This window comes from Rhinoraja longicauda, chromosome 23 (assembly GCF_053455715.1).
Source record: "Rhinoraja longicauda isolate Sanriku21f chromosome 23, sRhiLon1.1, whole genome shotgun sequence".
Lineage (NCBI taxonomy): Eukaryota > Metazoa > Chordata > Chondrichthyes > Rajiformes > Arhynchobatidae > Rhinoraja > Rhinoraja longicauda.
In genome coordinates this window covers 16,984,598-17,049,965 of record NC_135975.1, presented here as the reverse complement: position 1 = coordinate 17,049,965, position 65,368 = coordinate 16,984,598, and the positions used below count along the sequence as shown (strand labels likewise).

General features: G+C 41.8%; 1 protein-coding gene across 3 annotated transcripts; it reads left to right on the top strand.

The window, feature by feature from the left end:
* Window positions 1-5,064: 5,064 nt before the first annotated feature.
* panx2 (pannexin 2) lies at window positions 5,065-41,908 on the top strand. Of its 3 annotated transcripts, none has more exons than XM_078419778.1 (5): window positions 5,065-5,474; window positions 5,843-6,170; window positions 25,844-25,876; window positions 35,405-36,841; window positions 41,080-41,908. In XM_078419778.1, exons 2-5 carry the CDS (start codon window positions 5,945-5,947, stop codon window positions 41,439-41,441), a joined length of 2,058 nt encoding a protein of 685 aa, XP_078275904.1. In that variant the 5' UTR covers window positions 5,065-5,474; window positions 5,843-5,944; the 3' UTR covers window positions 41,442-41,908. The 3 variants fall into 3 exon arrangements, with proteins under 3 accessions (XP_078275904.1, XP_078275906.1, XP_078275905.1); XM_078419780.1 differs by having other exon boundaries at window positions 41,084-41,279; XM_078419779.1 differs by lacking the exon at window positions 25,844-25,876.
* The last annotated feature ends 23,460 nt before the right edge of the window (window positions 41,909-65,368 follow it).

Here is a 65,368-nt window from a genome sequence, read left to right as displayed (position 1 = left end):
TTTACCTTCACAACTGCCCTTTAGATTTTAGACTTTAGAGATGCAGTGCAGAAACAGGCCCTTCAGCCCACCTAGTCCGCGCTGAACCCAGCGATCACCCCGTACACTAGCACTATCCAACACACTAGGGACAATTTACAATTTACAGAAGCCAACTAACCCACAACCCTGCATGTCTTTGGAATGTGGAAAGAAACCAGAGCACCCGGAAAAAACCCACACTATCACAGGGAAAACGTACAAACGCCGTACGGGCAGCAGCCATGGTCAGGATTGAACCTGGGTCTCCAGCACTGTAAGGCAGCCACTCTAATGCTGTGCCACTGTGCCGCCCTGTCTGCATGTTACAGGCACCTTCCTTTGCTTTATCCTAAGTAGGGCTCCGTTTGCTGCTGGGATAAAAAGGAACACAGACTTCCACTGAGCGATAAAGGTATGGGTGAACAAGACATTGTCTGCTAGTTACATTTGCATTTAAATACGTAGCATTGCAATCAGCGAGTTCCTTTATGAGCGTGCACTCCACCAAACCTCATTTTTATCTCTGCATGTTACCCTAAACATCTTAGCTTAAGATATTTAAAAAAGTGGAAGTTCAGCAGCTGTTGCTGGGATAATTTCCACAGATACCACTTGCCCTCTGAATTCTCACTGGGAAATACCTACCAAAGGTCAGGCAGTGAGCATGACCTTGGACTTGACCAGAGTTTGAACGTATCCTATTCCAATATATTCACATTCCTGTACATAGTTCTGTACTCGTCTGAAACAATATGCAGAGTCCAAAGGCCAATATGCCCGTATATCTGATTAGTTGAGTAGGGATATCATCATATTTTCCTCTCTTGTTCCACTAGCACACATGCTTTATTCTCCTGATTATGTGCATTTATATTTAACTACCCTTAAATTCTAAGCAAGCGCAAAACACAAAAAAGCAGATTTCAAAACTTCACACCTAAATAAATACATTTTAATTCTACACCAATTAAAATCTGGTTGCCATTCTAAAATAACTTTGTTAAAGGTAGTATATATCTGATGCAGCTGATATATATATATATATATATATAGCATATTTTTTCACATAATCTATATAAATATATAGATTATTTGAAAAAATATGCTGTAGGTATATTAGAATTCATACAGAGAACATTGATTTCAAGAAAGAGGCATTTAAAGATGGAGATTATAATGGGTAAAAATTGAATTAAAAATGTGTTGCCCATTCGCTTGTATTGATGTACTTATCTTATTTCTAGTCAATTTTATTCACAGTAGCCATTGCCAATAATATCTGGCTTGGCACCCACTTTTTTTCAATGTAACTTGCGCTTCTTAAAGGGAAGATACATCATCCTGTGCTGGATGGCAGGATGATGTAAAAAATAATGCTGCCAGGGTCAGTCACACATTACCTGCCACCCCACACTACCTCCCAGCTTCTCCCATCCCCAGCACACTCCTCCAGTAGTGCCAAGAAAAGCCTTCATGCAGAAGTTGATAAAGAAGCTTCTTTCTCACAATGGCATAGAACCAGCGATGATAGTTAGCGATAGGAGGAAAGTTTAGTTCAGAGATGCAGCAAGGAAAGTGGCCCATTGGGTCCACGCCGGCCAGCAATCACCCCTACACTAGTTCTGCCCTGTGCACTCGGGACAATTTACCGAAGCCAATTAACCTACAAACTTGCACATTTTTGGAGCGTGGGAGGAAACCGGACCACCTGGAGAAAACCCACGCGGTCACAGGGAGAACTGAGAAGGCAGCAATTCGACCACTACGCCACTGTACTACCCTAAATGAAACTCCAAAGTGTGAACTGTTCTACTCCATCAGTGTGGGACCGTCAAACGGCTGTGTTAAAAATTAAAGACTGCATTAAAAAACAACATGCACTTGCCCGCAGACATTTTAACCTCAGTGGGTTGCATGTAGTGACTCAGAGCCGCAATCACTGACCTGGCCTGTCCCTGACAACATTTCAATATGGCAGCAGAAAGCCAGAACTGATTTCCATAACTTGAATGAAGCAAGTAGCTAACAGAAGGCGAGTGTGCAGTTTACACATCCAATCCAGCAACCCCTCTAACCCAACTACTAATTCAAAAACTCCACAACTCTCTTGTCCCTCCCTCCTTTCCTCTCTCCCTGTGATCACCTGACATTCAAGCTTCCAATCCCTAACATTTTCAATCCCTCTTTCTCCCAGCTAGATATCCAACTCTAAGCATGTAACTCCTCTCCTTGACGTTCCCACCATGCTCCATTTAATTTAATTGATGTGATCTACTGACCATAGAAATGTAGAAACACACAAAATAGCAGAAGGAGCAGGCCATTCGTCCCATCAAGCCTGCTCTGTTATTCAATGCAATCATAGCTGAAAACCAGCACCTATGTACCAGATTTTTTGACCTCAGGGATCATATTCATATCCAAGGCTCTGGTTGGAACATATCTGGGATAAAATGCAAGCATCTCAGCATGAACCATTCGGGAAGATGCACGGACTCTGGAAAGAGTATCAGACAGGTACACTAAAACGTTAATATGGATCCAAGAATTAGGTTACAAAGAAAAACTGTATCAACTGGATTTATATTCCCTGTAATTAAACAAGTTAAGATTTGGGTTTGCAAGATTCAAGAAGGAATGTATGAAGGATATTAAAATGAAACATGTTTTACTGGTTTGTGACATCAAGGACAAGGAGGCATGACCATGAAATTGTCACCAAACCATTCAAGCTAAAATTTGGAATCACTTGGGGATAACCATTCACCTGTTTTTAAAAAAAATGAAAATCAGTAGATGTTAATTCAATTAACAACATGAAATCTGAGGCTGCCAGAATATTCATCAGGAGCGAAAAAAGGATTTGGAGGCAAGGTGAGTGGACAGAGTTTGGATACATATTGCCATAACCTCTTCAAATGGCTCGAGGACTGACTGGCCTACTCTGGTTCCTATCTTCCTGTGGTAAGAAATTAAGCCGTGTGAGTGTGCAGCTGGACTGATGATGATCTATATCTAGTAATATGTATTATTATATATTATTATTTATCATATATACATTAAATCAAAATGGGCAAATCTTATATATATTATATATAATATGAATTGCCATATTTGATTTAAATCACAATTATTTACATCATGTCTTTGAAATTTGGCCTTACACTGTAAAATTTGTCATCGTATAATGTGTACAATAAATTTTAACGCACTCAGTGCAAGGACAAATTTCAAAGACATGATTTAAATCAGATATGGCAATTCTAGATTTGTTCCAATCCACAACGCCAAACAATATTATGCCACAATATACTCAACAAAAGGAACTGTGTTGTTGATGTACAAAGGCAGTACATCAGGAGAATGAGGGGTAATCTTATAGAGGTGTATAAAATCATAAGGGGACTAAATAGGGTAAATGCACAGAATCTTTCACCCAGAGTAGGGGAATAAAGAACCAGATGACATAGGATTAAGGTGAGAGGGGAAAGATTTAATAGGAACCCGAAGGACAACTCTTTCACGCAAAGAAAGGGTGGTGAGTATATGGAATGAGCAGCCGATATCACAAAATTTAAAAGATGTTCGAACAGGAACATATATAGGAAAGGTTTTAAAGGATTCGGGCCAAACACAGGTAGGTGGGACTAGTGTAGATGGGGCATCTTGGTCGACGTGGGCTTGTTGGGCCGAAGAGCCTGTTTCCATGCTGTATGACTCTATAACTCTAAAGGCAAGGGAAGCAACCTAAGTTAAACTCCAATATATTTCCAGCAAAGTAGTCAGTTAACTATCCCTCAGAGAAGGTCAAAAAAGAAGTGACCCGACCCAAATTGTTACCTATCCAGAGACACTGCCTGACCCACTGAGTTACTCCAGCACTTTGTGTCTTTAAAAAAAAATTAAGGTAATGTTCAATGATGGAGATACCAGACTTGTGTTAACGGCCGATAAAGTAAAATGGTAAAAGCATTTCTACTATTGAGAAGTGTAAATTTGGTCATTCCTAACATATCCACCCTTACACCACAAGATGTACTAATCGGTCACAATCACGGTCAGAGATCTGGTCAGAAAATCAGGAGAATGGCAAACCTCCAGAACCGAGCAAATGCAAAGATTTCCTTTACCCAGGTTCAGCACTGTTTGTGAAGGGGGTTAGAATAAATGTTCTGAACAGAGGAAAGTGTATATAAAACAAAATCCACGCGGGGTGGGGGTTTGGAAAGAACGTTATGATGAGTAACAAGTTTATTGAACGTTTCACACCCGTTGTGAAACAAAAATGCTTCATAGGACAAAAAATATCCGATTGCCATTGAAGGTATTCCATGCCCCAAGATCTAAGATATCTCATGGAATCAATATCTTGAAATGATTTTAAACTTAAGTAGCAACAGTGGGGTGTTGAGACTTTATCAGCACTACCCACAGCTTCCTGAACTACTGCGGTGGTTGATGAGGAGGGATACACGTTTGTTTTTTGTCGAACCTAGAAAGCATGATGACAAAATGACACAAATTGTTGGAGTAGCTCAGCAGATCGGGCAGCATCTCTGGAGAACATGGGAGAGGTGACGTTTCAGGTCGTTGTCAAGTTTTATAAGAAGGTAACTGCAGATGCTGGTACAAATCGAAGGTTTTTATTCACAAAATGCTGGAGTAACTCAGCAGGTCAGGCAGCATCTCGGGAGAGAAGGAATGGGTGACGTTTCGGGTCGAGACCCTTCTTCAGTGTTTGGTGGTGTGTGATTTTGTTTTTAAAAGTCCTTTTTTTAAATATATATATATATAGCATCTGCAGTTTATTTCTGAACATAATCACATGAAAGAGATAAAGGGCACGTCATGACTCAGACATGTTGTGTTTCCTGGAGACCAATCTGATTGCGTCTCTCCCGCAAACGCGCTGCATCTGTGTTGAGCCGCCAGCCATGGAGATTGCCGGCGAAATCTCAGCCAGAGTGTGTGTGTGCGTGTAGCTGAGTTACTATCTGGTGTGAACACGGAGCAGGGTGGGCGGGCGGGCGCTGTGCACAGCTGCGCTGAGTGGCACTTTCACTGCAATTTCACTGCAATTTCACGTGTTTACCTCGCCACCCGCGATCAATGGGCAGCACCCCCTCCTCCCATAGAGCTGGCGATGGTGCTGAACCCTGGCTTTACTCTGCGGCAGCCTTGCCTCCACCACCACATCTCTCACCATTGCTCCGTCGACGTTTGCTCGAAGCAAAACCCTCCCTCCACTCATTCGAATAGTCTTTCTGAAAGTTGTCACATAGAAGGCGGAGATTGCACCACCGAGGGGGGGGAATAATCAGCGGTGCAGTGATGGATAACGAGGGCAATTGGTGAACTCCAACCGGTGGCAAAGGACCCGCTTATTTATCCCCCATCTCCTCGCTGAGATATTAGAAATCGCCGGTTTCCACCCAATTGATCTTTCCAACTGGGTGAGTGAAGGATATGTTCTATTGCTCTGTTTATTTAAAGTTCAATTATAATAAACGCGTAGTTAGTTTCGGGGATTTTTGGATAATGCAGTGGCTGTAAGGATTTTTCACACTTTTGCTTGTTCTTGCAATCGAGACGATAAAGGCTCGGTGTAATATGGTCAATGGGTGGGTGGGTGGGTGGGAAGGGAGGAGATGGTGTTCGACTTTAGCCCAGCGATCTGGGATGTGGCTTGGTGCAAGAACGATGTGTTGCGAGTTGGCGAATGCTTGGCTTTTATGTTCCTGCTGCTGCTGCATTGTGAGCGTGTGTGACAGACGACATGTATGACCAAAACATGATGCCTTTTGTTTTAATATGCCAACAGAAAGCGGTCTTTTTGGGGGATTTGAGTCGCTTTCCAGCAACAACAACAACAAAAAAACCAAAACCAAAATAAAACGGGAAGATCGAGCGCAGTCCGTGACGAATGCACAACATCATAGAGCACCACCCGGACATGGCTACTGCGCTGTTAGCTGGAGAAAAGCTCAGAGAGCTCATCCTGCCGGGGCAACAAGACGAGAAAGGCTCGCCCTTTGCAGCGTTCATGGTGCAGCTCAAGCTAGAACTCCCCTTCGACAGAGTAGTGTCAATCGGCACCGTCATTATCCCCATCGTCTTAGTCACTTTGGTATTTACTAAAAATTTTGCAGGTAAGACGACCGAGAAGGACATAACCCCAACCTTATTCATGACAATTATGTTAAACCGGTACCGGGGCGGCATTTCCCATTGCCATTCTGTGCATGATACAAGTTCTACTGAAGAGATTGCAGTTTTACACCCTGGGACATGCTATGCAATGCTATGCTCTGCTCTATCGCGCGTCTGTTCCTTTCAACTTTCATTGGGACTTTTTAAAATTGTTGACATCTGACCTTCAAAATGAGTGGGCAATTGCAGTGGCTCCACTTTAGCGTGTAGCTTTGTACGTAGACCACTGCATGATGCGTCCTGGACACACTATAAACCCTCCCTCCCTCCCACCCCAAAATACTAAACTAGTCGATCGAGATGGTCATTAGTAGGAAGCAACTGCAGATGTTCCAGCTAACTCAGCGGGACAGGCAGCATCAAGATGAGATTGTAATTCAGCGAGTTGTCACCATAATGCGGAAACGTACAACCCACCAAAATACTACTTAAACCGGGCTTTAATTCTATTCTGTATGATTTTCACTTTTTTTTTCAATCTAAAAAGATAACGTGTTCCTGATAACATTCCGAGATGCTGCCTGACCTGCTGAGTTACTCCAGCATTTTGTGAATAATTCTATTGGCCAAGCCTGACTTGACTTCAGAAAGAAGCGGCGGAAGGATTTTCTGTATTTTATTTCTGTGGTTAAATCTTGCATGAATGGTGTACTTCCGTACGATCGACATCATTTTTTTTATCGTCGTGTAATTGGCAACTGGTGTAAGACGTTGTAAAATAATAACTGGACATAGCAAAAACAGTACATTTGCCATTTGAGAAATTATACACGCGGCCGTTTATTTTTCAAACTTCCATCAGATATTTAACTGCAATTATTAAAAATTAACTCGCCTTCCATTAAAGCTTCAAATGCTCCCAATCTTCTGATCAATGAGTTGTGTTGGAAAATAAGCGTGCATGAATCAGCACTTACCACTAGTAACGTAACCTGCCTAAAACATTCCTTCAACTGTAATGCATCTAGGAAAGGAAACGAGATGCAACCAAACAGATTACAATAAATATTGAACATCTATGGCATAGAATAAACATTGGCATTTACAGTTTAATCTTTTAAAAAGACAAGAAAGAATAGTACAGTAATTAAAGATAATGCTTTAATTCTGTTTATTTATTTTTCAAATAATGTTTCAAAGTCAATTGTTAATTCACTGAACAAGAAAACGACCAAATATATAATAACTATCGAGTTATAAACACGTAAAGAAGGAAGAATGATTACCCATTGAATCACACACAGTAAGCAAAGGAGCTCCATTTTCTCCATAGATGGTGCCTGAGCCTTTGAGTTCCTTCAGCATGTTGTGTTTAGCTTTGGTTCACACATTAATGTTGTCTTGGAACACATTCCCAGCATTCTATTTAAAGGAGAGTATTTTGATAGTAATCTGTTTGACAGTGTTTTTACAATTGATGCTGGGTATTTTTACAATTTTTACAATTGATGATGATTTTAATAAAAAGCACTTTTTGCCCCAGAGGCAACAGTGGTTCCCTGTCTGCAGCAAAACTGATATTGAGAGGACATTGGTGAAGCAGCCAAACTTTTGTAACCACTCCTGCAGCCTTCATGGCAGACTGCATTTTACCAAATTAACTACATTTAGATGATAACTTGTCATTCAAGGATTTTAACTCACTAAACTTCAGTAAAGACAGCAGGCAACAGAATCACACACATAAGCATCATTCCCTCCCCCATAGAACATAGTTGTTCTAATTATGAACAATTAGATTTGTTCATAATTGGGAGGCAGCTCGACGTAGGTGCTCATGGGTATGGGTGACGTTTCGGGTCGAGACCCTTCTTCAGACTTCTTGAGATGAACGTCCAGTTTGTACTTTTGCCGTTCTTGTTGACATAAGCGTATGGGGCATCAAATGGCAAGCATTCTGTCATTCTTTCATGTCTACCCAGTTGTGGGGTCCTTCTACAGTTGTACCGGGCCCTGGTGAGATCGCACCTGGAGTACTGTGTGCAGTTTTGGTCTCCAAATTTGAGGAAGGATATTCTTGCTATGGAGGGCGTGCAGCGTAGGTTCACTAGATTAATTCCCGGAATGGCGGGACTGTCGTATGTTGAAAGGCTGGAGCGATTGGGCTTGTATACACTGGAATTTAGAAGGATGAGGGGGGATCTTATTGAAACATATAAGATAATTAGGGGATTGGACACATTAGAGGCAGATAACATGTTCCCAATGTTGGGGGAGTCCAGAACAAGGGGCCACAGTTTGAGAATAAGGGGTAGGCCATTTAGAACGGAGATGAGGAAGAACTTTTTCAGTCAGAGGGTGGTGAAGGTGTGGAATTCTCTGCCTCAGAAGGCAGTGGAGGCCAGTTCGTTGGATGCTTTCAAGAGAGAGCTGGATAGAGCTCTTAAGGATAGCGGAGTGAGGGGGTATGGGGAGAAGGCAGGAACGGGGTACTGATTGATAGTGATCAGCCATGATCGCATTGAATGGCGGTGCTGGCTCGAAGGGCTGAATGGCCTACTCCTGCACCTATTGTCTATTGTCTATTGTCTAAAAGCACTACAATGTCAAGCGAGTTAAGAGTGTTTTAATGTCGTATGTTCCAGATAGAACAATGAAATTCTTATTTGCAGCAGCACAACAGAATAGGTAAACATAGTATACTGTAAACAATATCATAAACGAGCGAGAAAAAAGAAGTTAAGTGTGTGTGTAGATATACACATACTCACACATACACATATGTAGAGAGATATATATATAATGTCTTTTTTCATCTGCAGTCACTGGTTCTAAATGTGCTTCAATGTACAATTTGGAAACCCTACCAAATCTGGAGCATGGCAGAGTATCCCATAGGCTCTTGACTTGATGAGTTGGGTGTTTTGGGATTTACCTGGTAATCCCTTTATCCTGGACCTCCATAGAAATCTGTACAGTGATCTTAATAGAAACATAGAAAATAGGCACTGGAGTAGGCCATCCGGTCCTTCGAGCCAGCACCGCCATTCAATATGTTCATGGATGATCATCCAAAATCAGTACCCTGTTCCTTCTTTTTCCCCATATCCCCTGACTTTGTTAGCCCTAAGAGCTAAATCTAACTGTTTCTTGAAAACGTCCAGCGAATCGGCCTCCACTGCCTTCTAAGGCAGAGAATTCCACAGATTCACAACTCTGGGTGAAAAGGTTTTTCCTCATCTCAGTCCTAAATGGCCCACCCCTTATTCTTAAAGTGTGACCCCTGGTTCTGGACTTCCCCAATATAGGGAACATTTTTCCTGCATCTAGGCTGTCCTGCCCCTTAAGAATTTTATGTTTCTATAACATCCTCCCTCATCCTTCTAAACTCCAGTGAATACAATCTCAGTCGACCCACTCTTTCATCATATATCAGTCCCGGTATCCCGGGAATTAACCTGGTGAACCTACACTGCACTCCCTCAATAGCAAGAATGTCCTTCCTCAAATTAGGAGACCAAAACTACACACAATACTCCAGCTGCGGTCTCACCAGGGCCCTGTACAACTGCAGTAGGACCTCCTTGCTGCTAAACTCAAATCCTCTCGCAATGAAGGCCAACATGCCATTAGCTTTCTTCACTGCCTGCTGTACCTGCATGCTTACTTTCAGTGGCTAATGTACAAGCACACCCAGGTCTCGTTGCACCTCCCCTTTTCCTAATCTGACACCATTCAGATAATAATCTGCCTTCCTGTTCTTGCCACCTCACATTTATCCACATTATACTGCATCTGCCATGCATCTGTCCACTCACCCAACCTGTCCGTCACCCTGCAGCCTCAGGGCATCCTCCTTGCAGCACACACTGCCACCCAGCTTTGTGTCATCTGCAAACTTGGAGATGTTACATTTGATTGCCTCATCTAAATCATTAATATATACAGTAAATAACTGGGTTCCCAGCACTGAGCCTTGCGGCACCCCACTAGTCACTGCCTACCATTTTGAAAAGGACCTGTTAATTCCTACTGTTTGCTTCCTGTCTGCCGACCAGTTCTCTATCCATGTCAATACCCTACCCCCAATACCTTGTCCTCTGATTCTTTACACTATGTGGGCAAAATTATCATAGTATTATATCACACGATGATACTTATGTTGGCCCCAGTGCTAATGGATGTCTGGGTCTGACAGCGCTATGCCAAAGAGATAAGCAATCTCTTGATGTTAGTTGGATGACTATGGTGATGTGGCACCCGTTGTCCAGCATCATGTCCATGTTAGTTACATGGGCATCATGTGGAGGTTCTGATTGTGACTGCCTTTAAATTTTTGGAAAGTTTTGTTGTATTTATTAACTCCACCTCCTCCCATCTTCCCTATTTCTATTGACACCCCAGACTTAAGTGGAATTGTGCAATGAATCATACGGATATCATTCCAATTGATATTTAGCCCTTTGTTCTCAACTTGGATGCGTACATGGCAGAGGTTGATCCTTGTCTTGGTTAAATTGGATCCACAATGATCGGTAGCGCAGTAGCTATTCAGCCTGGTGAGTGCATGTACTGGGGAATATACCCAACTTGCATGAAGACCCAACTCATTGGCATAGATAAAGCAACCTGCATTGGGGTAGATTGATTGATCATTCATATAGATGTTAACAAGCAGAGGAGCAAGTACACTTCCTAGGAGGATCCTATCCCATGGAACACATCAGCAGCAACATTTTGCTCCAAGTTTGATGGAGAAGGCACTGTTTTTGATCAGTGCTTGTTTAAATCATGAAGGTACACCTTCCAATACTGTAATGAAGTTATTGATGGTCTTTGTCCTGCTGGTGGCATGAATGCCTTGTTAATTTCTGTTTGTGCTTGGGCTTGAGTCTTGCAGTACTTTTTTCCCTTCTTCAGATGCCTGATGGCGCTGATTAGTGAAAACAGATCAGAGATTAATCTTTAGTTTAGAGTTGCATCTGTTAGATCTGACAATTGATGAGACTTGAATTAAGTGATATATATGCTCCAAAACATAAATGAGATGTATTTATTGGCTAAAATTACAGAGACTATTGGTGGGAAACTTTAGATTTTAGTTGTACTATTACATAATTCATTGAATCGATTATTATACAAAATACAAGAATGTTCTATAATTATGCAAATACTGTAAATTGTCAGCATTTATTTGTGAACCTGCCCCCTTAAACAGCATTTTGAATGCAATTGATTACATTTCTCAACATTGAACTGACATGCTGACTTTTGTAAAAATCCAGTGCATCTTATCAGCAACAATACACTGTCACCCATTGCGTTTGAACAATGTGTATTCCTCAATGTGCAATGGTTATTAATGCATTGAAGATATTGAGCTGTTGAGTCTAATAAACATATTTTCCATTGATCCAGATGCGTAAATGTTTTCAGAATAGTATCCGTATCAGGCTAACTTTATTGAAGTAAATGGAAAAATCTGGATCATAAAGGCCAAGACCAAATGAAAATTATGAAGAACAATACTGAATCCAAGAAATCATTTGGGAAACTGAGAAAGAGTTTTTGAGTAGCTTGAACATTTTCTACTAGTGAAAGGGAGGTATTATGCTGGCCCGAAAGGTTTAATAACATTAACAAACTTACAGAAAATTTATGTTCGCTCATCAACTCAACCAGAAGAGATCCTGACTGGAGAAAAAAATTGACCGCAGTTGAGGAGAGGGTGAATTACTAAGTCTCAACACCTCGGAATGGATCGGAGAGCACGAGGAGGAAACGGCTTAACTTATGCTGGTAAGTGGCTATCAAAAGCATGTGCCTCTTTTTAGATGAGTATATTAATTTTACCATTCAGAATTTTTATCAAATGCACACATCAACTTTTGTTTGATGTAGCTGAGTCGTACTACTAGCTGTAGAACGTTTCTAATGACGAGAGGTGCTACCTTTGTTGCTTCCACAGGTGAGATGAGTCATTTGGATGGTGTAACGTTTACCATGTGCAGCACTCCAAAAAATGAACACCTTCAGAAGCACCTGTACTACAAGCACTAGCACATATACTGTGGTACATACATGGATATGAATGAATGCAGAACATTCATGTGAGTGCTTAACTGGTACAAGAATATAACAATATTTTTGGAAGAAGACTGCATTCATTTCACATGGAGATCAATATGTACAAGATGTTGTTGGACACTTATAACATCACAGGCTGCATTACTGAGTGCAGATAGTGCTGGACTCCAGAGTGCTACAATCTGGTATACTTCCATTAATTAATGTTATGGCTAGAATATAAACTTCGGCAGCAGCCTAGGTTGTAAACGCTAAATGTATTGAACCTATTTGGACTCTGGATATAATTATCAGTTTTATCTGCAGTCACTTTGTGAAACTGAGAGAGGAATTGCAGCCCAGTGATGCATCAAAATATGGAACATCACGGAAAAAACATCATTACATCCTAGTAATTTAAACATAATATTCCTGCAAGAGCCATTTTAAATCTTTGATGAAACAGATGAAACCTTTCGTTCCCTGATGTGGAGAGATACAAAATGTTGCTTGCCTTCTTCACCATCTCTGCACACAATATTCCATTTATTATGGTGTCAGAAAAAAATGGCCACACAGTTCCTCAAGGACATGTCTACAGTTTAAAACACAGCTGTATTTTCATTGTAATTTTAATAAATAAACATGTTTGCATCATTCTGTCATTGTCCCAATTATTGAATGGAAATTGGTTTATAGATAGATCGTAAGACATATTTCCCACTTTCCACTTTGCTCCCTTCCTTATTGCACTCATTTATAATATGATGATGAATGTGTGCATACGGGATCTGTGTCAGGAAATATTACTTATATTGCTTGTTTTCATAATCTCTGTCTGAATTCATTTTATAATGCTCAAGCAATAAGAAAGTTATTTGGTTGGATAGGTGTATTGGATTATGTTACTCACATTGCAGTCATGTTGGGGATCAGTTAGAAATAGGGCAAACATTGGTTGGTGGGGTCGGTGACGAATTTCTGATAGCAAATTATAGGTGGTGCTGCCTTACAATGCTTACAGCACCAGAGACCCGGGTTCGATCCTGACTACAGGTGCTGTCTGTGCAGAGTTTGTACGTTATCCCTGTGACCGCGTGGGTTTTCTCCTGCACTCCAAAGATGTGGAAGTTTGTAGGTTAATTGGCTTGGTATAAATGTAAATTGTCTGTGTAGGACAGTGTTAAAAGTGTGGGGATCACTGGTCGTCGCGGACTCGGTGGGCCAAAGGGCCTGTTTTCGCGCTGTATCTCTAAACTAAACCCCAACATGCTGCTGAAATTCACTGGGCAAGTGCTCATCCTATTTGGCTGTCTGTACTATATTTGGCTTGGTTGACCGTATTAAAATATTCAACAAAGGCCATGCAAGCAATGTAGAATCACTTTCCACATTGTTTACATGAACATGGTTTTGTCAATCCTTAATCCTGCCGAGGATTAATTTGTTGACAAAGATGGCAAACAGATTACAGTAGCAGTGTTGAAAATGAATGTTGAATGGAGATATTTTTCCACTTATCTGTTTTCAGCTGTTGGTGGGGTTAGGGGTTTGCTGAGGGAGATAGCTACAAAGAGTAATACTGAAGGGGTTTTAGTACTTTGCCTTTCAAGGGGCCTCAACTTCAGATTGTTGGGGTCAGTGGCATTGATTCCTTAGATGGAGGGATGTTGTGGTAAAATGGCTTTACTGCTGACTCTGCTAATGGAGTTGGCGGAAAGATTGATGTGACAGCAGTTTGGAATGAGGGAGAAAATGCAGCTACTGGTAGTGAGAGCATGGAAGAACATTTATCACAAGAACCCTTCACCACAGGGAAATGTATCTCAAATTAAAGGGACCAAATGTCTGGCAGCCTTCCGTTCCATCAGGCTGAAGCTAATTCTAGGAATAAGTAGGATCTGAGGTTGCACAGCTCAGCTGACATTTGTAAAGATGATGTGACCATGAATATTCTGAAGCTCATCTATGAACTACTAGAGATTACATGTCCGCTGACAACAGACCATGTCAGTTTGCAGTGCACTGCTGCTTAGAATATGGTTCACAAGCCATTGACATTTGGAGGATGCCAAGCAAGAAAGACTACTTTGTGGAAAGATACAGTATGGAAACGGGCCTTTCAGTCCATCGGGTCCTTGCTGATAATCGATCACCCATTCACATGTGTTCTATGTTATCCCACTTTCACATTAATTCCCCATACGCCAGGGTTAATTTACAGAGGCTAATTGATCTACAAACTCACATGTCTTTGGAATGTGGGAGGAAACCGGAACACCCAGAGGAAACCAAAACAGTCATAGGGGAAATATGTAAACTCCACACAGACAGCCCATCAGGAGTGAAGCTACGTCTCTGGTGATATGGAAGCAGCAGTTCTGCCAGCTGTGCCACTGTGTTGCCCCGCTTTGACCTGCATTTTCCATAGGACGATCCCAGCATCTTCATCAACTGGATTTCGATCCTCTGAATGTACAACTGGTTTGTAACCAACGATGATGTTGCTCAACACCCGAGGCTCCTCAGAATTATCCCTGTGACTTTGCTCTCCATTAGTTTTCAATTCATCATCCCTCTCACCCAGCTTGGATATTGGGCAATATTGGATATTGGGATATGGTGTCAAGTAAAAGCCCTTGGCCTTTCCCGTTGTGAATCCAAGCAAAACTCATTGTCATAATACAAAAACATTGGCATACCTCAACCACGGTTTTGAATGAGCCGCACGCTGCCCACACTGCCCATCTGGCAGAGCTCACATCCAGGAAGATATAAAAGAACAGGGAAAGAAAAGAACCAGGATTGCTGCCACCTGCAGTGGTTCTATAGTTGTGAATCAAGTATCAGTAAGGGAATCAAGGGATATGGGAAAAAAGCCGGAACGGGGTCTGAAGAAGGGTCTCGACCCGAAACGTCACCCATTCCTTCTTTCCAGAGATGCTGCCTGTCCTGCTGAGTTACTCCAGCATTTTGTGTCTACCTTCAATTTAAACCAGCATCTGCAGTTCTTTCCTACTGATTTTGGATGATCAGCCATGATCATATTGAATGGCGGTGCTGGCTCGAAGGGACGAATGGCCTACTCCTGCACCTATTATCTTTGTTTCTTTGAATTAGCATGAATTGTTGCATTGAATCAGACTCCCTTCATCTTTCAAATGCACCAACCTTCCGCTCTCAGTCCTAATCCTTGTACTGACATAACGAAATAAACAAGGAATATCAATGTCATTGCAAATAAACTTCTGGAGAACATTAATTCATTATCTTTTAGATCAAAGCTAAAACGAGTCTCTGAAGGCTCTTTCCATGGGCACGTCTTTTCTGCTGCTTCAATGGGAGAGGCAGCAGGGTGAGTGGCCTTGAGGAGGAAGGGAGGAAACCGGGGGGCGAGGGGGGGGGGCAGGAGCAAGGGGCACAGGAGATGGAGCAGCTGCTGAGAGAAGTTCACTATCAAGTGCCCCCATGAGACAGGGAGTGGCAGAGGGAGGTTGGTCAGTGCTGGGACCACAGGCGGTGCAGAACCAAACACCAAGGCTAAAGGATCTTCCCATCACTCCTCAATTCATGTCACTGAGTTTCTTGAGGCACTGCATCTAGGTCTGAGGTACAATATTCTCAGCAACCCACTGGAGAGAGAAGCGTGATGAAACATGGAACTGCAGATGCTGGTTTAGAAAACAAAGGACGCAAAGTGCTGGAGTAACTCAGCAGGTCAGGCAGCATCCCAGGAGAACATGGATAGGTAATGTTTCAGGTCAGGATACTTCCTCAGATCCATGAAGATAACAAACATATGCCTCATTGCCCCTCTGCTGGGACCTGGCATGGAACTGATGGGATTAATGGCTGCCTTCTGTGCTATAGAGAATCGATAATTGTATATCCAAAGGGAAACATTTACTGAGTTACTCCAGCATTTTGTGTCTTTCCTTGGTAAAGCAGCATCTGCAGTGCCTCGTTTCTACTAGTTAATTCTATTAACAGTGTTCCTGTGTTCACACACTTGCATTGGCTTCCAATTCCCAAACACCTCCATTTATTAAATTTGCTGCTCATGTTCATATCTAATCCATGGCCAGTCCCTTCCTACCTCTGTAACCTTCTCTGGCCTTACAACTTATAAAACTCTGAATTTGGTCATTCATCCCTCCCACCTACTATTCTTGGTTATCCCTTCTGTTGCCTCAACTCTGCGATTCTCCACCTCTCTACTCATCCCATTTGTTTAAGGTCATCATTAACTTCTGTTGACGTGTCCATATTCTTGCCTCTCTCTTTGTCTTATTTGTATTTAATTTCCCTTCTTTTGAGCATCTGGGGATATTTTGCAATGTAACAAGTGTGACAGAAAAAAACCCAATTTTTTTGGTCACTTACTTTCTGCTGCTAATGAGAATCATGGAAGTCAAAGGTTGAGCAGTGTTTGTAAAGATTGTAAGTCTGAAATAAAAACAGAAAATGCACTCAGTAGGTCAGGCACTACCTGTGGACAGAGAAACAAAGTTAACACTTCAGGTCTTCATTAGTTCACAGTTAATCCATTGGGTTGACAATTAAAGCAACTTTTGGTTATTGCACTTGGTTCAGCAAACTTCCAAATATTTTGAACAGTGTAGAAATAAGTAACTGCAGATGCTGGTTTACACAAAAGGACACAAAGCGCCAGAGTAAATCAATGGGACAGGCGGCTTCTCAGGAAAACATGGATTGGTGATGTTTAGGGTCAGGACCAGTCTTCAGTCCTGAACCAAAATGTCACCAATCCATGTTCAACAGAGATGCTGCCTGTCCCGCTGAGTTACTCCAGCATTTTGTGTCCTTTTGTACAGTGGTTTTGCTTGTCTTTGCCCCATGCCCCATATTGCCCCATGCCCCATATGCCCCATATTGCCCCATGCCCCATATGCCCCATGATGCCACCACAGAGAGGAAACTCTCCATCCTTGTCACTGAAGCTGTGGAAAAGCAACTGCACTTTTGTCAGGAAAGCGCGAACCACAGCAGGGGAGGGAACTAATGTAAAGTGGCACAGCTGACACCCATAAACTGGAGGCCAAGGAGAGGAGTGTAATAAACAGCATAAACTTGACATGAACCTTAGATACTCTGAATGAATTGGACTGTATTCAGAATGAAGCATAAAGTACGCCAGCAAGGTCATTACTGGAGGCATCAAACAATGCAATGGGCTTGGCAATGTCAGTTGTTTCAGTAGTGAAGGGGGGGATGTAGGTAAGTTATGCTTTGAAGTTCTGGTTCATTCCTTTTGTTCTAACATAATGGAGAGTTGGAAACTTATTTTTGTCAAATGGCTTTCTTCTGTCCTGTTACAATTTTCTGATTCTCTACTTTTAAGTGACCATTTTTACAGATCTGAAACTGTTATTACTTGTTCTTTTATCTAAGAACTAAAATAGGTGCGTAAAATCCATTTTGGACTAATTAATACTTAATGTTTGTCCGGATGAGATGTTTCTGTAAAGGGAAAAGTATACAAGTGTAAAAACTTTAATGCTGGAAATCTTCCTGGGCTGATTTGCCCCTTATGACAATCTGCAGTTAAATCTTAGATGTTAACAGAGAAAATGATGCCAAAGCCAATGTGTTTCATTGACTGCTTCATCTCAACTCTCAATTTAGACGAAGGAATTAAATGTAACATCTCCAAGTTTGCGGATGACACAAAGCTGGGTGGCAGTGTGATCTGCGAGGAGGATGCTATAAGGCTGCAGGGTGACTTGGATAGGTTGGGTGAGTAGGCAGATGCATGGCAGATGCAGTAGAATGTGGATAAATGTGAGGTTATCCACTTTGGTGGCAAGAACAGGAAGGCAGATTATTATCTGAATGGTGTCGGATTAGGAAAAGGGGAGGTGCAACAAGACCTGGGTGTGCTTGTACATCAGTCATTGAAAGTAAGCTTGCAGGTACAACAGGCATTGAAGAAAGCTAATGGCATGTTGGCCTTCATTGCGAGAGGATTTGAGTTTAGGAGCAAGGAGGTCCTACTGCAGTTGTACAGGGCCCTGGTGAGACCACACCTGGAGTATTGTGTGCAATTTTGGTCTCCTAATTTGAGGAAGGACATTATTGCTATGGAGGGAGTGCAGCGTAGGTTCACCAGGTTAATTCCTGGGATGGCGGGACTGACATATGATGAGAAAATGGTTCAACTGGGCTTGTGTTCACTGGAGTTTGGAAGGTTGAGAGGTGATCTTATAGAAACATAGAAAATTCTTAAAAGATTGGACAGGCTCGATGTAGGAAAAATGTTCCCGATGTTGGGGGAGTCCAGAACCAGGGGTCACACATTAAGAATAAGGGGTCGGCCATTTTGGGCTGAGGTGAGGAATATCCTCTTCACCAAGAGAGTTGTGAATCTGTGCAATTCTCTGCCTTTGAAGGCAGTGGAGGCCAATTCACTGGATGTTTTCAAGAGAGAGTTAGATTTAGCTCTTAGGGCTAAAGGAATCAAGGGATATGGGGAAAAAGCAGGAACAGGGTACTGATTTTAGATGATCAGCCATGATCATATTGAACGGCAGTGCTGGCTCAAAGGGCCGAATGGCCTACTCCCACCTATTTTTCTATGTTTCTATGCTTCTATGTCTAACTCGTTGAGATGTTGCTGCAGGGAACGTTTTTGACAAGGAAGTCAAGCGGTGCCTTGCTTTGTCAGATTAATCTGACAGGATAAGCGCAGTGTCCTTGAGACCCAGACACAAGGCATTCCACACAGGTATCCCTGCCTATCCATCATTTTTAAGGCATTTTCCTACTGAAAGTATTTACTATATGCTGATTGATCCTGAACTACTATCTACCTCCTTGGTGACCCTCGGACTATCCTTGATCGGACTTTGATGGCTTTACCTTGCACTAAATGTTACCCCCCCTCCCCTTCCTCCCCCCCCCCCCCCCCCCCCACCCATACTACAATCAGTCTGAAGAAGAATCACGACCCAAAATGTTGCTTATCCATGTTCTCCTGAGATGCCACCTGACCCACTGAATACCTCCAACACTTGGACAGTTTGCGTCAGTGTTCCCTGGAGCAAAGAAGGTTGAGAGGTGGATGATAGGGATATAGAAAAATTACAAGGGTCATAAACAGGGTAGAAGGCCAAAGTATTTTGCCCATGATAGGGGTGTCAAAAATTAAAGGGCATAGGTTCAAGTTGAGAGGGAGAAGTTTAAAGGAGATTTGAGGGGTACATTTTTCACACCGTGTAATTGATGCCTGGAATAAGCTGACGAAGGAGGTGGTGAAAAACATATAATGGGCATCTGGGCAGGTACTTGGAAGAACAGGGGTGAGAGGGATATGAAATTAATACAAGCAAGTGGGATTAGTAAAGTTGGGCATGATGGTCGGTGTAGACACAATGGGCTGAAGGGGCTGTTCCAATGCTGTACAACTGTGTGACTCTACCTTCATTTATCTGCCTTTTTCCTACATCCCTAAATGCCTAATTCAGTGCCTAATTGGAAATCTCATTGTGTGAAGTTTGAGAGAGCAAAATTCTAAGGAATAGGTCGACCATGATTCAGGACAATGTAGGAAAATAACTGCAGATGCTGGTTCAAATTGAAGGTAGACACAAAATGCTGGAGTAACTCAGCAGGTCAGGCAGCATCTCAGGAGAGAAGGAATGGTGATGTTTCAGGTCGAGACCAGTCTGAAGAAAGGTCTCGACCTGAAACGTCACCCATTCCTTCTCTCCTGAGATGCTGCCTGACCTGCTGAGTTACTCCAGCATTTTGTGTCTACCTATGATTAAGGACAGAATACATATGTTCGCCGAGTGTAATATTTCTGTTCAAATACATCATAAATTAAAAAGAAACATTCATGCAGTGTATAATTGTAATATTATTCTTGCTATTACTCACAGCTAGAGGATCTTTAGTGGTGGGGGAATATGCTTATTGCCCCACTGCAAATCACCACCTCAGGTCATGTATGAATGTCACCTGTACTACAGGTCAATGACAAATAAGAGTTAACTAAGTGAAAGTAACAGCACTTTCGCTGAGTAAGTACTATCACAGGCGTCGGCAAAGAACCTCAAAGGAATTGAGTCAACATTGGATCACAAAGCTAAATTGATCATGAGGGATAAGAGCCTGCTTATGGGAGTGTCAAGTGCAACTGTGTGCAACGCTCCTGTATGGTTTTTCCATTTGCAATTAGATATAAATCAGTTGCCTGCCGGCTCCCCCCCCCCCCCCCCCCCCCCCCCCCCAGAGTGCACCATCTGCATTACCTCTTATCATGGTTGCAAACTCTGTGCTTGTCACAGTCGTCTCTTGGGTTGATGTCACCATCCACTCCAATTTACAACAATATTGTAGATCTGTAGACACAAAATGCTGGAGTAACTCAGTGGGTCATGCAGCATCTCTGGAGAAAAGGAGCAGGTGACGTTTCGGGTCATAACCTTTCTTCAGGCTGAAAGATCGAGGTGGTGCGAGGGGAACTGGAGGCGAGGAAAAAAAATCAAAGCCTCTCAGTTCCCTCACCCTCCATTCCCCCCCCCCCCCCCCCCACCCCACCTCTATCTTTCAGTCTGAAAAAGGATTCTGACCCAAAACATCACCTATTCCTTTTCTCCAGCGATGCTACCTCACCCGCTGAGTTACTCCAGAATTTTGTGTCTGTCTTCAGTATAAACCACCAACTGCAGTTCCTTCCTACAACAATATTGTTACTGACTGGAATATGTACAAATGCTGGAAACGTGAATGGAAAACTGAAATTATTAGAAAAACTCAGCAGGTCAGGCAGCATCTGTGGAAAGTGAAATGGAGTTAATGTTTCAGTCTAAAGATCCTTCATTACATTACGGAACTGGAAATGTGAGAAAACAAGTTAGTGTTAAGTTGTGGAGAGGGAGGGAAGGGATGAATATTACAAAAGGGATTATTACTGATGGAGTAAGGCCTCACTTGTCAAGGTGATATGCTGTTTATAAAGCTGTCTGGTTGGGAGATTAATAAGGAAAGTTGGAGAATAAAAGTCAAGGGGCATGTAAATGCTGTGAATTGCAGGGCAGAACCTTTGCAGGCAATTAACATTTGCAAAGGAAATAGGTGGAAAAGACATTTGGATAGATACATGGTGGGAAAGGTTTAGTGGGATATGTACCTAACGCTGCCAGGTCAGACAAGTGTAGCTGGGGCATCTTGGTCGGCATGGACAAGTTGGGTCGAATAGCCTGTTCCCATGCTGTAGGATTCTATGTGGCCATGGAAACATTAGTTCTAGTTCATTGTTTTTTATTGCAACTGTGTTGGAAGTGGGGCCTGATTCAGAGTGGTCAAATGATTCATGGTCTTGCTTGTCAATGATGTGCAAGGGCTTTTGCTCAAAAGCTTTTCTTTGATTTATTCCTTCTCAAATGTGGCTGTAGTTGGAATACCAGCTTTATTGCTGGTCCTTCATTACCTATGAGAAGGTACTGGTGAACTGGTTAAAGGAACATCCGTGGTCTGTATAGGGAAGACGTTCTCATTTTACTCATCTCATTTGTCCTCGTGTACTCATCTCATTTCTCATGTTCTCATTTGTTTGATTATAGCTCAGCCAAAGCTGTGATGGGGCCTGGCTTATGATGGACCCTGAGGGATCACAACTGGGCAGCACACAACAGGCATTATTTGGCAAACTGACCTTTATCTAAAAAAAAAAGCTGAATGTCGACTTGCTTTCCACAACAGTGCTTTTGAGGCGCCTTGCCTTTTCCTTTACCATGGTTTCCCTCTACCACAGTGACAGGGTTCTCAACCATGCCTGTACCACCTCCTGCTTATCTTCTCTCACCCTCCCTCTCCTTCCATCCCGAGTAAGCATATGGTGCCGGTTGTCCACACCGCTCACCACTGACCCCCATATTCAGTGGATCCTCCTCATCCTGCGTGGGGGGGGGGGCATCGTGAGGGTGTGGAAGAGGGAGAACAAAGGAATGCACAGTGTGGGGGAATGGCCGGGGGCGAGAACAAAGGAGGACTTGACGCGGTATACTTTGTAACTTTGTAAGCACCCTTTACATGGCAACTATTTGCATACTTTGGGTATGAAAGCAAAAAAATTGACTGTGACTTGGCACATGTGACAATAAAGTATTCTATTCATTTCAATTCAATAATTCTCTCCACCTTCAACATGGTGCCACCACTATTCATGTCCTTTTGAATCTGAAGAGACCGTAACCTTCACGATTCCCTAGTTCACTTTTCCATTTCCCCCAAGTTTTCCTCCCCTTCTGTCTGCAACTTCTACATTATCTAGGTAGACTAAATTTGCTGTGCATCCTCCACTAATTGTGTCCATCATTCGTAGATATGAAGATTGGGGATGGGAGCTTCCTCCTACAACTAAAACCATAGCATTTCCCCAAAAGGTAGTCTTAGAGACATGCAGCACAACCCATGATCCCCCTTTAGATCGCCTCGTTCACGCTGACTATCAATCTACACTTATCCCATTTGCCAGCATTTGGTCCACAGCCTTCTATTGCACAATTCAACTGTTCATCCAGATACATATTAAATGTGAAAATAATTTCCATTATACCCTCAGCCAATGCATTCCAGAGTCCGTAAACTGCTTTTTGTTCTGCAAAACCAATAGCAGAATTCATAAAACAATCCTCATTTATAGCAGTTAACCATCTTCCAGCAGTTTGAGATCTTAATTAAACTTGCAAATTTCATGCAACATTATATTGAAGAAAATTTATTTTAACAGGATGTCAATAATTTAAAGAAGCCTTTCCCTCCTCTTCAAAGGAAAATTTGGCTCTTGTGTCCAATGAGAAGCACCTGGATCAAATTAAACAGACTCTAATTAAAATTAGACTCTAAAAGTTGGGGAAAAGATTGTTATGTTTTAACTTCTTTGCAAATAACCTGTTAAAGATTACTGAAGCATGATCCCAGTTTTCAAAGAAAGGCCTAAGTATTTAAGACCAGTAAATCTAACATTCAATATTGTAATTTTTTTTAAAGAATATTCAATGAAACATTATAAGTATTCATCTCAAATTATGGAGCTGAACAGTTTATTAAATAATAGGTCATGCCTCACAGGTCTATTGGATTTCTTTGAGATGTAACACAGAAGCAGGCCAAGGCACTGCCATCTCTTAGAAGTGCACATAATTTTAGAAACAATCACTGATCAATTGGCAAAACAGCTCACTCAATGGCCTACTCCTGCACCTATTGTCTATTGTCTATTGTCTATTGGCTGCAACTTAACTTCCATGTCCTTTATCAAAAAGCCCTTCATGGAGTTTTACATCAATTCCCATTCCCAAGCCAAGGAGAGCATCAATTTTGTGGAACAATCTCCAATGTTGCACTAGAATAATACTTCTGCACTTTACATTTTAATACCAACAACATTGGGAAAATATGAAATTTAAGGGTTTATAAATTAAATATTGAGCGAGTAAATAAAATAACACTAGTGTGATGTTTTGCCATTTAGAATGAATATTGCACATTCAGGGAAAGATTCAAAGGGTCAGGAGAATAGGACATTGACTTTACTTTCTATCATTTACTCAACATGTGTGAAGGGCATAACTCATTTCTTTATACCCTTTGTATAGCCTTAGGCTAGTGTTTTGCATTGCCTTCCAATCCTCTATATCTAAGTAGCTCTTTTTCTCTCTATTTCTCCCTTTGGGGCAGTTCTGCTCTGTACAATATATTCTTCTCAAAATGAGTATGTTTTGATTTCATTCATTTTATTTTTTTAAACGCACCACAGCAAAATATGATTGGGTGCGCAATCTTAAATTGAGGTTATTTAAAAGCCTGGAATGAATTGAACTATGGAGCACTATTTATATTTAATGTAACTGAAGAATTTAAGCAGGATTTAACTTCTGAACAGCTGTAATGCATTGAGGTTGCATTGGAAGTATCCTTTCACTCTTCAGGATGGATACATGCAATATGCATAAATCTCTCGTATTCATGAGTGACAATTGTTGCATGATACTGGTGCAGAGCATGTATATATAAAATTTGTGTTTGCTGCACATGGATGGTAAATAGTTCATGATGTACATGGATGGTAAATAGTTCATGAACTGATCCGTGGGTTAGTGATAATCTGCACTGTGATTTCAGCAATATGCATTGCAAGCTCAGTACTTGAAATAATCCTTCATATATTGATTTGTTCAAAAATGACTGAAACCTCTTGAACTATCAGCTGAGTGTATTTTCTGAATTAATAAGATTAGGCAAACATATGTCTGAGCAAAGAAATCATTCTATTGAACTGTTTATTGACTAGAAATAAATCTCTCAAACATGGTGCTGGGGGTATTGATAAAATCATTAATTAAACGGGAATATTTTTATTCTTTATACACCACCTACATCCCCAATAAGTCTATTATGAACAATGTTCTTCCATTCATGTCCTTTCTATGAATGGGGATAACTGGTGTAACATTAAATGTATCCAACATTTACCCTGGAGGTGAATGATAACCTGACATTAATATGATTCAGAGCAGTTATTTTAATGTTTCCTTACAGAACCAGGTATTAAACTGTTGAAACAAATATTAGGTCTACTCCTGTGCTCACAAGAAGCCAATGCCAACAATGTTTCTCATTTAGATGCCCATATCCAGCTTGGACTCATCCCATTATCATGGGACCAAAGAGAGAGTTAGTCCTCAGCTACAAAGAAGTTATGAAACTATTGCATATTTGTACTGCAATTCTATCTTAGAAGACTAATTAACAAGTGGAAAGTATATATTTCTGATCAGAGCTATCAATATGTCCAAATACTTCTGTCAATAATGTTATTTTCATTCATAAAAGAAGGACTTCACCAATCCCATCATTGCTGCTCTGTCTGTGAGAAAGTTTCCTTACCTGTAGTCACCAAGGATCCCATCCTCCTTGACCCTATGTCTGGGGTTCAAACCAGGCTCTTTTTCCACTTCTTTAATCCAGAATTAATTTTGGGAATTTTTTCACTTTGATCGTTAAAATTTTAACTGCATATTCTTACAGTCATTTGTCATTCCCCTTCACCTTTAGTAAGTGCGTCAGCTTCCTGAGGTCAGAATGCCATCTGATATTTAAGACCATTTTGTACATTTGACCTTTCTAAACTTGCAGTGTGATAGAATCCAAAAAAGTGCAGCCCCTATACGTTACAGTGGAGGGAGAAACAAAGTTAATGATTCCACTGTTTCTCTACTTTGCTGATGTTATCAGACTTGCTGACTATTTCCATAATAATGTTGATATTTCAGATTCTTAGCATCCACACCATTTTACTTTCTAAATACATATATTTAAAATGGAAATGCCAAAATTATAGCACATTCGGAATACTAGACAATAAGACACTCATAAATCTGTATCCTCATCACTTTTAACTTAACCAATGTGGTAAATGCTGACCTCGCCCATTTTACTATCTGCCTGATTTTACGCTCTATTGACTTGAGAAATTGTGCTTTTTATTTATTGTTGTTTAGTAGCTGTACATTCTTCTTGCACGACTGGGCTAATGTTCAATGCTAATTTTTTCTTTGTATCCCCTACCTTTTCATAGGTTTCTCAAAATTGGTCTTTCCTGAGCAAAATGGTATGTTTTACCCTTTATTTCAATTTGGAGATAGGAGCAAATGTTTTTTTAAAAATGGACATGGAGTTCATTAGAGTTTTCCAGCAGTGTTGCATTTCTTTTGCCCGTATCTACGTATTTGCTAAATCTGCTACAGGGAAGAAAATGGGTTGAATTTGCTTCCCCTTAAACCAGCGTGCAGAGCAAGGCAGACTTCTTATGTAATGGGTGAGAGTAAATTGGCAAATCCTTATAATCTCTGGCTGAGAAAAGCAACGTGCTGATTCTGTTTGCTGCACTCACCCTGTCATATTGTAAATATTCTTCTGGTTAAATGGAATTTATGTGCATTTGATCATGAAATCCATTTGTTAGCTTTAGTGGGCTGTGTTGTGTCAGCAGGTTTCATTACGATTACCATTGCAACAAGCGGGTTTTTTTAATCCACCGAGAACAACTCCACTTATGATTTACACATTGGTGGATATCACAATAACAAGCTTCGTTTCAACGATTGACTTCGTCTTAATATTTTTCATTAAACAAGTCAGCTCTAAGAGCAGTCTTCATGTCAGTGTATTTTATCCACCTCCAAAATTCAATTAGTTGGAATAAATGCAGTGGCTCACAGAAGCAAAGTGCAATGTGTTAATGCCACATTGGGACACTGCTACTGTAGATGAATTTCTTGGCAGGTTAATCTTCCTTCTTCTTTCCCACTAAAGAAACTGACGACTCGGCCAGAATGGCCTTGGCATTATATTAAACATTCCCACTCACGTATCATTAACCGTGACCACAATATTCCTATGCAGCTGTCCAGCCGATTGAAGAGTACCATTGAGAGTGAACAAAGAGAAATCTGTAGCAGAAGCTCTTCCGAAAACAAGGACACAATTGACCTAGACAAGATACAAGACAGACAGTTCTGGAAATAATCAGCAGCTCACACAACATCTCAACAAGGAGAAACAGAATTAACTTTTCAAGTCAATAGACAATAGGTGCAGGAGTAGGCCATTCGGCCCTTTGAGCCAGTACCACCAATGTGATCATGGTTGATCATTCTCAATCAGTACCCCGTTCCTGCCTTCTCCCCATACCCCCTGACTCCGTTATCCTTAAGAGCTCTATCTAGCTCTCTCTTGAATGCAATGAGCAATGATAAAGGTTAGACGTCTGAAGCTTTAACTCGGTTTCTCTCTCTGCAAGTGCTGTCTCTCTCTCGAGTATTTCCAGCATTTTCTGTTTTGTGCATAACATTTAACATAAAAAACTAACCTGGAATTTACGATGCGTAGGAAGGAATTGTAGATGCTGGTTTATACCGAAGATAGACACAAAAGCTGGAGTAACTCAGCGGGTTATGCTGCCTGACCTGCTGAGCTACTCCAGCATTTGGTGTCTATTTCCAGGATGTATGGTGCTCTAGCAGTACTGCACCTTTGGGGATGCTGTTCTTTATTTGAAGATTTAAACAAAAATTCTGCCTGTCCTTTTGGGTGAACATAAAAGATTTGCCTGTACTATTTCAATATGAGGACACAAACTCTCCCATGAACCCAATTCACATTTTTTGCTAAAACAACAACACTCAGAATAGGTAACCCCTCCCTTACATTGTCATTGATTACGTACAAGATGGGTCCCATATTCACCTACTTACAACAGTGGCTACCTTTCAAAGATATTTCTTTGGCAGTGGGAAACCCTCCCTCCCTCCCTCCCTCCCTCCCTCCCTCCCTCCTTCAGATTAAACTTCTCTCGCACATCCCTGCTGCTCTATGTGGATCTCTATCTTTGATGTCAGTGTTATGAGGATTAGCTGTGACACAGTAACCTTCTGGTCCATATGTTCAATGATCCATATGTCCATACTTTTCACATGAAGAATGAAAAGTAGAGTTACTAAGCAGTTTATGTCTTTTGTTTATGAAAAAAAAGAAGATATATAGAATTATACCATGCATAAGAAAAGGAAGGGAATTTCAAGCCAAACGAATTTACTACTCCCAGGCCGGCTCCTGACCAGTTATGGACCAGCCCTGACACTGTGCAGCTGCATAACCTGACACTGCATAGCTGTTTCCTGACATTGTACAGCTGGGTTATCTCCAGGGCCCACAACAAGAACCATGATCCAAAATAATAACAGAAAATTCTGGACTCACGTAGCAGGTCAGGCAGCATCTGTGGAGTGAAACGCAGAGTTAATGCTTCAGGTCAGTGACCTTTTTGTCCTAAATGTGAAAGGGAGAAAACATAGTTGGTTTTAAATTACAGAGTAATAGTGTAATGTTTCATGGATTCAGGCGGGTTTCATGAATTCTGATCAATGATGGAGAAAGAATATTTCAACCATACAAAATTAAAAATTATTAAATACAACAACATTTATTAAAACAACAATAAAATACCAACAGAACAACCGGACAATGAGTCTCTTGCCTTTCCACAGCATGCTGGGCACTCCCCCATAATGGCCTGGTCCAGAGAATCTGGATCCCGGGCTGAGCTCATTCATTGCATGCACTATGTACCCAATAAACCTGCACTTTTTCCCCCAACAACAGTATGTTTTCTTAAACTAATTATGGGATTTAGTTGAGCTAACTCTCAGATGTCTTTGGGAAGAAAGCCTAATCTTGCCTTACTATTGTATGTCATCGAGGCTACATGATCCGAGGCCTCATGATTTACTATTCCTTCCAATTGAGCAAAGTTGTTTTCCAAAGCACCTTCATATTTTCCGAAGCAAGCCTGCGTGCTCAATGAAAGTAGAGGTATACAACTCCACTTTAGCTGGAGAAGCCTGGTTTAACACTAACGTTACAAATAGGCAAGGAATGGATAGGACAAAGGAAATATGTTTCTGTTGTATAGCAGATGTGTGGGAGCACATCTAGAGTTTATTAAAGCATTACATGGGGTAGTTGTCTTTTGAGGTAAGGTTGGACAGGCTATGCTTAATCCTGTGGGAGTTTGGAGGAGTTGAGTATGGACTAGGAAGAAATACATTAGATGCTGAGGGTCTCACAGGATGGATATGGAGAGAATGTTTCCTCTTCAGGGAGAACCTGAAATGAGGAATTGCTATTTAGAAATGAGGGCAAAACTCTTTCTCTCACAGGGTTGCAAGTCTTTGGAAATGAACTCCTTAAATGGCAGTGAAGCATGGTCTTTGAAGATTTTAAGGCAAGAGTTTGAATGATTATCACAGGTAGACCGAAACACAGAATTGAAAGTTACAGTCAGATTAAAAATAATCTCATTAAACGGTGGAGCAATCTTGAGGGGCAGAGAGGCCTCTTGATCAGAAAGGGCGAAACATGGATCATCTGATTTGTACAATCACACAAAATCAAAATCTATTCCCAGTGGGTAAGGACATTCTGGGGTTAAATTTAATGTTGAGGTTAATTTTTGTTCTTGCTTCTTTTACATCTAATTTCAACGTCCCTTTGCCTCCCCTCTATACTTGTTCCATAGAAACATAGACAATAGGTGCAAGAGTAGGCCATTCGACCCTTCGAGCTAGCACCGCCATTCAATATGATCATGGCTGATCATCCAAAATCAGTACCCCGTTCCTGCTTTCCCCCCATATCCCTTGATCCCCATGTACTTGTTCCCACCCCCAGCAACCCTCCATTCTACAGTGTGGCTCCTTTTATGTTCCAATTTCATTTCTATCGGTCATCTTCGGTGTGAATTCTCAAGGGTGGTGGGTTATCTGCGCATTTAGGAGCAGTCATTTGTTGTCCATGGAAGCAGTATACGCCGCAGCATGAGGGACCCCACCTCGCCCTCTCATCAACGGTTGAGGTTATTGTGGCTGTCAACTCGTCCCCATGTGGTGCTGCTATGTGAGGTTTCCTGTTTCATTAAACTCCATGCCTGCCTGGTCCAGTAATGACCATCAAAGGAATGCGTGATTCAGTTCTGTCAACACAAATCTAAAATTACCATCAGTATTGATGTGTTTGTACAAATCATGTTGGTAAACAGAAAGATATACTGCATATGTTCATTTTATCTCTCAGAAATTGTTTTTTTTTCCCCACTGTGAATAAAAATATAATGCTAGTTTCACTGCATTAACTATAACAGTGGCAGTCAATCAATGCAAATATCTTGCGCATTAACATCCATTTGTTCATGTTTCATATATAAGATATATCATATGCATGAACATATCACATGCATGGACATATCACATGCATGGACATATCACATGCATGGACATATCACATGCATGGACATATCACATGCATGGACATATCACATGCATGGACATATCACATATGAACATATCACATGCATGGACATATCACATGCATGGACATATCACATGCATGGACATATCACATGCATGGACATATCACATGCATGGACATATCACATATGAACATATCACATGCATGAACATATCACATGCATGAACATATCACATGCATGAACATATCACATGCATGAACATTATAAAATCATGAGAGGAATAGATCGGGTAGGTGTACAGAGTCTCTTGCCCAGAGTAGATTAATCAAGGACCAGAGGACGTGGGTTTAAGGTGAAGGGGAAAAGATTTAATAGGAATCTGAGGGGTAATTTTCTCACACAGAGAGTGGTGGGTGTATGGAACAAGCTGCCAGAGGAGGTAGTTGAGGCTGTGACTATCCTTACATTTAAGAAACAGTTAGACAGGTACATGGATAGGACGGGTTTGGAGAAATATGGACCAAACACGGGCAGGTGGGACTAGTGTAGCTGGGATATGTTGGCCAGTGTGGGCAAGTTGGGCTGAAGGGCCTGTTTCCTTGTTGTATCACTCTATGACTCTATCCCAGATATATTCAGAAGTATTCCTTTCTTTATAATTGTGCACAAAGGGGAAACATTTTTCAATTAGTGATCATTGCATGACAGGATATGTTTTGGCATTAACCTTACAGACATTCAATTATATATTCCACTGAGCTCCACAACAAAAGAATAATGCAATCAGTGGAAACCATACATCATGTAGATAGACATTTATTTGAATTAATTATATTGTTTATCTAAAACAAAATGGGAATGTAGGTAGGAATTCTCAGAAGACAGGCATGCCTTCCAGTAATAGCACTACTGGTGTATATTAATTCACAACTAGTTTACTTATACAGATTATAATGTTGCATAAGTAATGAGCACTGCAGAGCATATTGACTAACATCCCATCATTGTTCACGGATTCCTGAAAGAACAAAGTACAAACTCAATGATTACATTACCCATTCCTACAATGTTTATTGCAAATCGTCAAAGGCTTCTTGAAGCAAAGAACCAATTAATCGCTGTGGAGGAAGACACACAAACATTATTTCTTATCTCTATTTAATCACTGCGACTGTCAGCTATTTATATATCCGTGAACTATAAATTTTCACAGTCAATAACATGTGAACATTTAAAATTGTCTGTTGTACTGACTTTCAGTAGCTTGTTTTTAGATTTTATTTCTTTTGAGGTGATGTAATACCATTTCTTCCCAAAGAATAAACATTGTCTTGCATGTCCACCTTCTCTCACATCATGCCAATGGTGCTTTGGAATTAAATGAGGGTCAACAATTCCATGAGGTCCTTTCAACACCCAAGATTGAAGTCTTAATGGCATTGTTCAGATCAGTAACTCACTGGGTGGAAGGTCACTAGAGGAATTTAAATCCTAACCTGATGCAGAGTTTGCAATGGAAATATGCCACCATGGTCCTCTGTGATAGCCCATTCCATGATCATGTAAATGAACACATTAATTGGTACATTTCTCTTATATTTGCACTTCTGAAATTAGTTTGGTTGTGCTGTTTTGCTAGTTTTTTTTTGACAAACCAAGAAATGGGGCAGACTCTGTGTCAAAACATTTTTGTCGATGTGTGTTTATTTTGCCAATTGCCAGATTGTGTCCCTTGATAGTTCTTGCCTCATCATAGCTGGGTGCCTTTAGCTTGCAGCTTCTTTTTCAAAACTGTTCTGACTGTGCTGCTCCAAAGGTTGTTTGTAACTAGGAAACTAGTAACTTAAAAGCCAAAACTAATGAGCTATTTCCATGAGTTAGCTATCCACTTTCGGCACGTAGGATTAGATTTTATTTAATTCATGCCGAATCCAAATTGTACGATCAGCATGGTCCACAGTGTGAAACTCATATTGTGATGTGCAAATCATTTTCCACTTATTGCTTTTCTTTTTCACTGGTGGATTGTACTCGTATTGTCCTGAGGGAAAGAGCATTTCTTTCAGTTAAACTTATTTAGATAAATCAAAGTTACTATGAAGACTGATGGTATTGGTGTTAGGGATACAGCACGGAAACAGGCCCTTCGGCCCACCGAATCCACGCCGACCAACAATCACCGCACATTGCTACACACTAGGAACAATTTACAATTTTACTAATTAACTTACAACTTGTACGTCTTTGGAGTGTGGGAGGAAAACCGGAGCACTCGGAGAAAACCCACGCGGTCACAGGGAGAACGTACAAACTCCATACAGACAGCACCCATAGTCAGGATTGAACAGGATCTGGTGTTACAGGGCAGCAACTCTACCGCTGCGCTACTGTGCCACCCATGGTTTTATTATTTCATTAAAGTAAACTTGTAGCTCAAAAATAAACATTGTAAACAAGGGTTCTTCCTGTACAAGAGAAAACTGTATGAGATATGAAGCTTATTGGATCCAAAATGGCCTCGCTCAAAAATACCCCAGAGTAACTGAAACACATCAAGATAAAATATTGTGCAATTCATCCCAATTTAATCCACTTATTATTTATATTTTTATATGTAATCACAAAATAACACGCAGTTCTAGATCATTTAAAAAGTATCTTCATTTATTGTATCTTCATTTTAAAACTTCTTAATTTATTGGAGAAACACGTTTATTAAGCCAAATTATCCATCCCTCCATCCAGAGCAATCTGTTCTGCACTCACAACTGTTAATATTTTTGGAGATCACAAAAAACTGTAGATGCTGGGATCTTGAGCAAAATAACAGACTGCTGGAGGAACTCAATGGCCCAGGCAGCATCTGTGGAGGGAAATGGACAGACCACATTTGGGTCAGAACCCTACCCTTTCCAACTTGAAATGTCATCAGTCCATTTCCTTTCATGGATGCTATCAGGCCTGCTGAGTTCATCTAACAGTTTGTTATCTGCTCCTAAAGATTTACATGGACTTGGAGATTATTTGTTTTCTTTCTGGAGGAAGGGCAGATCGCACTTTTCCTGTTGAAGAGCTTGTAGGTGCAACGACTAGTCCCTACTACTCCTCTGGAAGGGCCTGTATGTGCACAGGGACTGGTCCTTGGTGCCATTGTAGAAGGATGCTAATGTGCACAGGGACTGGTCCCAGGTGACCCTGTAGAAGGACGCTACTGTGCACAGGGACTGGTCCTTGGTGCCCCTGTAGAAGGATGTTACTGTGCACAGGGACTGGTCCCAGGAGACCCTGTAGAAGGACCTCCGTATGCATTGAACAAAGGAGGACCTGGCGCGGATACTTTGTAACTTTGTCAACACCCTTTACATGGCAACTATTTGCATACCTTGGGTATGCGAGCATTTCACTGTAACCTGTGACAATAAAGTATTCAATTAAATTCAATTCAGTGACTGGTGCCTGGTGCCCCTGGAAAGGACATCTGTGTGCACAGTGACTAATGCCTGGTGCCCTTGTAGGAGGACCTTTACAGCGACTGGTCCCTGAAGTGGCTATAATCGCCAGCTATTCACCATAGGCGTTCCAACTCATCACAATTGAAATTAGCTTAATTTAAAAGATTCTAAAGTAGGGGAATTCATGAAGATAATAACTTCATTCATTTATTAGTTAGCCCATATGAATTACGATATTCCAAATTCTCACGGCTTAACTCTAAGGTCATAAGGAATAGGAGTAGAATTAGGCCATTCGACCCATCAAGTCTACTCCGCCATTCAATCATGACTAATCTACCTCTCCCTCCTAACCCCATTCTCCTGCCTTCTCTCCATTACCTCTGACAACCGTACTAATCAAGAATCTATCTGTCTCTGCCTCTAGTTAAGCAATTTATGATAGCAAATAGATTCTTACGTACCCATGTGTGATTTGCTGTTACCCAACTAACATGCAGTACAATTGCACTTGGAGTGATGGGTAAGTGATTATTAGAAGTCCTACACTCTTTTAATTCTGGAAAACCTGCTGTCAGTCTCTCTGAAAACAGCTGCCTGTCACTTCCCTTCCTCTGACAGGTCACTTCAGCCACATTCTTGGAAGATTCCGGGCCATGACTGCCTGCACTGGGAGGTGAAATCAATCAGTTAGTAGATCAGCAGCTAGTGCTGTGTGGGGGGAATAAGGATTCACTTCAACCGTTTAATGTGTCAGCCTACACGCAGCATGTTTCATCAAAGTTCAGAGGAGTTATACATAAATATCACATCAGCAAATCTCCGGGTTAATGTCAGAACATGAGAATATAAGAACATAATGAATAAATGGAGGAATAGGCCAATTAGCCCTTTACACCTTTTCCACCACACAATAAGATCATGATGTCAGCCATGTGTTACCTCAGTACCACTTTTCTGCACTAGCCCAACATCCTTTGATTCCCACAGTATCTAAAATTCTATCCATTTCAGTCTTAAATATACTCAGCAAACTGAATTTCCGCATCCACTTGGATAGAGAATTCCATAGGTTCACCACCTCTGGGTGAAGAAGCTTCTCATATCTGTCACAAATGGCCATAGCCTATTTTGAAACCTCTGGTTCTTGGCAAAGGGAAACACCAACTCCACATCTGCGGTGTCAAAACCAGTGTTTTAATACGATCATCTCTCGTTCTAAATTCAAGAAAATGTATCCCCCACCCTCTCCCCAAATGACAAACCTTCGATCTCTGGAATCAACCTGGTAAACATTTGCTCTGTTCCCAATATTGCAAGTATGGTGGAGACACAATTCTCCATTCTTGTGTAGGAAGGAACTGCAGATGTTGGTTTACACTGAAGATAGACACAAAATGCTGGAGTAACTCAGCGGGACTGGCAGCAAGAAGGGTCTCGACCCAAAATGTCACCCATTTCTTCTATCCAGAGATGCTGCCTGTCCCGCTGAGTTACTCCAGCGTTTTGTGCCTATCCCCATTCTAGTAACTGAATAGGAGTTACTCTTGCATCAGAAAATAATCCATCAAGAATCCAAGTCTTTAGCCCTAACAGTTGAAACTTTCCCTACAAAAGGTTACATGCATACATTTTCTTAAATCAATTAAACCCTACAATCCAAAGGAGGGAGATTAGGCCAGACTAAAGCTTGAGAGATGTGCATGACACGATTTGTTGAGTGGAATGATTTATGATTGGCTTTCAAGGCAGATGTCAACATATGGAAATTAAAATGTAATATAATTGATGGAGTTGTTTAAAATATTTATTTTACAGAGCACCTTTGACAGGTTTTATAAAAAAAAGTGCAACTATGACTTTTCTCTCTGTTACACAGAAGAGTCGATTTACTGTTACACGCCGAGCAATTTCACTCGAGATCAGGCTTTGTACGCCAGAGGTTACTGCTGGACTGAGCTGAAAGACGCAGTGCCAGGTGTTGAAGCCAGCCAGAGGCCTTGCTTGTTTGAACACAAGTTCCTCCCCTATGCACTGCTGGCCTTCGCTGGGATCATGTACATCCCCGCTCTAGCCTGGGAGTTCCTCGCCTCTACCCGGCTGACTTCTGAACTCAACTTCTTGCTTCAGGAGATCGACAATTGCTACCACCGCGCCGCAGAGGGGCGGGCTCCCAAAATCGAGAAGCAGATCCAATCCAAAGGGGCGAGCATCACGGAGAAGGAGAAGAGGGAGATCATTGAAAACGCGGAGAAGGAGAAGAGCCCGGAGCAAAACCTGTTTGAGAAATATCTGGAGCGTCGAGGGCAAAGCAATTTCCTGGCCAGACTGTACCTCTTCAGGCAGTTGTCGGTCGTATTTTTGAGCGTCATCCCCATCACGTATCTCTGCACATATTTTGCCAACCAAAAGCAGAATGAATTCACCTGCCCCTTGGGAGAGCCCCCGGACTTGTCCAGCAACGAGATGCTTCACGTCCGTGTCAACTGCAAACTGCCCTCAGTGCAGATGCAGCGCATTATTGCCATCGTGGACATTGTTCTGCTCTGCTTCATCAACCTCATCATTTTGATAAACCTAATTCACCTTTTTATAGTTCGTAAATCCAACTTTATTTTTGATAAGCTACACAAAGTTGGAATCAAGACTAGAAAACAGTGGCAAAAGTCACAGTTTTGTGACATTAACATTTTGGCTATGTTTTGCAATGAAAACCGTGACCACATCAAGTCACTGAACCGGTTGGATTTTATCACAAATGAGAGTGATCTCATGTATGACAATGTTGTCCGCCAGTTGCTGGCTGCTCTGGCCCAGTCCAACCACGATGTCACTCCAACAATGAGGAATGCAGGGATCCAGACAATCGACCCCAGCGTTGACCCAACTGACATCGATGCCAATGAGCAACTGATCATAAAGAGGCCCAGAAAGAAAATGAAGTGGATTCCAACCACAAATCCACTGCACCAGCCTTTCAAAGAGCCTTCGGCTGCCTTGAAGTTTGAGAACAACAAAGGAGACAAGCTCAAACCGGTCAGACGCAAGATGGCGACGGATGGTCTTGCCGCTCCTCTCCTGGACTCCACTCCAAAGTATTTCCAAGATCAATCTTCCAACAAAAGTGTGGGGAGCATCGCTGCCAACAGTGAGAAAAAGCATAGTCGCCACTTGTCTTTGGATGTTCATCCTTACATTCTGAACACCAAAAAGGCGAAGCCCGAAAGTCAGGAAAGTTGCATATCTAAGGGTCACGGGGCAGACTTTTTGCATTCAGAGGAGAACATGCTGGCACATGTGGCATCTCCCATCAAAGGTGAAGTGTGTGTTTACTGAATATTATTTGGCAGAAATAGTCTTAAAGAAATGGGCAATTGGAGTGCAATGTTTTGATTGTGGTTACTTGCTTCACATGCATTGGAGTACCTGTGCAGGATGCCCTATCAGCGTTCAGGACATAATATAGAAGTTACAGGTGAAATAGAGCTTGTCCCAATAGGTTGGTCATGAGGTTGTGATGCACGGATTGACGTTCAGGTGAGGTGACCAGGGAAGTGTTAGTTCCACCCTCTGTGTTAGCATTTATGATTGGGGTTTCAAACCCAGACCAGTACCTGAGCTTCTCTTGCACACAAAATAACATAGAAATCTTCATAATGAATTCTCCTGTTTGTTACAGACCGAAAGCAATAGCATTCTGCATATCAGACATAGTTTGGAGTATATTTTGTCAAATGGATGTAAAAGGAGTCATTAGTACCAGCATTGCAGGGACAATTCAACATTTGGCTGCGACAATTTTTCTTCAGTGAGTTGTTATCATCATACCCAAAGCCATTATTTTTATCTTGAAGAAACCTGTGCTTTTTCATCGCATATTTTTTAACCACCCAATCGTTTATTCTAACATTTCTTGCTTCCACCACGATACGTTGTGAGTTCTGTGTAAATTGTGATCATTGATGTTATCTGTGATTTATTTCCTATTCATTGCATTTTTTCCTTTAGCTTTTCCTTTTCAATGGAAAATCATATTTCAATAGATGCAAAAACATCTCATCTCTTTTTATTTACTTGCAGTCACATTTCACAATGAAGATTCCAGATACACTAGGACACATTTTTAGGATTGTTCCACAAACAACCTACCTTTTTAAGGATAAAAGATTTGAGACAACAAGCATTTGTAAAGCTCATAAAACAATCAGAAACTTACTCAGAACTGGTTTAACAACCATAGCTGATATCTTCACCTTTCCTCCACGTTGCATTGATGAATTTAAGTTTCTGAATAGACAGGTCCACTGGGGCACACTCTCTTTATGCTAAATGATCCCCATCCAACGAACTGACACCTATTACCAGATAGGTGAAAACTTCGATATAAACAAATCACGTCAACATGCACCAGCCAATTTCTGATGAAGAGGATTACTCTACCAAGAAGCAACCATATGGTAAAGGCTCAAATTGACATTCAATGTAATCTACACGTAATTATTTGGGTTTTTATTCAGCACTGTTGATAGACCTCCCACTCCTTGCAGCAACAGTCAAGTTCTACTTCACATGCCCTGCCAGAAGGCTCTTACTTCTCACTTTTACTGCCCTTCCTCCATCAGTGGTCATCTTTGCTTCCTTCCAATGCCCCCTACGGTGCATGGACTGCTTCGGCGCATCCATAGCATTCATTGGACTCCTTTTAAGGACACTTGCCACATAACCTACCCCCCTCTGTGGGCTTTTTTTCAGAGGAAGAAACAAGTGCTTAAGTTACAAGCAGGAGAAAGCTATGACAGAACATGGAAGAGGAGAAAGGAAACATGAAATGAAACTGAAGGAACAGAGCACAGAGAAATAAATATGGAGAAAAGAAAATGAGAAGAAAGAGAAGAACCATAGAACCATGTACCAATAAATGGAGATTGTTTGGGCAGTTGTCACCACAATAACTCATTGAAAGAGTCTTACATTTATTTCCATTTCCCATTTCTTTCTTGAGAGTTCTGGAAATGTTTTCTTATCAAGTATATAGCCAGGTTTTTTTAGCAATATTGTCAAATCTTTCAGGCAATGCATTCCAGATATAAACGCTTAATTCGTCCTGATTGCTTTATCATTAAGTCCTCCAGTTCAAGAACTCCTATAGCTGGTGACAAGAGTTCTCGAAAATCAAAATATTTGTTTGTCTTCTCTAAGGGGGACACCCTAGTTTCTACGGTCATTCCACCTAACTGGTTCTCTATCCCCAGTATCATTGTTGTGATCTCTGCTGTACTCTCTCCAAGACCCTGGCATTCTTTCAAAGGTACGGTTCCCAGAATTGGGAACAAATTGGTCCATAACCAATGCTTTTTGGCATCAGATCCTTGCCTCTGAATTCTGTACATCCATTCATATAGTCCATTTGCTTTATTTCAAAGCAGCCTCATCAACTTATGCTGGTTCCTTCAATCACTGTGCAAGTAAAAATCTCGGTCCCTTTGGTCTTGCAATTTATCTTGCAATTTATTCTATAAGAGAGGAAGGTGGAAAGAAAGAGCACAGAAGTGAGGGGCTGAACAACTAAAGAGCTGTGAGAGTGAAACTGAACTGGTGAAGGAAACAAAGAAACAGAGGATTGTATTTCAAGAGGCCCGGAAATGGAAGAGAAGATGAAAGAGACAGAATTATTTTGAAAATTTACCATCATCGAGATTCATAATTGAAGGAGTTGAAGATGCTACTCAACCAAACGATCTGAAAAATTGAATTAGCTGACAGCCAGCCTGAGGTTATCCTACATTAGCAGTCCAATACTGCTGCGTGGATTTTGAACTTCATGACAGCAACTTATATTCCAGAAAAAAATAAAGGATTACAGTTAGAAAGGAAGCGATAGGAGTTGGGAGGTGGTAATGAGTAGAGTCACTAAGGTAAGGAAGGTTCATTTCAAAGCCGAGGCAAGAGAAAGAGACTGGTGTCAGGGGTTATGGGGAGAAGGCAGGTGAATGGGATTTGGAGGGAGAGATAGATCAGCCTTGAATGGCAGAGTAGGCTTGATGGGCCGAATGGCCTAATTCTGCTCCGATCACTTATGACCTCATGACCTAAATGGAGGTAGAGTGGGTGGATGCTTAAGCTGGTGGATGATCTGCTATCAGTTATCAGGAGAAATGGAGATGATGTGATCACTCAGCCACGATCTTTTTGAATGGCTGAACACATGCATGGGTCATGAAACCCATGTTGACTTTTATTTCCGATGTCTCCAAGCATGGAGCAAACCGGAACTGAGAACTGCCTTGTCTTCCAATGCTCTTTTACACAATCTTTTTTTTTACTGAAGCTGCAAGGCCAACTTTCAAGAAAATCACTCTTGGGATGTAGACAAAGCCCATATTAATAATCTGTCCCTAAATGCCCTTGGGAAGATGATTAGGGCAATTAAGGGATAAAGGGCATGTTAAACTTTCCAAGTCGGGATTTGTTCTGATATTCATTCATGTCTCATTGAAGTAAAATCCATAGATACAGATATATTTTATTCTCCTTGGAATTGCAAGTAGTGCTGATGAGGTCAGAATGTGATATCCATCCTGTTCTCCTGAAAATAAATCACCGAGCATATCTTCTTCAAACAACGTCAGATCCATAACATACTGGACAATTGAACCATATTTTCTTTTCTTAAATAATGGCCATATGACAATATCTTTTAGATAAATCTAGTTATGGTTTAAACAATTTTGCATCATAGACACTTAGTCCTGGCATTATTGAGGCCAAACGTAGAGGATGACAATGATGAGAGATGATGTGTGTTTGGTGAGGGAATAGGTCATCAAAGGTAGAGGTGTGGGATGGTGAAGAAAGCTGACAAATGGTTAGGAATTGTGGCAAAAGGAGATCTGAATTCCAGGCTTATTCACAAAATGCTGGAGTAACTCAGCAGGTCAGGCAGCATCTCGGGAGAGAAGGAATGGGTGACGTTTCGGGTCGAGACCCTTCTTCAGAATTCCAGGCTGCTGGGAACATTAAAAGCGTTCTTCAAAGTGATTTGTGAGGGAAGTTATTTTGCAAGATTGAATACAGAACGATGTGTTGGTCGACACAAGGAAATGTTTCTAGCGAAGGGTTCGTAGATGTTTTATTACCTTTTGATTAAATTAGTGAGTCCACAGTAAATGATAAAACGAAAGGACTACCTGTGAATGTGTTCAGAAGGGATAATATGAAAATCGAGTATATAATAGTTTTAATGTTTAATTAAATGTGCACTGTTTATGCCATTATCTCTAACAGGGTTTTACTTTAGTTTTACAGAGCCATATTTATATTTTACTTTTATATTCTTGCACAAAAAGTTTTTTTTTTAATTGCTTATTGTTACATTCCTCTAATTTGAAGTAATGATCAAAACTAGATGTAATCTTGCTTTTTACATAACAACCTGCTGGTTTCGATTATTTAATTGTAAATCTAATGGCAAAGAAAAACGATGAAATTATTAAAAAGAAAGTTGAATGTTTTGTGCTCATGACTGTTTGAACTCTAACAAGTTATTTCTCATAGATAGTAATCTGTCTGAAGGAGGTGCTACAAGCAATATTAAATGTTCATCAGAGAGCTGCCTAACACTACCTGACAGTAGACCTTATGGTACCAACTTTATGAACAACTTGCCTACTGTAGAAAAAGATATCCGTGAAACAAGATTGCAATTCAACCGTAACCCTACTCTCCCACTAATCGACATCCAGAATATTCAAATGCTCTATGAAGACCATGAGGATGACGCATTTGCTCCCAGCTTGCTAAATGCAAAAATAATCTCTACTGCTAATACAGAAGATCTACCCATTTGTTCACCAGAGAAGATATTACTCCCTACATTTGAGGACCCGATCGTAATGATTAGCACAATAGAATACTAGCATAGTAGGCATGCAGTAGCATTACCCTTTCACATGGCTGGCATTGCATCATTGAAAGACGACATTGGCACAAGTAATAATCTCTCCATCAGTGTAGGTAACACATGAAGCGAATAGTGTTCTCGACGTGTCCATGTGAGTTTCATTGGATGCAAGTTAACCAACAGGCATGTTTCCCAACCCAAAAAACAAATATCTTTAAGTCAACGAGCTCTCAAGATTCAACAATGTTTTTTTTAAGGTGCTTAGCTTTCCTAATTGTATCTTGGGTTTAAGCATCTATCCTAACACTGCCAGCAATGTGATGCGACAAAGAAGTGATGGACTAACAACTGGAGTTTAAAGGCAAATGGTTGATGGACTATAATTTGAAAGGCGTTTCTGTTCAGAATGCAAGAACATGCCAGTGCTGTGGAAGATACACTGTCAGAGAGAATAGAAGAAAGCATTCTTCACTGGTTCTTTGTTGGAGATATCAATAAAGAGCCAATAAATGTTTACACAGTTTATTTTTACACATTTTTTTAATAGTATATCGCTCACATGATGAGAAAACTACTAAATAGCACAAAAATGCAATAAACAGGGGGGAGAGCCACAACGCTCCAAAGCAGCTGTAACCTCTTCCTTTCACTTCAGTTTTTAAGGACTTTTACACTTGCATTTTTATTTCCTGAAAATCTTAAGAGTCCGTGGAGTGACATCATAATTCTGTATTCCATTTCTTAGGAAACGCAAATGCATCTGCTGTACAAGTGAAGGATAGCAATAATTGTTACTCAATGATATGTAAGAACCGCTGTTCCAAATGTTATCATTTGTGTAACCTGCACGTCATGAACACTTCTTCCATTTCACTGATCTAATGATATTCCACATTTCCACTGTGCCCTTGGTTTTGATGGGCATTGACCAATGTAGTAATTCACCACTTATTACTGTTAGTTATATTTTCACTATACATTAATAGAATCGGCCAAGCCTAAACTGCATCATAACACACAAGCACCTGAATTTTAATACTACCTAATGTTATATAATATTCAAACAAAATGGCGAGAGTGTTTACATGGGGAAATTGGTTTCATTGCAAGAACAGAGTGGGAGTGCTGGATGATAGAATCCTGAGGAAGCCAGGAAACTGGATCAGATGTCTGACCAAGACAGTACTAACATTACCGCTGTGTGACATACATGCTTCTGTAACATAGAGAATTAAATTATTCCTCAATGACCTCCAACAGCCAGGCTAAAAACCTACTCATTGCACTACTACAGACCTAGAATGTAGAGGAGGAGATGCTCCATCCTATTTGTGCCAAATTCAACACAACAGCTTTAAACAGACATCAGGCCTTGGATTAACTAATTCAAAAAGGCTGATTACAGATTTGGAAGCGTGTACTATATATTCAGATGGAATTATTTGATCTCACTGCTCTAGGATGTCCAGTGGATATCAATGGATAGCAGTTACATTTGAAAATGGCATGTTGTTTCAGTTCCTTAATGCAGAGTCATTTTGTTCCAATAATTGTAACAGTTGTACTACGTGATCAGTGGAACATATTCTAGGGCCATCTCCTGGGATATTCACAGTAAACAGCCAATCTACCAATGTAATGGCCCCACAATAAGGGCGTCATAAATTTTTACTCTGCTTAGTCTACAAAAATCACTTCGGAACGATGTTGCCTGCTACTTCTACATTCATAATTCTGATATAAAACCTATCAGAAAGCGTTAAATATTTCACGGCAATGTTTCTTTATCTTCGGAAGATGATGGAGGAGTCATTGAAGTTCATTTTGTTCTTCGGGTTTAAATCAGTTTTGTGCAGTTATATTCCACATATGAAATTGACCTGACATCAAAAAGGCTTAGAAACCCTTGCCAGCTCCTTGGACATGTTATTGCCAGGCCCAGTGTCTAATTAGAGAACATTGTGTAAAATTGGTCAGAAACCTGGAGCAGCAAGCTCCAAGTACAATAGCCTCATCAGTGGTGTTAAAAGGGTCACCTGACAACCAAAGGCAAAATAAGTTCACCTGCTTTTCTCCGAGCTCTATGACATTGCATTGCTCATCGTTGCATCTTGCACCTCAGGACCAAGTTCAGGGGATGAACACTCCATGTTCATGTTGTAACTACAGGTTACCCACTTGTACTCTAATAATCTGCTAATCATTGTGACATGGTGTTTCTCCTTTACGAGACCATACATAAATATAGTGTATCCCCTTTTGCAGAGAGCCTTATTTAACAAATAGTTTACTTTCATTTGTTTTATAAATGGTTGACGTAATACAGTATGTTATATAGAACATAATTATTGAATGACTTGGACATGTCATCATAACAAAAATAATTAATGTCTTCTGCATTGTCTCACTCCCAAACTACTGCCTTATAAGAAATGTCACTTTCAAGCAACAGAGATTGTATACATGAGCTTTCTTTTAATTTAGTTTAGCTAAGAGATACGGCATGGCAACGAGCCCTTCGTCCCATCCATTCCACGCCGACCATTGATCACCCGTATGTACTAGATCTATGTTAATGATCTATCTCATCCATTCCCTACACACTTGGGGCAATTAACAGGTGCCAATCAACTTACAAACCCACACATCTTTAGGATGTGGGAGGAAACTACCCAGTGAAAAACCACATGGTCGTAGGGAATATGCAAACTCCATACAGCCAGCTCACGAGGTCAGGATCGAACCCAGGTCTCTGCGGCTGTGAGTTAGCAGCTCTATCAGCTGCACCACTATGCCACAGTGGTTGCTCATATTGGTTAGTTGCTTCAATTAACAACAAAACCATAGTCTAAAAATTATTGCCACTCTGAGTGTGAACACTTGGAAGCAGTTTGGATGTTTAACCTTAACTGCTGATGGTGGTGCTAAACAAATACAAGAGAATTGACCACTGACCATAAACTGCTCCTCACATTCAATTCCATTGATTTCAGTGAAAGTAAGTGCGCTCAGCTGAATCTAACCAGTCTCTCCCATGTGTTTAGCATCAGTGACAGTGCACTACATTTCTCAGAATATGTTCAAATCCTATTGTCTTGGAGAGGACCCATTTAAAATGTAACAGTTAATGTTTCCTTTATCACAGAAGTGGATTTGATACAATTGTGCCATGGACTCAGACACTACCATTTTGCTAATTAACATGTTTAGTTTAGCCTGCCCATCGCTGACCACACAATCGCAAAATGGTCACAGAACAGAATAACGTCATTAAGCGTGGGAAATAATCCCACTTCTCTGGCCTCTCCACAAAGCCCTGCAAAATTGTTTCCTTTCTGATACTAAACCATTTCCCATTTGAATGCCACAATTGAATCTGCTTCGCATGACAGCCCATGAGTTCGTGTCGTGTCAAAAACAATTTCTTCAGCTCACTTTTGGTTGTTTTGGCAACCACCGTAGTTCAATGTCACCGTTTTCTTGACACCTTAAAACGTTGGAAGTAATTTCTCTCTACGTACTCTGTCCATTTTCGTTAATGTTTTTAAATACACGCCATTGGATCCTTTTGCAACCTCCACTGTTCCAAGTAGAACAATCTCAGCTTCTATGATCTACCCGCAGAACGGAACAGCTCAAGGGCATTTCAAGCAGCTCCAGCAACCTGGGTTCAATCTGTTCTCTCGTGTTGTCTCTGTGGAGTTTGCACATCCTTCCTGTGACTGCAAGAGTTTTCCCCTAGGTGCTCTAGTTTACTCCTGCATTCCAAAGACATGCTGGTTATTGCATATTATTAATTACTGTTAATATAGGTGGCTGTGGGAAAAGACTGGGGGAGGGGATGAAAGGGAGGTGTTAATAGGTATGTGTGAGAGAATAGGCTACAGGGAAATGAGTGGGAAATAGGATTGATGGGACTGACGTGAGAGTTGGTATAAGCTCATTGGACTGAATGGCCTCTTTTTATATCAGAAGGAAAAAATTACCCGAGTATGTAGTAAAATTCCTCAGACATAAATTGTTTTGGTAAATCTCTTTTGTACACTCTCTATTACTCCTTAATGTTTTTTTTCCTATAGTGAATTGCCCAGAACTGGACGTGATGTTCCAGTTATGGCAGAACAAGTCTTTATAAAGGTTCTTCATTATTTCCTTGATACCATAATTGGTGCTTCTATTTATACTCCATACGTTTTTTTCTTCGTGTATCTTGCCACTTTCAATGGCCCGGACATAAGCCAGACCTTTCTGTTCTCAGTCACCATTCTATAACTGGGAGTCCCAATGACTGACAAATGTAATTAATCGTTTGCTCTGAAGGAGTACAACCCAATACTAAAAGCATTGAGTATCACAAAACAAAACTTGTCAAAAAATGCGCGATTAACCATCAAGGATGTAATTTTCATGCAAAACAGATGAGGCCAGAAAAGAAAAAATTGAGGCAAAAACAAAAAAGACAGAAAAATGTTCATTCATGGATTTTAAGAGAAAGATGTTTATTTACCTTCTTCAACACAGCCTGATGTGAGATATGAAAATGTACCTTATAATTATCTTCATTTGATTTCAAATCGTGCCCAAGTACAGCCCCAAACTCAAGCAGAAGATAGACACAAAATGCTGGAGTAACTCAGCGGGATAGGCAGCATCTCTGGAGAGAATGAATGGGTGATGTTTTGGGTCAAGCCCTTCTTCAGACTGAAGCATATGCCCAATATTAAAATAGCTGGACATGACCCATATGTCAGCATAAACCACCAGGCCTGAAGTAAACAATTAACTCAATGATATATTCCTTTGTGATGAAGTCAAAGTTTCAGGTCACTTAATTATGGCAACAGTCATTGCAATTTTATGAACTTGTAAGTTTTCTAGTGTATAATGTATAGACCATTAAAAAAATGCATAGACCATTAAAAATGGAGCAGTTACTGTACAATAAGACTAAGCAAGTGTGAAATTGATAGTGTTTAAGCAGAAAACTACTCTTAATTCTTTTGCTTCCAATATCTTGGATAGGCTGCCCCGATAACATAAGTAAAGCATTTGTAAAGACTGGTTTAAATTATGTTGTAAAATATGTTGATAGCATACCAATAGTTCACTAGGGCAGAGATTAGAATCGTGGATTCAGAAAAAAAGAGTAAAGTAGACTATATTTTAGAACCAATTTGAAGTTCTGGAGGCTATGAATGTGTTAATGTAGGCAGTGGAAATACTAGCTGCAGCAGATCTTTCAGATGAAGGGTGAATCTCTTCCAAATACAGTCTGTTCCTTCATTTTATGTATATCATACGGCAAATGAACAGTGATGCTTCAGAACAGCAAGTTTGTTCATTAAACCGTAGCGTGAGTACATCTGTTCTTTCACACTTTGTCTTTGCATTAGATGAGCTGTTCCAGTATTTTCCAGGCAGTTGCTACTTTACTTCAAATCTATTTCCGATGTATTGAATAGATCGTAGGAAAGAATTCCCAATAAATCGGAAGTCATGGGAAGGATTTGTGGTTCACCAAAAATGTCAGATTTTAGAACTTCTTCCAAAATATAGATGCAATGGAAGATAACAGGTAAGCAAAGCCTAAATTCTGAGCACGGGGCTAATTAATTTAAGTCCATACCTGCCACAGACCCAGCCAGTTGTCGGAACCTACAGTCAAACAAGAAAATTGATGTTGAATGTACAGTGAGCAGCCAACTGTACTCACTGCTGAATTACGGCAGAACGTGACTCTGACCTTGTGCACATCTCCCAAAGCCAGTCTGCAGTTTGAAGTGAGCTCCATCCTCAACATTGAGGCCTGGCCTGGAATTGGGGTTGGGGTGTAGGAGATGTCTGGAATGGAATGGAATACTTTATTGTCACATGTGTCAAAGCACAGTGAGATTATTTGCTTGCATACACAAGGTATGCAAATAGTCGTCACATACGGCGCTGACAAAGTTACAAAGTCTCCCCCCCACTCACCTCCGTCTCCTCCTTTGTTCTCCCCCTCCTTCCCTCCCCCTATATAGGTTTTGAAAGAGGCAGAACTGGCTGCCACGGCCAGTTTGCCTACACACCCCTCACTTAGCCAGCTGTTAAAATAGTCAAAAAAGTCAAAGCAGCTAGATATTTTTGAATTCAGATTCAATCAAATACAGTGCGCTTAATAGTTAATTACTATTTTAATTACTGTATCGTTAATAATTAATCCAAATTTTTTTTTAACTCTAAAAGATGAGAGAAAAAGTGCCTGTCTCGCCTGCTTCTCCTGTAGTATTCATCTCCATTCAAATAAATAATGGAAATATTGGAAAATAGGTGCAGGAGTAGGCCATTCGGCCCTTCGAGCCAGCACCGCCATTCAATATGATCTGGATGATCATCTAAGATCAGTACCCCATTCCTGCTTTTTCCCCATATCCCTTGATTCCTTTAGCCCTAAGAGCTAAATCTAACTCTCTCGTGTGTTCTTGCACCAGGTCTGAGCTGGTGTCCAAATGGATTTCTTGCTTTAATCAATGGGGGAGAAAACAAAGCGCTGGAGTAACTGAGCGGGTCAGGCAGCGTCTCTGGGGGGAAATAGGCAGACGACATTTCAGCTCAGGATTTTTCTGCAGAATGCTTCCTCAGTCTGACATGCTGAGTTCTTCCAGCAGTATTTTGCTCAAGGTTCCAGCTTCAGCAGTCCCTTATATCTCTTGTGTAATCGATGGGGAATTGGCCAAGAGGAGGAGCCACTGCAACGTAGCCACTGGAATCCTGAACTGGATGATATTTCCCTGAAAATTCTGGGCCGTCATTCCTGACTTACTTTAGTTAATGTGACAACCATGGTTTGCAGAAGTCTCTCTCTTGACTCAGAACATTATTGGTTAAAGTCCCATTCAGGAGATGTGAACACAAGTACCTCGTCTGGTGTTCTAATGCAATTCTGAGGGTGCGCTGTACAGGTGGGATGCTATATTTTGGCTGAGTTGACAAATTACTCTCTGCTTCCTCTCCAGTGGCCTTATGTTTCCATACTTGTACTTCGATGAACTGTTAAATATTCATTACTTAAAGAGCATCCCAGAAACAAATGATGACATTGTTGTTTGTTCTATTCCTCCATGAGAGTGTAGATGGGACATGTTGGCCGGTGGGGACAAGTTGGGCTGAAGGGCCTGTTTCCATGTTGTAAGCTGCTATGACTCTATGATAGAAGTGACTACACTTCAAGAATTGGCCGTAAAGCAATTTTGGCAATTTTGAGGTCACAAAAGACTATGTAACTATGAAACCGTCATTCTCCTATGAAATTGTCATTCATGTCTAGAATCATGAATTTAGTAAAGTAAGGTAATACATTATTGTTGTGAATTATTCTCAGGCATGGTAAACAGCAAACATTGATAAATTGAAGAGGGAGAGTGTTGTAACAATGGGTGATATTTTAACTTGTATTGTACTGTCTGTGGGGGGAAGAATACATGTGTGCAGTATTTTCTGTAGCCCATTTGTCACAGTGGCAATGACGTAGCATTAGCATTAAGTTTTCAGGTTTCCGCAGTAGGCAGGTTGGAAATCTGCACAATCAGCCTCAGATCTAGTATTTACCCTACATTGCAAGCCAGATATTTGACGTATTCTGTCGCTGGCTGTTCAGTGTAAGGAGAAAGTTGGCTGCAGGTGCACTAACCACCTCTAGGTTCATTGCTTCCTCTCCAGATATCACGTTGGGTGTATAAGAACCCCCTGCAACATTATATTCCCTGCTGATGTGAGGAAGAAACGTACCAACAACACCAAGATGGTGTGGCTGGAGGTTGTCTCAGCAGTGAACAACAGGGGTGTGGTCTCAGCTACATCTTGATGTGTCGAGTTCCCCTTAAGTCTAGTCCACCACTTCAATCTTCAGGCCAACTCAGCTCCCACATCCCTCCCCCCTCCAGACAGCTCCTCACACTCTCATTTACATTTACGCAGCCACCTTTGATATTCAACCATGTCGTTGGACAAAGCTGTTAACACGTGTTCTTCATCTGTCTTTTCCACGCGTTATTCTCATTCGGAAGTCTTTTTGCCTCCTTGCAGGAGAAGAGCACAGAATGCCAGAGAGAGGCAAGAAATCAGAGGTGATCTCTGGTCATCTCTTAACACATGTCTGCAGAGCAGGCAACACTGGAGACAACTTAGATGAAGGAATGTGTAGCCATTAGACACAGGGAAATGTGAGCTTCAAAACTGGCTGGCGACAAAATATCAACAATCGCTCATCGGGACAAGGTCAGTCAACAGTGACCTTGTGCAGAATGAGGAAATGAAAGATCGCCACATTGACACATCTAACACATCTCTGTGATTTTCCTTAGACCCTTCACCCATGCCACAAGGCAGGAAGCAGACCCTGATCAGGAGAAGGAATCTTTACTCACTGTAAAGGTGCACTGTCACAGGTCTCGGCTCACACCTGCCTTTCACCAGCACGTGTGCACATACTCACACTTCAGGTGGTGAGGTAAGAAAAAGAATTGGGCTTTCAACTGGTGATTTGCACATCGCAAGGGAGCAAGAGTAAACAACAGCTGCCAAACAACTCAATATTCCTGGAGCAGCAGGAGTCAAACATGTGAGTCATGGACGTGCAGCAAGGGCAGCATGGAGGCACAGTGGTAGAGTTGCTGCCTTACAGCGCCAGGGACCCAGGTTCGATCCTGACTACAGGTGCCGTCTGTACAGAGTTTGTACATTCTCCCGGTGACCTGCATAGCTTTTCTTCGGGAGCTCCGGTTTCCTCCCACACTCCAATGACGTACAGGTTTGTATGTTTAGGAAGGAACTGCAAATGCCGTTTTACACCGAAAGTAGACACGCAATGCTGGAGTAACCCAGCGGGACAGGCAGCACCTCTGGAGAGAAGGAATTGGTGATGTTTCGGGTCAAGACCCTTTTTATTGGCTTAGTATAATTGTAAATAGTTCCTAGTATGTGTAGGATAGCGTTAATGTGCAGGGATTGTTGGTCGGCGCGGACTTGGTGGGCTGAAGGGCCTGTTTCCGCGCTGTATCTCTAAACCAAATTAAACTAAGCAGGGCTTACACTCATGGGGAACGATCGAAGGGTTCTGCATGTGCAGACATGGTGTCATGCAACGAGCGGCCAACTGTGTGGAACGTCAACCCAATAATCCAATGAGTGCATGCAGACTTTCACTCGGTATCTGCTCACTGGATGATTCGCCAGCCTTGGCCATTCAGTTGTCCTCCTGACCTGCAGAAATGAACACAGCTGTTTGTTGGAAGCAGAACAGGCTTGGAGAACCTTCAGAAAGGTGAAGGTGAAGGGACAGTCAGGGTGTTCCCACGTTTTAAACCTGTTCCCCCCATGTGCTTCCTGGTGCCCCCAAGAATGGGGAGTGGTCTATCCCACAAACAGGAGGTGTCAGCCCCAAAGCTGTCAAAACAGAGATCGATTCACCCAGCTTCCACCTTTGCTGGAACCACCAGCATTGAACTGTGCAGAAATTCTCAGAGGGAAAACTCAAGACTTATTGTTGCACAAAGGAGCACAGACTGGTGCTTCGCACAGCGTTGGAGGGCAAGGCTTCAGTTTTTGGACCGCCATGTACAAATATTGTGTTGACACCAGTATCCAGCATGGTCAGTGCTGGTAAATGCACCTGTGAGTTGTGCAGAATGGCGGAACATGAATTGAGGTCACATATCAAGTAGTTGGCAAGGTATGGATGACCGGTCGTGGCTCGGTTCATTTTGGTACAAGGGGAACCTCCACATGCCAGCTGGGGGATTGGTGGAGGTCAGTATGTTGGGCATTCCAGCCAGCAATGCGCGCCATGTGTACCGTGCACAGTTCCCTCCCTCTCCTCATCCTCAGATACAGGTACGGTTTCAATCGTGACTCCTCTCTGCCAAGGAATCTAAAGTGCATCTTCACCATATCGATAGCATGTTCAATGAGATTTCTTGTTATCCATTACTCTGCGTGTGACCATGCTCAGTCATCATCGGTGATGTTTTTCACAGATGCCATCAGTCCTGCTTGAAGTAGGTATCCATAAGTCTCCAAGCAGCTGACTCACAAATCTAGATGGAGGTCGGGATAGATAAGAAGCTTTTAGGTTAGCACATAGATATGCAGGTAATGGAGGGATTATGGATCACATGCAGGCAGAGGAGATTAGTTTAACCTGGCATCATGTCCATGGACCTTATGTGCCGGAGGGCCAGTTCCTGTACTGCACTGTTCCGTGCAGGTGTAAGAAGATAAGAAAGAGTGGAGTGCCTTAGGACCTAGGTGTCAGTGACTATGACACATAGTTGTGAAGGAAATATTTTTGCCAGGTTCTCCAGAACTCTACCCTACACTACACAATATTGAACAAAAAGCTGGAGAGAACAGTGTCTCTTCAGATGAGGAACAGGAGGAAGATGGGAACAATGAAATTGGTGAGCATTGTTCCACTTTACGAGCTCATTTTGCCTCCAGAAATGCACCTATCTCGTGTCAAGATGCCAAAGATTCCTTCCCATCCCCTCTGCACCCCATAAGCCAATCCTCCAACCCAGCCACCCCCATGCCTCATCCATGATCTACTGCTTGGCTCAGTCCATGTCTCCACATCCCATATGTTAAAACTCCACATTGAATGGAGTGAAACCTTTTGCATCTAATACATACCCCTATTAACCCGCAGGTTTTTAATGGCCACCTGAGGGCAATTGGTGACACACAGCACCATTGGGTATGTCCACCAGAGGCACAAATCTGAGCCCGCCTGTTCTCACTGCCATCATCAAGAATTAATTGTTCTGGAAAACAAGGCCCCAGTCACCAGTATAGGAAGGAATTGCAGATGCTGGTTTAAATCGAAGATAGACATAAAAAGCTAGAGTAACTCAGCGGGACGGGCAGCATCTCTGGAGAGAAGGAATGGGTTGACGTTTCGGGTCGAGACCCTTCTTCAGACAGAAGGGTCTTGACCCGAATCATCACCCATTCCTTCTCTCCAGAGATGCTGCCTGTCCCGCTGAGTTACTCCAGCTTTTGGTGTCTGGCCTCAGTCACCTGTTCCACAACTTTGTACAGAACAGCGGAAAGATGCAGCTGGTAGTGCTGCTACCTCACAGTGCAGAAACCTGGGTTCCATCCTGACCTCAGGTTCAGTTCAGTTCAATTTAGTTTAGTTTATTGTCACTTGTACTGAGCTACAGTGAAAAGCTTTTGTTGCACGCTAACCCATCAGTGGGAAGACAATACACAATTACAATCGAGCCATATACAGTATATAGATACATGATAAGGGAACAGCATTTAGTGCAAGGCAAAGCCAGTAAAGTCCGATCAAAGATAGTCCAAGGGTTACCAATGAGGTAGATAGCAGTTCAGGACTGTTCTCTAGTTGTGGTGGGATGACTTAGTTGCCTGATAACAGCTGGGAAGAAACTGTCCCTGAATCTGGCTGCTGTCTGTGTGGGGTTTGCATGTTCTCCCTTTGATTGGATGGTTTTCCACCAGATGATCTGGCTTCCTCCCAAATCCTAAAGACTTGTGGGTTTGTAGATTAATTGACCTCTGTGAATTGCCCCGAGTGGGTAAGGAATGGATGAGAAATTGAGATAACATAGAACTGGTTGACTAATGGTCAGCGATTACTCAGTGGGCCGCAGGGCCTAATTCCACACTGTATCTCTGAACAAAACTGACTACGATCCAGCATTGTTCCAGGAGATCCCTAATCAAAGCCTCCACACACCAGTGGCCAGACACAGTAAATAATTGCAGGGCATTGCATTATGTAATGGCCATGGTCTCATGAGAGCTGACCCCCCTCTCTAGTCTTGTAGTTCCTGCAGAGGTGCAGGTCTAAGGCACAACCTGTGATGGTCAGTGCAGCCACGTGAGGGTCCCACAGTAGCACAGTACAAGCAATGTCCATGGTGAAGTGTCTGTAGACATCCAGAAAGTGCAATGAAGATGTGGGCAACTGCATGCTCTGCAGCAAAATTCAAAATTCGCAAATGTAACACAAATTCTACCAAACATTCAAAAAAAATTATTTTAAAGTCTATTGTAATTGAAAATATTTATCCAAGGGAATTTCAATTAACAGACTGAGGGTTTGATCCTGACCACGGGTGTTGTCTGTACAGAGTTTGTACATTCTCCCAGTGACAGCGTGGATTTTCTCTGGGTGCTCTGGTTTCCTCCCACACTCCAAAGAGGTACAGGTTTGTAGGTTAAGTAGCTTTGGTAAATATTGTTATTACGGCCAGCTTCTCGTCTATCAATGTAGCTCTAAAGCCGTCGCTGACGTAGATTAGTTGGAACGATAATTTTCTAGACGCGAGCAATAACAATAACAGACATCTTTACGACGTTTAAATTAGTCGTTTATTTGAAGTTGCAATAACATATTGGCATATCTCTTGTCATCGACTTGTCATTGATTAGCTTGCTAAAAATCTATTGTCCTACCGTAATCTACGTAATTAGTACGAACTGCCAGATCTTATCTTCGGCAGAGACTTCTTACTGAACTTCTTGTCAGTAGGCTCTTCAGCCAGTTACATATCGACTTCTTCTTGTGGCTGAATTTCTAACCTGAACTGCCGACAAAACGTCGAAGCTAAACGCTCTCTGGCTCCACCCAGCCCAAACGTAAACATCGCATTAACCTCTTAGTGTCCAAAAATACAGCAGGATTCAAAGTAATATAATAATATGCAAAAATAACTAATAAACGCAAAATGGCTTCTACAATTGTAAATTGTCCCTAGTGTGTAGGATAGTGCTAGTGTACGGGGTCTTTGCTGGTCAGTGCGGACTCAGTGGGCCGAATGGTCTGTATCCACGCTGTATCTCTAAGCTTAACCAAACTAAATACATAACTTAGTTTTTTTAGAGCCAAAGAATAGCAAGGCAGTGATTGTGGTTTAGATTTAGACAACCATTGTGAACTCAGTTAAACTGCAGACAGGACTTCACGGCGTGTTTGTAAATGTTTGACGTTTTTGAGCTAATTCGATGAGAAATATTGGAAGAAAAGGATTGTTGGTGAAATCCTTTCATGCTCACCTCACAAACAAATTAAACAAAAGAACAAAATACCTGCCAATTAAAGGCATTGCATTCTGCAAGTATAACATCGCAAGTATAGCTAAGTCAGCCATATGCATTTTGATTTACAACATTGCAAATTTGCAGAAATTATTCTAAAATGTGCAACAAACTCAAGCGGACAAATCCAAGTCTTTCCCAACAGCTGCCAACCAAGATCACGGCACTTTCACTGGAAAGTTAAAAGCAGACTATCCAGACGAGCACATTGTCTGCCAGACTTATTTAATTTAGCCGTTCCGTGATCACAGAGCAACAGCACTGAGTTGACTCACACACTGTCTGAATGACCCAGCAAGTTACTTACCTCAGGTCAATGAGGATAGGCAATAAATGCTGGGTTAGACAGCAGCACCTGCATGCGATGACTGACGAACACAAAATTAACTGGCTAACTCCAACAGAGGACTAATAGATGAGCCAACAGTCTCTGCTTTAGCAATGCCAACATCCTCTCCATCTCACTACCACAGGATTGCAATTAAATGGTAAGTGTAAAACTCAAATGTACAAGGTGAGTTGAAATCTGAATCTCTCTGCTTCAATTCCATTGAAGATCACTTAGTTCAGTTTGCATTATGAATATTGTCGGATTTTGGATATCATATATATGCTCAAAAAGTAAAATATCATTCACGAGGGAACAAAAGTAACTTTACCAACTAGACAGAAAACATCTACTGCTCACCAGTCACCTCAGTAACTCAAGCGTTAATTGCTCGCTTCAAAATTTAAAGAATTGACAAATAAGCTTTCGCAATGCGTTGGGCACTTTGTGGCATTGGTAAATAATGGCGTTGAGTCAAGAAATAAGACTGTTTAATTGTCGTATGCACCAGGGCCAGAATTATTAAATTCCTATTTGCTGCAGCTTTAAAGGTGCATTAATCTCAACAACACAACAAATAAATGTGTGATAAATCATTAGTTATTCAAGGTGACCGTACTAGTACGTAGTGCAACTTTAATAGTACAACTCACAGTAGTTCGGAGCTGTGGTAGGAGTGTGGTTCGGGCTGTGCAGGCTTGTCAAAACTCTGATGTTCGTGGGAAGAAGCTGTTCTTGAAGCTGGAAATAACAGTTCCTTGGTTCCTGTACCTTTTTCCCGGTAGCAGTGAGTTGAGAGTACGGCCAGGGTGGTGTGGGTCTTTGATGATATTAGCTGCCTTCTTGAGGTAATGCTTCTGATAAATTCCTTCAATGGCGGGGAGGTCAACACCTGCAATAATGGCGTACTGGGAAAAGTCCACCACCTTTTGCAGTCTCCACTGTTCTTGAGTGTTCGAATTACCGAACCAGGCCATGACGCAACCAGTAACTATGTTCTCTGCCTTACACCTGTAAAGGTTCGAAGGGGTATTCAGCAACTTGCTGATTCTCCTCAAACCTTTGAGGAGGTAGAGGCATTGGTGAGCTTTCTTTGTAGTTGCATCAACCTGCTGGCCAATTCCGCATTGTAATGTGTAATTGAACTGAGAGGTTTAACAACAGACAGTTGATAAAAATATTTCCGACAAGCAATAATCTTTCAGTGTTTTCAGATTTCACGGTTATTCATTATTTAACTGTGATGAATGATAAAGAGATATAATCAGCATTGGAAACCATTCAACCATTACATAGCTTAGACCTATATTTCTATAAGAATGACGATGACAGCCTGGGTCTTTTTCCACTTGAGCAAAGAAGATTAAAGTGTGATAAGGCTTTAAAATGATAAAAGGTCATTGACAGAAACAGAATGAACGTGAGGAAAAGCATAAGCAAAGGCTATCGTGAAGATAGTCAACATGAAATCTAAAAAGAAATTCCAAATAAATGTCTTTATCTAAAGAGAGATGAGAAAGTGGAACTCCCTACCACAAGAAATGGTTGAAGCAAATATTCTAGGTGTATTTCAAGGGGCTGTACAAAAATATGGGGAAGAAGGAGGTGGAAGATTGTGCTGGGAGATTTATATGAGAAAAGATGAGAGGAGGATTGAGTGGAGTATAAACACCAGCACAAACTGCTTGGGCTAAATGGCCTGTTTCTGTGCCACGTGTCCTACGTAATGATATGTAATTGTAACGTCTCAATGCAGTTTATTGGTGTACATGTGCAAAAGAGAACTAGATTCTATGATATATTTGTGCGTCTGTATTCTGAAATCCGTGATGCTTGTATACAAAAATCAGAAAAAAACTGAAAATTCAGAATATTTTGAAACAAAACCAAACAAGACCTGTTGACTATTTTGAGCATTTTCTGTTTTTGTGACACCTGTATGTCTACATTTTGTGATCCAAGTGATCTGATTTATCAGTATTGTAACTGGCAACAGAGTCGACTCAGCTTACCTTTGTCACATGTTCAGGAGCTCATTAACTTCCATGACCTACTCCTTAGAAATTACAGATGAGAAGTATTAATTTACATCTTTCCCATACTTCCTGGTTGCACCAGTAGATTAGCCCTTTGGTCTCTAATGGGACCCATTCTTTCCCTAGATCCCCTCCTGTACGGTTTTGTAGTGACCTGTCTCAAATAGGGTTCTCGACATAGTGTCTCCAAATAGTCTATTGGGCGCATTTAACCACTGTTGCCCAATCTAAGCCCCTTGCACTGGAGCAAACCCAGTCATTATTGGTAATCTTTTTATTGCTTGTGCATATGGCAATGAACGTAGCTTGAGATGAGATTTTAATTTCCCATGAGTAGAACAGTTTGCTCTTACTCCTTTTGCATGATTTCCTTACATTTGTTCCACTGACGGAACCCTTTCGTCTAACCACGGCTGTGTGTATCACTCATTTCTTATTCCTTAGTTCTAACCATCTGGCCTTATTGCTTCTCTAACTGGTTTGATGAAGGGTCTCGACCCGATATGTCACCCATTCCTTCACTCAAGAGATGCTGCCTGGACCGTTGAGTTACTCCAGCACTTTGTGTCTCTCTTCAGTGTAAACCAGCATCTGCAGTTCCTTCCGACACGTGCCATCCTGGAGTCTTGCTCCCGGCCACAGAAGCATCTGTCCATTCACCTCACTAACAAGCCCCCGCCGACATTGTGTACCTCGACATTTTCTTCCATTGCTGTGCATCACAGCCAACTGTGGTGCCACAAATTTGGCCGTTGTCGCTTTCCTCTAAAAGGCCATTCCCTCCCTCCTCTAAATAGTAAACCTGTTTGAGGGGGGACTTCTGTCATGGCTGCCCTGCCTATGCTTGCTGCCTATAGATACAAAATGCTGGAGTAACTCAGCAGGACAGGCAGCATCTCTGGACAGCAGAGTTACTCCAGCATTTTGTGTCTATCTTCAGTTTAAAGCAGCATCGGCAGCTCCTTCCTACACTATGCTTGCTGCCTTCCTCACATATATTTCTGCATCTGTGGTGTGACTAACACACTAATAATACTATCTAGGACATTTTCTGCATCCCGAATGCTCGCTCCTGAGTCTGTCCACAGCTCCCACTACTGGTCTGGGTCAGGGATGGTGACTGCGCTTGTCAGGGAGTCATGGGGGCTGCAGTTGGCTCCCAGTCCGCAGGTACACTCACTGGGGGTTTGGAAGTCTGATCTTCCTGCAGAAGGGAGCTACCACTGCTCTAACTTCTGTATCCTTTACAGATAAAAACACCTAATAACTTGGCCTCCACAGCCACAGCAAAAGACATTTCCTTTCTAAAGGTACATCCTTTTATTCTGAGTCTGTGCCCTCGGGCACATCCTCTCCACATCCACTTCATCATTCATTATTTCATTTCACTAATATTAATAATAACTTGCCTTGCTACAAAGGTCGGTGACTCCATTGGAATGAATGGGGCAGCTCTGGGCAGCCTGTCTAGTGATGTAAGCCTGAGGGAGGAGGCATGAAGTGTGTTCAGCTCCTCAACACAGTAAGTCAGAGAATGCCCTGGACTGGGTGGTGAGTCCAGAGGTGGTGCAAGAGACCAGGTGAGCTGGCAGCAGCATATTCCATACCTGCGCTACAGTGCTCTGGCACAGAAGCCCAGAACGTGCTGCCTTGTGGTTTGCTGTTACTGCCCGTTCTTTAGAGTAATGCCAGTTAGATTGCAGCACAATCCAGCCTATTGTTTTCCCTTGCATTCCTATTAATGACTGGAATACCTTAAAAACAGTGCAACATGGCCTGTTTTGATAGTGATGAACTCCTTGGAATGAAACACACATCTCCTTTTCTTGGACAATTATCTTCCGAATAGCCCACCTCAACTGAGATGAGTTTACATCTCATTTAACTTCTGTTTTACTGCAATCAAATTATGGAGTTTAATGCAAATGGAAGTAAACGAAAGAGTTATAAATACAACATCCAGGTGTGAATATATATATTATATATATAGCTATAGATTTATAAGATAAAGGTCCCCTGAACTTTATAGTGCTGGCTGACAGTGTGGGAAATGGCACAGAAAGGTGACCATCAGCTTAATGATCATATCACTTGCTTTAACCCGGCGCCTGGCACATGGTTTCGGCTGCCTGGCAATATGGCAGGATTTTTGAAACCCAGTACTCAGCGAGTCCGTTCAAGGGGAATCGATAAACCCTTTGTCTGGGCGAGATCTACCAAACTGCATGAAGAAAATGAGGGCTTTAGGAGGTGTAAGGCTCAATTAAAAGCTCACAATCCCCTTCTACACATATATTATGTGCATGAAAACAGAGAGGGCAAAGTCACCTTCTGCAACACCTGCATGATGTCCATCATGTTTAATCACCTCAGGCCTACAATGCCCAGATCAACATTAACTTTAGAGCTGACCTTAAGGAAATCATAAAACTTTCCAAATACTATAACAAAGCTATATAGTTTATGCCTTCATACTTCATGCTACCTCTGCCGACTTGCCCAAACTGTAAATATCTTATAAAGCTTGCACATTGAATAAAAGTGCATGTGTTCATGTACTTACACTGATCTATAGGTACATAAGACTCATCAATGAATGTTGGCAAACAAATGTAATGGTATAGACTTGAAAATTAATATATATATTAAAAAATATATATAAGAGCAATGTATTTGCACTTTTCACCTATGTAGAATCACATTGTCACTGAGAAAATAATATATACTGTAGCACAATATTTTAATAAAACAATATCCTGCTACTATGCCTTTTGACTGAATAAAGGAAAATATTGAAAACAGCAAATTCTTTGTTGATTCGTTTGTTTTGAGCAATGATTTATCACCTCTCATTTTATTGGTTTGGCATCTTTGTCTTAATGGGGGCACACTGGTGCAGCTGGTGGAGCTGCTGCCTCACAGCGCCAGAGACCCGGGTTCAATCCTGACCTTGGGTGCTGCCTGTGTAGAGTTTGCATGTTCTCCCTGTGACCACGTGCGTTTCCCCCATGTGCTCTTGGTTCCTTCCACATCCAAAAGACGTGCACGTACATAGGTTAATTGGCCACCGTAAAATTGTCCCAAGTGTGCAGGGAATGGGATAACATAGAACTAATGTGAACGGGTGTCACAAAAAAGAAGTTCAATTTTTTTTTTAAACCATATAGTGCAAAAATAAAAACTAAGCCCAAAGTCCATAGTGCAATCAAGGCAGTTTGTAGATTGGAGTTTAGTTGGAGGTTGTAGCCTGAGATTTGTTGGGAAGAACCTTCTCCTGAACTTGGATGTTATAGTTTTCAGGCCCCTATACGTTCTTCCCAATGGCTGGTTAGAAGTGAGAGTGTGCGTCACTGATCATGCTGACTGCCTTTTTGAGGCAGCAACTGTTATACTGCAGATCCCTTTGATGGTGGGGAGGTCAGTATCCATGATGGACTGGGCAGTGTTCCCCACTGTCTGTAATCTCCTTCGCTCCTGGACCACAGTCCACAACCATCCCTCGCCCCCTAGTGGAATATCATTTATATTACAGAGGCACCATCAACATACAGGGCCTCAATATAACAGATCGACCCAACTTCTCTGCATTGGGGGAAAAAAACAAGGAATGTATAAATATTCTTCAGTCTGCAGAGTTTTGGATGACCTTAGGTTTATAAAAAAACAGGAGTCAGCTAGGAGTACACTGGATTAGTCGTTCCTGAGGTGATAATCGGTAGTAAGGAAGGCAAATTCAACCCTCGCATTTATATCAAGATAACTGGAATACAAAAACAGAGATGTAATGCTGAGGTTCTATAAGGCGCTGGTCAGGCAGCAATTGGAGTACTGCAAATTTGGGCCCCATATCTGAGGAAGGATGTGTTGGCTCTGGGGAGGATCCAGTGGATGGTTTACAGGAATGATTCCAGGAATGAGTGGGTTAGAAACATAGAAAAATAGGTGCAGGAGTAGGCCATTTGGCCCTTCGAGCAATTCAATATGATCATGGCTGATCATCTAAAATCAGTACTCCATTCCTGCTTTTTCCCCATATCCCTTCATTCCTTTAACCCTAAGAGCTAAATCTAACTCTTGAAAACATCCAGTGAATTGGCCTCCACAGCTTTCTGTGGCAGAGAATTCCACAGATTCACAACTCTCTGGGTGAAAAAGTTTTTCCTCATCTCCAACCAAAACGGCCTATCCCTTATTCTTAAACTGTGTCCCATGGTTCTGGACTCCCCCAACATCAGGAACATTTTTCCTGCATCTAGCCTGTCCAATCCTTTAAGGATTTTATATGTTTCTATAAGAACCCCTCTCATCCTTCTAAATTCCAGTGAATACAAGCCCAGTCGACCCATTCTTTCATCATATGTCGGAGATTTTGGAGAATTATGTGTTGTATGCGACGGCTGATGGGACGGAAGGTAAGGACTAGGGGGACCTTGTATCTATTGCGACGAGGGGGAGCAAGGGCGGAGCTGTGGAGTACCGAGGAGACACGAGTGAGGGCCTCATCTATGATGGGAGAGGGGAACCTCCGTTCCCTAAAGAATGAGGACACTTCGGATGTGAGTTTGTGAGTTACTCCAGCTTTTTGTGTATATCTACCATTCAGATAATAATCTGCCTTCCTGTTCTTGCCACCAAAGCGAATAACCTCACATTTATCTGCATTATACTGTATGTCAGCTATGTATCTGCCCACTCACCCAACCTATCCAAGTCACCCTGCAGCCTCATAGCATCTTCACTCTGCCACCCAGCTTTGTGTCATCCGCAAATTCTGAGATGTTACAATTAATTCCTTCGTCTATCGTCCCTCGTTAGCATATGATGAGCATTTGACAGCACTGGGCCTCTACTCGCTGGAGTTTAGAAGGTTGAGGGGGGACCTCGTTGAAACTTACAGAATAATAAAAGGCATAGATAGAGTGAATGTGGAAAGGATGTTTCCACTGATGGGAGAGGCTAGGACCAGAAGTCATAGCCTCAGAATTAAAGGGCACTCTTTTAGAAACGAGGTGAGGGGGAACTTCTGTCGTCAGAGGGTAGTTAATCTGTGGAATGCATTGCCACAGAGGGCTGTGAAGGCCAAGTCAGAGGATATTTTAAAGGCAGGGATAGACAAGTTCTTGAATAGACCAGGTGTCAAGGGTTATGGGGAGAAGGCAGGAAAATGGGATTAGGAGGCAGAGATCAGCCATGATTGAATGACGGAGTAGACTCGATGGGCCGAATGGCCTAATTATACTCCTATAATTTTTAAATTTGTGAATAGTTGGGGACACAAGGAACTGCAGAGTGAGACAATGGAAGAAGTCTAAAGAAGGGTCCCGACCTGAAACCTCACTATCCATGCTCTTCAGAGATGGTGCCTGACTCGCTGAAATACTCCAGCACTTTGTGTGTGTTTTTAACAATAGTATCAAGTAGGGCGACACAGTGGTGCAGCGGTAGAGCTGCTGCCTTACAGTGCCTGAGAGCCCAGTTCTGACTACGGGTGCTATCTGTATGGACTCTGGACATTCTCCATGTGACTGCGTGGGTTTTCTCTGGGTGCTCCAGTTTCCTCTCACATTCCATAAGACATGCAGGTTTGTAGGTTAATTGGGTTTTGTAAATTGTCCCTAGTGTGTAGGATAGAACTAGTGTGTTGGTGATCAATGGTCAGCACAGTTAGTGGGCCAAGGGGCCTGTTTCCCACCTGCATACCTAAATTTAACTAACCTTGATAATAACCTGTTGATAATATGAAAACGATTTTATTTCAAACAATCCATTCTCCTATCCAAGGTATAATATTTTGTGTCGATTTTCCAGTTAAATAAATCATACATAAACCAGTCTGAAGAAGGGTCCCGACCTGAAACGTCATGTGCCCATTCCCTCCACAGATGCTGAGCTGCTAAGTTACTCCAGCACTTTGTGTTTTTCCCAAGATTCTAGCATCTGCAGTTCCTTGTCTCTCCATATATTTTCCACAATTAAGCACTGTCTCGATCTCCCGCATTAAGGCTGTGATCATTATGTGTGTGTATAGATTATTCTTGGTAAGAATTTAATGCCCATAATGATTTAGAATAGGAAATGTAATAATCTGCGATGGGTTTGTATGGAATGTGGAATGTACATCCGTTTCTTTATTTGTTAACATTGAATGTTTATTATCCAAGGTCGCATAACTTACTGAGATACATTCCCCATACACTAACACAATCCCCGTACACTAACACAATCCTACACACGAGGGACAATTTACACTTAAACCAAGCCAATTTGCCTACAGACCTGTCAGTCTTTGGGGCGTGAGAGGAAACCGGAGCTCCCGGAGGAAACCCACGCAGGTCACGGGGAGAATGTATAAATTCCATGCAGACAAGCAACTGTAGTCAGGATTGAACACGGGTCTCTGGCGCTGTAAGACAGTAACTCTACTGCTGCGCAACCGTGCCGCCCTAATTTAATCCAGACAATATCCCCTCCCCAAATTATCTGCCTGTGTCCGGGGCTCTGGAACTGCGGTCCGGCCAGAGCCAACAGATCCATTCCCATAGCCGCGACTTTGCGGGCCAGTATCTCAGCTCCCCCCCCCTCCCCCCCTCCCCCCCCCCCCCCTCCTCCAAGGCTGTGACCTCTATTGGTCCGGTGTAACGGATAAACCAGAAAGGCTCTGGAACCAACGGTGTTGGAAAATCCGTGGTGGGCTGTATTTTTCCACATCGTGAAATCCATTGAAAACAATGATTTAGCAGTTCAAATGATGTCAGTTGTCCTGGGATGACATTTCTGTTTGCTGCTAAAACAGTGCTGGTTTCAGTGCCACAGTTATGATAGGGGAAAGCTGTCCGTGATGGAAAAGGATTGCAGGCTAGAAGGTGAATTGGTTCTGGATTCTACACATTTCCAAATACACAGGACAAGATGTTAGAAATCCAAAGTGCCAAATGTCAACTTGCTCCCGGTGGTGATGGGAGGCTTATGCACTCACCTATGCTCCTCCGATGTTGAGAAAGGCTGGGCAGACACGTCATTGGGGTTATCAAGTGGGCACCTACTTTCATCGACGTTTCGCTGATTGGACCCACGACGTCTCCAGTAGGCTCAGCAGTGCATTCTGGTGTCCCAGAACCACCCCCCTCTGCATCTGCCTAGCCGGCTTATTTGGGAGACCAGATGTGGTCTTTCCTCTTCAGCCAGAGCCACTGGCTACACAGAAGTGTGACAAGGTTAAAATCCAAGTAACCAACTCTGGTGAGTCAAAAACAAAGCTGCCTCATGAAGCAAACAACAACATCTGCAACACTGGAGATGATCCATCAACTAGTAAATGGACTAACCATTCCAAATTTTAAATAATTGCATGGATAGGGGGATTGCACAGAAGGTCATAAGGTCAAAGGGCGCGATGCATAGAGTCGCTCAAGCAATCTGGAGTACATGGCAGCTTCCGGCATACACTAGTAACACATGTAACACGTACGTTCTTACCTTGGAAAAAATGCCAAAATGATCAATTTTTGTGCTGTAAAAAATGGGGAAGAAGCTGGAGGATCCGGCGGAGGAAGAGGAACTGGGAGAAGGGCTGCCAAGCCCGCGGACACATGGGTCGTGACCTTGCCTGCCATGCAACCCCCCTAAAGGGTGGGGTCTAAACCTGTGGCTACTGCTGGATGTAAATCTGTAGCTCAATGTAAACCGAGGGTCGTGTAGTGCCACAGCTACTGGAACTACTGTCTCATGGAGCCGTGGACCCTGTTGCTTGTTTAATTGTTTGTTTATTTTTAGAACTAAATATATATCAGGGAAACAGGCCCTTCGGCCCACCACGTCCATGCCAACCAGCGATCACCCTGTACACTAACATTATCCTACACACTTGGAACAATTTACAGAAGCCAATTAAACTGCAAACCTGTACGTCATTGAAGTGTTGGAGGGGAAAAAAACACCCAAAGAAAACCCACGTGGTCACGGGGAGAATGTACGAACTCCGCACAGACGGCACCCGCAGTCAGGATCAAACTTGGGTCTCTGGAGCTGTCAGGCAGAACTCTACTTATGGGTTTTACATAGAACTATGCTTACATATCTTTCGTGCTGCTGCAAGTAAGAATTTAATTGTCCCATTTCATAACATCTATATACTAAAACTCGTTTGTTTGTTTGTTCCTGAACTACAACCAAAACATTACACGATAGCGCGACAATTTTAGGCCCACCTTACTCACCGTCGTCCCTTTGGTGCTAATGGAAGAAGTTTCATTGAAATTGGTGTTATATTTTTAGAGTTATTCATATTTTAAAGTTTAAATCTATCTCTTAGGGAGGGAGGGGGAGGGAGGGGGTGGAGGGAGGGAGGGAGGGGGAGGAGGGAGGATAAGGGGGGTTGAGAGGGATGGAGTGGGGGGAGGGGAAGGAGAGGGGAAGGAGAGGGGGGAGGGGCAGGGGAGTCTTCAGTCTGAAGAACGGTCTTGACCTGAAACG

Coding starts and splice junctions, on each gene's coding strand:
- panx2 (XM_078419778.1), top strand. CDS start 5,945: ATGCACAACATCATAGAGCACCACCCGGACATGGCTACTGCGCTGTTA. Junction 6,171..25,843: donor ATTTACTAAAAATTTTGCAG/GTAAGACGACCG, acceptor ACCTTTTCATAG/GTTTCTCAAAATTGGTCTTT. Junction 25,877..35,404: donor GGTCTTTCCTGAGCAAAATG/GTATGTTTTACC, acceptor TCTGTTACACAG/AAGAGTCGATTTACTGTTAC.